Genomic DNA, 72,089 nt, shown 5'->3' with positions numbered 1-72,089 from the left:
ATGGAAATGTAAAAGAAAGACATAATACTGGTAAAGGAAAAACTTTGGGGTGGGGATGAGATTAATGAAATAAAATCCTGAAAAAAAAAGAATTAACCTGGTTTTAAAAAAGTAAAAAATAATATAGAAAAAATTAAAACAGAGTTGTCTTAATGGTAAGTGAGTTACAATAATTAACTGAAGAAAAGAACTTAAAAGAATCAGAGTAAATCAAATGCAAAAAAAGAGTTACAAACACCCTCTGAAGAAAATGATTCCTTAAAAATCAGAATTGGGGAAATGGAAGCTACTGATTCCACAGGGTATCAAGAAACAAAAACATAGTCCTAAGAATAAAGGACATATAATTAAAATTAATTATTGGCCTACCTGAAAACCATGTTAAAAAAAGAAAAACAACATAGGCCTTATATTTTGATAATTTAAGAATTAAAAGTGCCTGATTTCTTAGGTTTGGAGGAGAAAGTAGAAATTGAGAGAATCCACCAATTGGCCCCTGAAAAATATCACAAAACAGGAATTCCCAAGAATTTGACTCTGAACTTATAGAACTGTAGGTCAAGGATAAAATATTGTAAGCTTTCAGAAACAAAACTATCATGGAACCTTAGTATGGCATAAGAACAAAAATTAACATGTTAAAGGAGGAGAAGGCTTGTATTATATTCTGGAAAGCAAAGGAACCAGGATTACAATCAAGAATAAACTATACAGCAAAATCTAGTATAATACTCAAGGGAAAAAATTATTGAAAAATAAAAGGAGATGGAGTTGTCATATGGTGAGAGAAAGGATGTCAAAGATGAGAGCAAAATGGGATAGCTGGCATGATCCAATAATATCCTTTGGAGAAAGTGAGAAAGGGCTTTTGTATATTGAGTTGACTTCTTGAAGCCATGTAACACACTTTTATATATCTATAATAAATAATATATATAATACACATAAATAAAATTAAAGAATAAATGAGAGGATGAATAGAAGTGAAGAGAAAGAATAGGGAAGTTTATTAGAAGTTTCTGAAGTATTTTGAATAAAACTGAGATGAACAAGTTAACTAATAATTATTTTATATTTAATTATTTTTTCACATTTACATGTAGATACAAATTTTAACATTTGTTTCTATTATTAAATTTTGAGTTCAAATTATGTCCCTTTCCCTCTCCTCATAGAGAAGAAATATACAATTTGATATAGATTATACTTTCACAGTCATGCAAAACATTTCCATATTAGCATATTACAAAGTAAACAGACAAAAAATAAGAATTATGAAAAATCAAAAGATGATAGGTAGATAGAGAGATATTTTTATCATTGGTCCTTTGGAATTGTCTTCAATCATTGTATTAATAAGAATAGAAATCATTCATGTTTGAAAACCCATGTAATTTTATTTGATTTGAACTAAAACATTTGACTGAATTACCACAAAAAGTCTGATGATTTTTAAAAGTGAAATAGAATTCCCAAGAAATATAAAAGAAACAAATAGTATTACAATAATTAATAATGATTAATATTTCATACTATTTTATATTTTCAAACAATGTTATTTTGATTTAATTTCATTAGCTCAGCATACACATATACACTTATACTGTAAAAAATAAACTCGAATACAGGACTACAATCCCCACGAGCCTTTGCTCCACTTCCCCAGAATGCCTTGTAATCTCACCTGGGCCGAGATCAAGAAGGTATTTAAGCTGATTCAAATGCTTTTGAGGCTCTCTCTCTCTCTCTCTTGGCTCTTTTTGGACTTCCATTTTGGAGCACACGCGTCTCTTGCGTGATGTGAGGTTGCCTCTGGTCTAGGCACATGTTTCTTACTTGTATATTCTTTAATCTTTAACCTTTAATAAACCTCTAAAAATATAATACTTCTTGCAGAGAGAAACTAATTTCTACCTGCCTCACCTGCCTCAGTCTCCCCGTCTCCCCGTCTCCCCTAAATTTTAATCTTTACAATACATATACATAGTGGTAGTCTCTCAGTGACAGAGAATGACAATTGTCTCTGTGCGTTTTCATGGCTTTGAATTCCAAAGATTGAGGTGCAGAGTTTGTGGCACATGGGGCATGGAACACCAGTTGTTACAGGAGGTGCGGTTGTGGCCTGGTGTCAGCGTTCAGGCGCAGCGGCAAGACGTCAAAGTCGCTCATCTTCAAAGGTGGTGGCGGCATGGTTAATGTGGGTTTGCCAGCTGCTTCTGTCAGAGGCAGCAAGTTCTAGTTGCTTTGGTGTAATGCCAGCCCACTTCAAGTTTGATTTTAGCTGATCCTTGAATCTTTTCTTTGGTCAGCCTTGTTTCCTTAGTCCAGCTGACAGTTCACCGTAGAATACCTGTCTTGGTATTCGCTGTGGGTCCATGCAGATGACATGTCCAGACCATCGTAGCTGTGTTTTGAGGACCATGTCTTCAATGCTGGTGGAGTTGGCTCTGTCGAGGACTTCCTGGTCGGAAGCCACATTGTAATTCAGGCAGGTTCTGCTCTGAAACAGATGACAGGAGTCCATTGAGTATAACACGGGCGAGGATCTTTCCAGCAGTGGAGAGTAGTGAGATGCCTCTGTAGTTATCACAGACTACTTGTGCACCTTTGTTCTTGTATAGGGCTATGATGGAGGCATCTCTGAGTTCTGGGGGCATGTCTTCCTCTTCCCATATGCTAGTCAGCACTATGTGGAATGCCTGGAGCACCTTTCCATTTAAGGCCTTGTACACCTCGGTTGGAATCCCGTCTTTACTGGGTGCCTTGCCCGCACTCATTTGTTTAATGGCTTTTTGGACTTCCTCTATTGAAGGAGGGATGTCAAGTTGTTCAATGGTGCAGTTTTGGGGGATCTGGCCAAGGGCGCTTTGGTCAACTTAAGAGGGTCAGTTGAGAAGCTGACTGAAGTGTTCTTTCCACCTGTTGCTAATGCCTTTTTTATCTTTTATGAGAGTGTCACCATCAGAGGATAGCAAGGGAGTGGTGGTGGGTTTTAATGGCCCATAGACAGTCTTGAGGGCACTGAAAAATTGTTTTTAGTTTTTTGTATCAGCAAAGCACTGGATTTCTTCTGCCTTTTTTTCCCACCAAGGGTCTTGCATCTTCCTGATCTCATACTGTGCCGTGGCTTGGAGAGACTTTAATCTGTCCTTTTTAGGAGCAGAGTTTGGGTTATTTTGCCACTCCATAAAGGCTTTGTTCTTTTTGCTCAATAGGTCTTCAATAGCAGTGTTGTTCTCGTAGAACCAGTCCTGGTGGTTGCGTTGTTTGGGGCCTAGGACTGCCTTTGATGTTTCCTTCACTGCGTCTCTGAACTGTTTACATTTCTTTGTTGAGAATTCATATATATGTGTATGTATATATATGAAAAGTCTAATATTATTGGTCCATTTAAACAATGATTTATACCATAATTGTAGATGTTAGCATATTTAAATGTTGCCAGGATTCAGTACTTTCAAACAACATTCAAGACTTGTGAATATCGATGGTAACTAAGAAATAGTGTTAATTTTCTAGTGGTCACTATTTGTAGTGGACTAAAGAAATGAGTAAAAACCAACGCTTTCATTTGAGTGTGATCACATATCAAATGACTGAACTACTAACAATCCTTCCTTTTTGTAACTATACATGGGATAATCAGTAAGCACTTCTTATGCTCTGATGATAAGTGCTGTACTGGCTATACTAAATACTGGGGATAACAAGGGAAATGAAAATGTCTATCTTCCATTGCTCCTTATTTTCTCAAGGATGCAATATAAAATCTTCTGTTTAATAGTTAAAGCTTAACATAACCCCAACCTTACCTACTTTTAAATCTTCATTCATATTATTTCTTTTCAGAGTTTTGGTTTCAAATAAACTGACTTTCTGTCTATTCCTTATAGACAAACAAATTAGATATTTAACTATAAGGGAGCTACCAACGATTATTTGTATATAAAATTATTTTGAGCACTCTATATTCTTTACTGTAAGAACATAGCAATGCTATATATTTATATGCTTTTCATTTTGTAATATGTCTGAAAACACTTTCCATTAACTGACAGAATAGTTCAAATGTCATGAAAGTAGCATAACACTTTTCTTTTGCAGATATAGACATGTCTTGGCAAGTGAAATGAAGCTCTTCATTGCATTTTGCAGCCCAGTAAGCTTAATAATAGCTGCAAAGGAATTTGATATTTTTTCCCATGATGAAGTAAGATAGAATTTGCACAACAGGAGTACTGGTAGCACCACTGTGAATGGCTTAAAGGGCTAAAATTTCCATTAGTAAGACATCAATATTCTGTGGTGTTGATTGGAAAACAAATGGAAATTTTTAAAAAAACTATGATTTTTTTTCTCAGTAATAGTTTTAAAGTTTTCAGTAGCATTACTTTTAATACTTTTGCAAAATATATGTTTGTTAGAAGTTTATTAGTTTTACAAATGAAGCTCCCCCAAATCAGATCTGATTTTAACAGTATGTCCTTGATGCTATGATTATTAACTATTTCCTTTTCTACTTGAATGCGGGGCAGAACATGGGCCTAAATTCACTATCATTCTGACCCAGAATGGCATTTATTTTTAAAAAGTTGTTTTAATCAGTCAAGATCTTTCTTTTCCCTTTCCTTATTCAACTTCTCCTATTTGAGATCACAAGAAAAATGAAAAGCATTATAAACATATGTAGTCATTCAAAACAAATTTCTATATTAGCTCTGTTTAATACACAACTATATACATACATATAGATGCACATATGTATACACACAGAAATATATATACAAATATATATATATATATATATATATATATATATATATATATATATATATATCCATTCAACAATGATGAAACAATGAAACATATGACTCATCTCCTAATAGGAAAAGCAAAGGACTCAGTACCTTCTGAGTCTCTTCAGCCTTCTGAGTCCTTTACCTTTCCTATCGGAAGATGAGTCATATGTTTCATCATTGGTGTCCTGGAATAGTGGTTGGTATTGCCACTAATAAGAGTTCAACACATTAAATTCTTTCATATTTGTATGCCAAAACTTCATCTATTTCTTAATACATGATACTCTTTCAGTTTAATATTCTTCCTTATTGTTCAATCATTTCAGTCATCTCCAACCCTTTGTGACCTCATTTGGGATTTTCTCATCAAAGATAACAGGGTGACGTGCCATTCTCTTGTCTAGCTCACATTATAGATGAGGAAATTGAAGCAAATAGAATTAAGTGAATTGCACAGAGTCACAGAGCTAGTGTCTAAGGCTGAATGTGAATTCATCTTCCTAACTCCAAGTCTGGTGCTCTGTCCACTAGGCAACCTAGCTGCTCTAACATTCTTTGTAGCCTCAAATAGAGCTATATACATATTTTTTTTATTCACTCAATTTTTTATTCATGTCTGAATCTCCATGACCTTATTTTATTATAAAAGATATGAGTGATTTTTCCTTTACTTATCTGGTTCATTTTTCATATGAGAAAACTCAGGTAAACAGTTAAAACAGACTTACCCAAGGTAATATAGCTAGTAAGTATTTGAGACTGAATTTTAATTCAGGAAGATGGGGCTTCCTGACATGTGCCTAACACTCTATCCACTGCACCATCTAACTACATGAATATTTTTTTTTTGCTTTTGAATTTATTTAGTCAATTTAGAACATTATTCCTTGGTAAAAGAATCACATTATTTCCCTCCCTCCCCTTTCCCTACCCTTCTGGCAGCTTACCTGCATTGGGTATTACATGTGTCCTTGATCAGAACTTATTCCATGTTGTTGGTGTTTGCATTAAGATGTTCATTTATTCTACATCGCAAACCATATCCTCTCAACTCAGGTAATCAAACAGTTGTTTTTCTTCTGTTTCTACTCCCACAGTTTGTCCTCTGCTTGTGGATAGTGTTCTTTCTCATAGATCCCTCCAAGGTTTTGAGGATCACTGCATTGCCACTAATAGAGAAGTCCATTACATTCTATTGTACCACAGGGTACAATCCTCTGTGTACAATATTTCCTAGTCCTGCTCCTTTCACTCTTCATCAATTCCTGGAGGTCATTTCAGTTCCCATGAAATTCCTCCACATTATTATTCCTTTGAGCACAAAGGTATTCCATCACCAACATATACCAGAATTTGTTCAGCCATTCCCCAATTAGAGGGCATCCCCACATTTTTGATTTGCAACTCTGATTATAAGAGATTTGGAACACTTTTTCATGGGATTATTAATAGTTTTGATTTCTTTAACTGAAAATTGTGTATTCACGTCATTTGCCCATTTACCAGTTGGAGAATGCCTTGATTTTTTGTACAGTTGGCTTAGCTCTTTATAAATTTGAGTAATTAGACCTTTGTCAGAGATTTTTGTTATAAAGATTTTTTCCCAGTTTGTTGTTTCTCTTCTAATGGTTTTGTTTGTACATTGTATATTGTACATTGGTTTTATTTGTATGTATACATATATATACACATATATATATATACACACATATATATGTATTTATGCATACATATATCTATATACATATTTATGTCTTGCCATTACATCCTATACAGTTTGTCACTGTTCCCTCTAAGTGTAATTCTTCTAGCTGCCCAGGTGATAATAATAATTTTAAGATTTGCCAATGATCTCTTTTATTATAGGGATATATATCATTTTAACTTATTGGGTCTCTTAAAAGAGGTGGTTTTTTTTTTTTGTTTTTTGTTTCCCCTCTTTCTTAATTACCTTTTTATGATTCTCTTCAGTTTTGAGCTTGGGCATCAACTTTTCTGTTTGGTTAGGTCTGGTCTTTTCTTTACAAATGCTTGCGATTCTTCTATTTTGTTAAATAACCTTACTTTCCTCTGTAGGAATATAGTCAGTTTTGCTGGGTAGTTGATTCTTGGTTGTACACCTAGTTCCCTTGCTTTCTGGAATATTATATTCCATGTTGTTCGGTCCTTCAGTGTAGATGCAGCCAGATCATGTGTTATCCTCACTGTGGTTCTATGGTAACTGAATGACTTCTTATTAGCAGCTAGTGATATTTTTTCCTTGTTCTGATAGTTCTTGAATTTGGCTGTAACATTCCTTGGTGTTGTAAGTTGGGGATTAAGTACAGGAGGTGATCAGTGAATTCTTTCAGTCTCTACTTTTCCCTCTTGTTCTAGAATATTGGGGCAGTTTTCTTGGATATTTCCTGTAGGATGATGTCCAGGTTTTTATCTTTTGTAATGGTCTTCCAGTAGGTCAATGATTCTTAAGTCGTCTTTCCTGGAACGATTTTCTAAATCTTCTATTTTGTTAATGAGGTGCTTCATATTTTCCTCAATTTTTTCATTCTTTTGATTTTTTAGTGTCCCGCTGCCTTGTGAAGTCACTTGATTCTAGTTGGTGCATTCTGGTTCTTAAAGACTGGATTTCATACCTAGCTTTTTGTTCATCCTTCTCCTTCTGGTCTGATTTTCATTGGATGTCATCTTTCATCTTCTTTGCCTCATCTTTCATTTTCTTTGCCTCATATTTCATCTCATTTACCTCATCTTTCATCTTCTTTGCCTAATCTTTCATGTACTTTGACTTATTTTCAAGCTGGTTGATTTTGGCTTTCAAGACACTATTTTCTTGTTTTAGTTCAAGTGCCTCTGTTACAGATGACATCTTAGTTTTTAAATTCTTTTCCCAGTTGTCTTCAGCCTCTCTTAATTGTGTTTTGAATTGTATTTTGAGTTCTTCCAGAGCCTATATCCAATTTTCTATGGTTTCTATTTTTTTCATGCTGTTCCTTCATCCTTCTCTGTTCCATTTGTTCTTTGTTCATTGCCTGTATAGAAGCTGTTGATTGTAATTTCTTTTTTTCTTTTTCTGTTGTTTTCTTATATTTATCCCTTCTTTACTCCTTGCAGTTGCTTGAGCTCTTGATCCTCTCATTTTTGGGGGATTTTGGGCTTTTCTGTCCTCACCCTTGGGGTTTTGTCAGTAAATCTCTCGGTGCAGGCTATAGGGGAGGCGTGTTGGAGCTTGAGCTTCCCTGCCTTCTGGAGGCTTTGATGGGATTAAGTCCAGCAGTATATGGGGGAGGGGTTTTGGAGCTTGAGCTTCCTTGGCCTCTGGAGGTTATGATGTGATATGGAGTGTCTCCACTGCTGCTACTGCTTATAGCTCTGTACTCTGTGTTTCTTCTCTACTTGCTTTCCCCACTGTCTGTGTTGGATGCTCTAAGCTTCATTCAGCTTTGACCCCAAGGTACTGTCTCCAGACCATCCAGAGGTTCCAGCTGCCACTTTAGGCTTAGAGCTCTAGGTGGGGGATGGGTCCTGGGACCTTCCTTCTTCCTTCCCCTTAAACCGAAGTGTTCACAAATTCTGGCTTTGGGGGGGTGTACCTTTTAAGTTGAATCCAGCAGGAGGGTTCCTTGGGTCATTCTTGTTGTTAGGTTTGAATTTCAGTCCCCTAGGAGCATTTAGTTTGTAATTGGTAAGGAAGGGTTTTCAGAGGTCTGAACTTTTGCTCCCTCTACACCGCCATCTTCCTGACTCTCCTTACCTAAATATTTTTGTACATTGTTAGAGTTTTTTTTTTGTTTTTTGTTTTTTGTTTTTTTTTGGAACACTGGTCCCTCTCTTAATCTGACCTTCCTCTAATTTCTTCTCAATCTCTTCTTCCTTTGCCTTTTAACTTCCCTATCAAGTAAAATATTCTTCTCTATTTTTTACCAGTTCAGATGAGGGTGAGACTCTGTCCTCTTCCATCATATCCTTCTTATTTGTATTATTATTCACTTGTTCATATTCTTTCTGTGAAGCACTTATCCCTAACCTTCTTTCTCTTCTTCATCTCTACAGACTTCTCTCTAACTCTTTCTCTCTCTCTCCCTCTCTCTCTCCATATATATATATATATATATATATATATATATATATATATATATATATATATATATATATATACACACATATATACACATATATTCTTTTTCAGATTATCACTGAAGGAATGGTCATTTTAATTGTGGAAGGAAAATGATAATTTGGGGGTATGAAGAGTTTCTTAGAGAGGTATACCAAGTGAGGAATCTGTAGACAGCATAAGGACAATGGATTAGGAAACACGATAAGGATAGAGAAATAGGAGGTGGGAGAGTATCAAATGTAAGTACTCCCCTACTTTGCTCCTCTGCCTAAGTCCTTATGGTCATTGTTCTACTAAAAATGATCTTTGTTTGCTAAGACCTGAATGAGAAAAATCAGGTGTAGGTATATCAATATCCTTGGAACCTATTTCCCAGTCTCTAGTAACATACCACACAAAAAGTTAGCATTTAAAAAACAATGACCATATAGCAGCAGCAAAAACATAACCAAAAGCCTAACCATTTGTTATGTTATCCTAATATTTTATTAACTTTATAACAAATAGCACTATGTTAAATCACCTATGTAATAAACAATTTTTCAAGCCTCATATATATAAACAAATTTTGGGGAAGTTAAGGGGGAAAACTCTTTCTATGATATTTTGCTTCATATTTTTTTCTAACTGACATTCTTTGCTCCTAGTAAAAGTCAGCCAGTCCTAGACACTGAAGTTTCCACAATTTTGTAAGATAAAGAGGAAATGCTTACTGAATTAAATTATATCAGCTTCCCATATTATGTCCCCAAATATGCCTCATCTTAATGGAATAGATGGCATCTAAAGCCTCTAATTATTTAGTCATTAATTTTTAAAATTTTGGGAAATATGAATGCAATCTATCACCCAACAAAATCTCAATAACCAGGTCATTTTGTAGTAACTTAATCTGCTCATGAACTCTTGTATACCTATTACCATATCTTGAATTACCTGGGAAACAATAAAGTTTCTTCCCCCCAAAAAATTCAATCATGCTGGTGTCTGACATCTGCTGCCTTTTTGAACCATATACCCCTTAATTATTTTTACATGTAAACAAATAGCCTCAACGTGAGATATCTACCTCTATAAAACATCAGCATCAAGAGAGCATTTTTCTTCCTTAAGAATGTGTTTTGTCCAGTATTCCTGGTAAATGAAGTACTAACAGCAATTGCTCTTACTGTAAAGTCTTGGACTGTATACACATTTGAATCAGGTGGACAAATATTTTAGTATTCCCTCTGCTCTTCAATCTGTATAATCCAAATGTAACAATAGCTGCCGTTCTAATTGGGACTAATAGCATCTCTCTAGCTTTGGGGGAAAATTTTAATCTTGATTTGTCATTAATGGAGAGGGAAGCATCTCTATCAGTTGACATAATAGTTTATTGAAATAAGAGCCTTCAGAAAAGGATGTAACTCAACCACCTTATACAAGAAGCTACCAGGATCTACTTAATGCCCAATCTCCTCTTCTTTTTCATGCAAAGACAACCAGCCAATCATAATTCATCAGCTGGTGCTGTGAAGGTAGGTTCAGAGGAGGAGGCAGAGAGACCTTTCTATTTCCAATATTTTCTTAAGATCATTAAGACATAACAAAATGGCTCTTATACCTTGTCTAACTGGACCAACTGTAACAAACCTCTTAATAAATGTAGTAGTCCACACCTATGTATGGACAAGGGAAATAATTAAAATGTAAAGATTGACTTAGAAGAGCGCATACTCAGTCTTGCCCATGGCAAGAAAGGCACTGACCTTTAATGCAACAGGTTTAGGTTCAAAATCAGGTTTCTTTGTTCTCACCAGGCTGAGAAAAGATAGGCACCTATTTTGTCATGATTTACATCTGAACCAATGACAATCCACTGTGTCTCCATTAATATGCATTATGTATCTTTGCATATGGATGTCAATAAAGATGAGCAACACAGGACTAGCCCACCACTTACCCACTTATCTTCCTTCCTTACTTCCACTTCTTTCACCTATCTCTCTCTCTCTCTCCTGGAGCTCAGCCTCTGGTCATGCTCAGTCTTTCTTATGTAGCTTCCTTTGTCTCTGAACCTTTGCTTCTCTAACCCCTATCATTAAGCCTCAACAGTCTGTACTTAAAGCATGGCTTTATGGGACTGTGGCTTTACCCTCTACTGATCTCTAAACTCATTTCTGAATCCCATAGTGTTGTTTTAACTTCACCTCACTGTCTCATGTCCTTGTGAAGTGGGAGGACAGAGCTAGGTCTGTGTAGCTCGATTACCACACTATTCGGTGTCTGACTCTCTCTTACCATCCCCCATGGCTTCAATTCCTTTCCCCCAAGGAGATGACCTTCTATCTTTCCTTTCTTGTGGGAGCTGCTGGCAGTCTCCCACAATAAAAGTGTTTAGAAGAAAAACATGCCTTATATTTCCTTATTCGAATATAAGACATTTATCTATGTTTAGTCCTTCTACTTTATTTACACATTTTTAACATTTTTTGCTTCTCTTCACTACTTCTTTGTACTTTAAAGTTTCACTACAGTTCAGGTCTTTTCACCAGTAATGCTTGGAAATCCTCTAATTAAAGATCCATTTCCACCTGTTCTGTAATATTATACTGTTTGGCTAAGTAAGTTATTTTTACCTGAAAAAATAATATATATATATATTGCCTTCTGGAATATTTTTATACCAGGTTCCCTGTGACTTTATAATGGTGGATGCTAAATTTTATGTGGTTCTGATTATAATTTCCAAGTAATTTGGATTCATTCTTTTGAATATTGGAAGTATTTTTTCTGTGTCTTGACAATTGTAGATTTTCACTATAATGTTCCTGGGAGTTTTTGTTTTGGAATTTCAGGAAGTGATTGATGAATCTCTCTCTTAATATTAATTAAATCAGGAAAGTTTTTAAATGTCTTGATATAGAATATCTAGGATCCTTTTGTTTAGCCATTGTATTCGCAGTGTACAAAGACATTCATTTTTTTTCTCTTTGATCTGTACTCCAGGTCATTTGTCTTTGCTACAAAGTAATTTAGCAATTTTTTTCCCCTTCCAGCTTTTACACATTGTTTACATATTTCTTTTTGCCTCAAGATGTCATTGACTTTTATTTGGTCCATTTTGATTTTTCAGAGAGCTCTTTGCTTGGACAAGATTTTTTATCTCTTGAATCAACCTGTCAATTCCCTTTCTAATTTCTTCTTCCATTTCTCTCTTTCATTTTCCATTTTTCCTCAATTACTTTCATTCCTTTTATATACATATATACAAAAATTTGTGAATTTATATACATATATGTATAATATTTCTAGTATATGCCTTTTATTACTTTATCTCATCCAATAATCTAGATGAGTTTGTGCTCAAACTATTTTTCTTTTAATAATTGCTTGTAGATGTTTTTGAGTCATTCTTTTCATCTGTATGTGTATCTTGAGTGTCCCCATCTCATCATAGGGTAATTTTAAAAATTCCCTTACTCATTCTTCCAGGTCACTTCTTTACTTCTGACTTTATGTTAAGGCTGAGCTCCTCCACACTTCTGTAGGGAATAACTGGGTTGGTCCTGTTATTAATTTCTTATAGTTTTCCTGTTGGATAATTCCAGAATTTTAGGGACAGTTTGGACTTTTAAAGCTGTCAGTGATAGTAGAAGGGTCTAATCCAGGTCAAAATCTGATTGTTGCCTCTTCTTGTATGAGCTCTGCCAATTTCTGACCTGAGTTTCAGATGATACAAGATTAGATTGCTCCTAGACTCTGCCCCTATTAGCCAAGTAGAAAGCTCTATGGACTCAGTGTTGCAATTGCAAGGTTCTCTTTGCTCCCACTTTCCTAGCTTGGTTACTCCCCTGTAGGGTAGGCTATACACTGGAAACAAAGCTTTCCTCTGAGATTTAGGGCTGAACCACATAACTTTTGCTATCATCTTCTGTGCTATCTTTTCTCTCAGTATACGATTGTGAGCTTCTTTATCTCATAAAGGCAGTTACTGACTGTGAGTAAGGCCTGAGTAGTTCTAATTCTCATTGCTCCCTGTATCTAGGATGGGGAGTAGGCAACAAAGTTGACAATTGGCACCTATCTCTGTTACAGAGCCAAAATGTGTGTATGGAACCTGTTTGTGTTGTTATACAACCTCAAGCTGGTGTCTGAAGTGCTCAGCACGCCACATACTCTGGCATGTTCCCTGTCCCCAGTGTATCCAGATCCTTCTATCTTCCTATATGAAACAGAGGCAAATGTTTTGCTTATTATATGTTTTTTCTGGATTTCTTCATTGAGATTTAGTCCGATGCTTTTCACATATCTGTTGAGTGGAGTTGTGGTGGGGAGCTCATCTGCATTGCTTCAATCTACACTGCTACTTTGTGACATTACCACCATCCTCTCCATCCCTTTGACAGCAAGACATTTCTAATGTTTGTCAAATGGTTTCTCATTTCCTTAAATGTTTTATTCTGATATATATGATTTCTGTGTCATATTACTTCACAGATGACTATGTTCTTCTATGGTAGTATTATGCAGAAATCATACAGTATTACTTTCCTTCCAACTAAACAAATTGCTGACTTGCTTGTTACCTAATCTATTAAATAACCATCTTTCCTTGGAGTTTAATCTATTGACTCTCATGATTTTATTATAAGTTTTATCCTGAATTAGTGATTTTTAATCAAGTACTCAAATTTTATTTGCTACGTATGTGATAAGCATATCTTCATAGTATAAAGGCACTAAAAATAAATCTACCCCATCAAATCCTGAAATAAAAAGACCAAGAAAATAGTCCCTTCAAAATAGTATATTCTGTTGAGAAATATTTTTTTCCTGGAGTTTCAATTCCTTTTTTATAATATAGTTCAACTATTTCTCCTTTTCTCCTAAAATAAACATAGTATGAAAAACCAAAGGAAACACACTATTATACTAGATGAGTCATTAATGAGCAATGTTACATGTACCAGTAACAGTTACTCAAGCTCAAGATCATCTTACTACTTGGATACTTTTTTTTTTTCCAAATCACTCTTCTGGATTTATGTTTTCTCACGTGAATACAAACTAAGATTTCTTCAACCACAACATGATATCTTTCATTGTAGTCTTATGGTTGGGAGGAGCCTTAGAAATCTAGCCCTTTAATTACTTTAAAACAACAACAAAATGAAATCAAAATGCTAAGTGACTTTCTAAGGGTCACAAGCTATTACATGTATGAAGGAGAATTCAAAATTAGGTTTTCCTGACACCCTGGTGGTACTTTACTAAGAATTCTGCTAACAGCAGATAAAAGTAGAGTATAAAATGCCCTATTTCCCCTGTAAAATTCCCCTCCAGAATAAAGAGCATATTTTGTGTAAGCAAATACAGTTCCTATATTAGAAATTAAAGAAAGTAATCTTGATTATTTGTTTTAAAATAAATGTAAATATATATTTCTCTTTTTCTCTAAATCTTTCAAAAATCACCTATGTATCAATACAAAACAGAAAATAATTACACATTTTAACAATATAAAAATTCTTGCAAAGGATGTATTCTAACTTAAAAATGTTACAGGTGATAATGTTACAGGTATTTTCATAATTTGAAAAACATGTTATCTGGTAAACTTTCAGAATTCAAATATTTCAAATGGAATTCAGATTTTGGCTACATATATTATTTCCTAAAGCATGCCTAGGAGAACTTCTATTCTACTGAAAACAGTCAGCTGAATAGATGACCTTCAACTTCCCTGACTGATTTGCAATGCTCAAGTGTTCCTTCTGAACTGAATAATTTGCCATTTGCTGTCTAGCAGGAGCCATATGAATTAGTAAAGTAAATTAGTTACAATAGCATTCCAAATTCTAGAATGCCTTGTTCAGAAGAAATTATTGTGCCTCAGACAAATAGATAGAGACAACTTTTAGCAAAGGCATATAAATATAAACTATCTGTTGAAAATGTGAGGATATTTCTGACCAGAAAGCATATTTGCTTTTTGATTAGCATAGCAAACATCTAGACCAATTTCATAGTTGTTCCTGATGCTTTACATTTCATTAGCTCAAATCTTGCTTATATGTAAATAACTTTTGCTACAAATATTTGGGAACTCAAAAATGTTTCATAATTCAGAAGCACTGCATTTTGCTGAATATTTATCAGAAAAAGAATTTTTAATAACCTATTTCTAAGTTTCTTTGCTATTATTCCAACAAATTTTGGGAAAGAAAATAAGCATAACATGCCGCACTCTATGCTATCTGCAAAAGAATGGGTCAAGTTTCTGAGTGAATGCCATGAGAACCTAAGGAAAAAAAATTAGTTTTTTTTTTAGAATTAGAATTAGAATTTAGAATTAGAAAGACATTTAATGTCTTTCATGGTAAACTATTTGCAAGATGAGCTGCTTTATGTTTCCTGTTCTTTCTCTTTTAAGCCATTTTCTTAGGTAAGAAATTATCATAAATAAATGCAGGAATTCAGTTATGGAGAAGCAAAGTAGATAAAATGACATGAATAACTTAGAGGTGAATAATAGACTCTGTAATAATCAAATTGGCTATATTTTCCTTGATATTTAACAAACTTAATTAAACAAAAAAATGTAGATGTGGAGATAGAACTATTAAGAGGATTAAAGCTTCTCCCATTATCTCTTTTGTAACTTTTGGAAAATCTCTGCATTTTGTAATGAGTAGTGAAGTACCTGACAAATGTTACTACCTACTTGCCCTACTCTACCTCTTTTTATTTTTTTTAATTAATTAATTTAGTCAATTTAGAACATTATTCCTTGGTTAAAAGAATCACATTATTTCATTCCCTGCCCTACCCCTACCTTCCACCCAGGTGATGCACAATTTCATTGGGTATTACTTGTGTCCTTGAGCAGAACCTATTACCATGTTGTTGATCTTTGCATTAGGATGTTCATTTAGAGTCTACATCCCCAGCCATATCCCCTCTACCCATGTATTCAAGCAGTTCTTTTTCTTTTGTGTTTCTACTCCCACAGTTTTTCCTCTGAATGTGGTTAATGTTTTTTCTCATAGATTCCTCCAAGTTGTTCAGGATCACTGCATTGCCACTAACAGTGAAGTCCTTTGCATTTGATTATACCACAGTGTATTAGTCTCATTACAATGTGCTCCTGGTTCTGCTCCTTTCACTCTGTATCAATTTTTGGAGGTCAGCCCAGTTCCCATGGAATTCCTCCACTTTATTATTCCTTTGAGCACAATAGTATTCCATCACCAGCATATACCACAATTTTTTCAGCCATTCCCCCAATCGAAGGACATCCCTTCATTTTCCAATTTTTTGCCACCACAAAGAGCACAGCTATGAATATTCTTGTACAAGTCTTTTTCCTTATTATCTCTTTGGGGCACAAATCCCCCAGTGCTATGGATGGATCAAAGGGCAGACTGTCTTTTAGCGCCCTTGGGGCATAGTTCCATGTTGCCCTCCAGAATGGTTGAATCAATTCACAAATCCACCAGCATGCATTAATGCCCCAACTTTGTGACATCCCCTCCAGCATTCATTATTTTCTGTTGCTGTCATATGAGCCAATCTGCTAGGTGTGAGGTGATATGTCAGAGATGTTTTGATTTGCATCTCTCTGATTATAAGAAATTTAGAACACATTTCTTGTGCTTATTAAAAGTTTTGATTTTTTCAACTGAAAATTGCCTATTCATGGCCTTTGCCCATTTACCAATTGGAGAATGGCTTGATTCTTTGTACAATTGGTTAAGTTCTTTATAAATTTGAGTAATTAGACCTTTGTCAGAAATTTTTATTATAAAGATTGTTTCCCAATTAGTTGTTACCCTTCTAATTTTGGTTGCATTGGTTTTGTTTGTACAAAAACTTTTTAATTCAATGTAATCAAAATTATTGATTTTATACTTTGTGATATTTTCTAGCTCTTGTTTCCTTTTAAAGTCTTTCCATTCTCAAAGATCTGACATGTATACTATTCTGTATTCATCTAATTTGCTTCTGGTTTCCTTCTTTATATTTAGGTCTTTCACCCATTCTGAGTTTATCCTGGTGTAGGGTATGAGAAGTTGATCCAAATTTAATCTCTCCCATACTATATTCCAATTTTCCCAGCAGTTTTTATCAAATACTGGGTTTTGGTTCCAAAAGCTGGGATCTTTGGGTTTATCATAGACTGTCTTGCTGAAGTCATTTACCCCAAGTTTTTTCCACTGATCCTCCTTTCTGTCTCTTAGCCAGTACCAAATAGTTTTGATTACCACTGCTTATACTTTGAGATCTGGGACTGCAAGGCCTCTTTCCTTTACATTTTTTTCATGATTCCCCTGGATATTCTTGATCATTTTTTCTTCCAAATGAACTTTGGTATTGTTTCTAAATAAGTAAAAAAGTTTGTTGGTAGTTCACTAGGTATGGCACTAAATAAGTAAAATAATTTGGGTAGGATTGTCATTTTTGTTATGTTAGTTCATCCTACCCATGAGCAGTTGATGTTTTTCCAATTGTTTAGATCTAGTTTTAATTGTGTGGAGAGTGTTTTGTAGTTTTGTTCATATAGTTCCTTTGTTTGTCTTGGCAGATAGATTCCTGAGTATTTTATTGTCTCAGGTGACTTTAAATGGAATTTCTCTTTATAATTCTTGCTGCTGTGGTGTGTTAGAGATATATAGAAATGCTAATGACTTATGTGGGTTTATTTTGTATCCTGAAACTTTGCTAAAGTTTTTGATTATTTTGACTAGCTTTTTGGTTGATTCTCTGGGCTTCTTTAAGTAAATTATCATATCATCTGCAAAGAGTGATAGCTTACCTTCAATTTCTTTTTCTTTTCTAATTGCTACAACTACTGTTTCTAGTACAATATTAAATAATAAAGGTGATAATGGGCATCCTTGTTTCACTCCTGATTTTTCTGGGAAGATTTCTAGTTTGTCCTCATAACAGATAATGTTTGTTGATGGTTTGGGGTATATACTGTTTATTATTTTTAGGAAAGGCCCTTCCATTCCTTTTTTTTTCTCATGTTTTCAACAGGAATAACTGTTGTATTTTGTCAAAGGCTTTTTCTGCATCTATTGAGATAATGATGTGATTTTTGTCAGTTTGCTTGTTAACATGGTCAATTATGTGGATTGTTTCCCTAATATTAAATCATCCTTGCATTATTGGTATGAATCCTACCTGGTCATAGTGAATAACCCTTGTGATCACATACTGGAGTCTTTTTGCTAGTATCCTATTTAAGATTTTTGCACCTATATTCATTAAGGAGATTGGTCTATAATTTTCTTTCTCTGTTTTTTGACCTGCCTGGCTTTGGAATCAGTACCATATTTGTGTCATGAAAGGAATTTGGTAGAACTCCTTCTTTGCTTATTCTGTCAAATAGTTTGTATAATATTGGTATTAACTATTCTTTAAGTGTTTGCTAGGATTCATTTGTGGATTCATCTGGACCTGGGGATTTGTTCTTCGGGAGTTTTTTGATGGTTTTTTTCAAACTCTTTTTATGATATGGAGTTATTTAGGTAGTCTATTTCATCCTCTGATAGTCTAGGCAATTTATATTTTTGTAAATATTCATTAACAAAACCTAAATTGCCATATTTATTGCCATAAAATTGGACATAATAATTTTTACATTAATTTCCTCTTTTTTAGAGGTGAGGTCACCCTTTTCATCTTGGACATTATCAATTTGGTTTTCTTATTTCATTTTTTAATTATATTGACCAGTACTTTTGTCTATATTATTTGTTTTTTTTCAAAGTACCAGCTTCTAGTCTTATATGTTAAATCAATAGTTCTTTGACTTTCAATTTAATTCATTTCTCCTTTGATTTTTAGGATCTCTGATTTAGTCTTCATCTGAGGATTTTTAATTTGTTCACTTACTAGTTTTTTTTAATTTGTATTCCCTATTCATTGACCTCTGCCATCTCTAATTTGTTAATATATAAATTCAAGGGTGTGAATTTCACCCTGAGTACTGCTTTAGCTTCATACCATAGATTTTGAAAGGATTTCTCATCATTTTCATTTTCTTCAATGAAGTTATTCATTGTTTCTATGATTTGTTCAATAACTAACTAATTTTGGACAATTGTATTATTTAATTTCCAATTAATTTTTTATTTGTCTCTCCATGTACCCCTACTAATTATTATTTTCATTGCACTGTGATCTGAGAAGGTTGTATTTATTATTTCTGCTCTTTTGCACTTGTTTGCAATGTTTTTATGCCCTAATACATGGCCAATCTTTGTGAATGTACCATGCTGCTGAAAAGGTGTATTCCTTTTTATCCCTATTTATTTTTCTCCACATATCTACTAACTCTAAATTTTCTAAGATTTCATTCACTTCTCTTACCTCTTTCTTATTTATCTTTTGGTTTGATTTTTCTAGTTCTGATAGAGGAAGGTTCAAGAACCCCACTAGTATAGTTTTTCTATCTATTTCATCCTTGAGCTCCACTAGTTTCTCCTTTAGAAAATTGAATGCTATGACATTTGGTGCATACATGTTGAGTGATGATATTTCTTCATTGCCTATACTGCCTTTTATCAAGATGTAATTACCTTCTCTATCTCTTTTAACTGGATCTATTTTTACTTTGGTTTTGTCATATATCAAAAATGAGACATCTCCCTTCTTTTTATCAATTGATACCCAATAGATTTGGCTCTATCCTCTTAAATTTACCCTATGTGTATCTACCTTCCTCATATGTGTTTCTTGTAGACAGCATATGGTAGGGTTTTGGATTCTAATCCACTTTGCTATTCACTTGTGTTTTATGGGTAATTTCATTACATTCACATTCAGAGTTATGATTACCAGATGACTATTTCCCAGATTTCTACTCCTAGTCCTGCCTTTTATTCCATCACTATTTCCTTCTACACCAATCTTTTGTTTTTAATCAGTCCCCATAATTTCCACCCTTATTTTCTTTCCTTTCTAACCCCTCCTTTATCATTCCCTCCTTATTTTCTTTACATTCTTTTTAAAGTACCCCCCACCCTCTCCCTCCATTATACTGCTTCCCTCCCCATCAGTTCATTTGTTACCCTTATACTTCCCTATAGGGCACAAACCAATTCTCTGCCCCAGTGGATTTGATTTTTCTTCCCACGTTGAGTCAATTTCAATGCACATAAGAGTTGAGTATTTCCTATCTCCAAACTCTTTACCCTTCTAGTGTATTGATGTTCTCCCCCCTCCTGCCATGAGCTTCTTTGTGACATATAAACTTACCCCCTTTTGTTTCCTTTCCCATTTCTTTTAGTATTAACCTCTTTTTAAAAATCTAGTTGTATATGTGTGTACATACACACACATATATGTATTTATGCATACATATATCTATATACATATTTATGTCTTGCTATTTCATCCTATACAGTTTGTCACTGCTCCCTCTAAGTGTAATTCTTCTAGCTGCCCAGGTGATAATAATAATTTTAAGATTTGCCAATGATCTCTTTTCTAATAGGAATATATATCATTTTAACTTATTGGGTCTCTTAAAAAAAGTTTTGTTTCTTTTGTTTTGTTTTCTTTTTCTTTCCCCCCCCCCTCTTTTTTAATTATCTTTTGATGAATCTCTTCAGTTCTGTGCTTGGGCATCAAATTTTCTGTTCCTATCCAGTCTTTTCTTTTCAAATGCTTGGAATTATTTTATTTTGTTAAATGACCATACTTTACCCTATAAGAATATAGTCAGTTTTGCTGAGTAGTTGATTCTTGCTTATAGACCTAGTTCCCTTTCTTTCCAGAATATCATATTCCAAGCTTTTTGGTCGTTCATTGTAGATGCAGTCAGATCCTATATTATCCTCACTATGGTTCCATGGTATCTGAATGACTTATTATTAGCAGCTAGTAATACTTTTTCCTTGGTCTGATAGTTCTTGAATTTGGCTGTAACATTCCTGGATTTTGTCAACTGGAGATTAAGTACAGGAGGTGATCTGTGGGTTCTTTCAGTCTCTACTTTTCCCTGTTGTTCTAGAATATTGGGGCAGTTTTCTTGGATAATTTCTTGTAGTTTGTTGTCCAGGATTTTTCTTTTGTCATGGTCTTCTGGTAGACCAATGATTCTTAAGTTGTCTCTCCTGGAATGATTTTCTAAATCTTCTCTTTTGTGAATGAAGTGCTTCATATTTTGCTCATTTTTTCATTCTTTTGATTTTGTTTTATAGTGTCCTGCTGCCTTGTGAAGTCACTTGATTCTAGTTGGTGTATTCTGGTTCTTAAAGACTGGATTTCATACCTGTTTTTTTGGTCATCCTTCTCCTTCTGGACTGATTTTCATTGGCGATCATCTTTCATCCTGTTTGCCTTATCTTTCATGTCCTTTGCCTCATTTGTAAACGGGTTGATTTTGGCTTTCAAGACACTGTTTTCTTGTTTTAGTTCAAGTGCCTGTGTTTCCAGACAGCTTATCTTAGTATTTAAATTCTCATCCCAGTTGTCTTCAGCCTCTCTTAATTGTGTTTTGAATTGTATTTTGATTTGTTCAAGAGCCTTTATCCAGTTCGCTGGGGTTTCTGTTTTATTGTTTGGTGTTCCCTCATCTTTCTCTGTTCTGTTTGCTCTTTGTTCATTGCCTGTATAGAAGCTGTCAATTGTAATTTCTTTTTTCTTTTTCTCGTTTGTTTGTATTTGCCCCTTCTTTACTCCCTGCAGTTACCTTTGGGTTAGGATTTTTGCACCTGGAGCTTCTGTGTCCTCTTGAGGCTTTGATGGGATTACGTCCAGCAGTCTGTGGGGGAGGGATTTTGGAGCTTGAGCTTCCCTACCCTCTGGAGGTTTTGATGGGATTAGGTCCAGCTGTCTGTGGAGGAAGGGTTTTGGAGCTTGAGCTTCCCTGCCCTCTGAAGGCTTTGATGTGGTTAAGTCCAGCTGAGTTGCTGGATGTGCCCTGAGGCTAAAACCTTGGGAAGGGGAGGTCAAGATGGAGTGTCTCCACTGCTGCAACTAGGCTGCCTGCTCTGTGCTCTACATTTCTTCTCTATCTGCTTCACCACTGCCTGTGTTGCATGCTCTAAGCCTGGCGCAGCTTTGCCCTCAAGGTACTCCCTCCATACTAGCTCCTTTTCTTGCCCAGAGGTTCCAGATGCCACTCGAGGCTTAGAGTTCTAGGTGGGGGATTGGTCCCAGGACCTTCCTTCTTCCTTCCCCTTAAACTGGAGTATTCTCCAATTCTGACTTTAGGGGGGGATACCTTTTAAATTGAGTCCAGCAGAAGGGTTCCTTGGCTCTGACTTGTTGTTAGGTTTGATTTTCATTCCTCTGGGAGCATTTAGTTTGTAATTGGTGAGGAAGAGTTTTCAGAGGTCTGAATATTTGCTCCCTCTAAGCTGCAGTATTGTCTCTGACTCCTACTTTATCCCTTTTTAATTGATTACATAAATAGTTTTATTCTTTTTAATAATGACAATAAAATACCATAAATTATTTCCCCTCTAACTATAGAACAATTTGTAGAAGAAAATCTTCTGAGAGTTACTTCATTAATTTATTTTTATCTTTTAATCAGAAAAGCATTTAGTCCTCTTAAAGTTTATTTATCTTTTTTTATTTATCTTTTTCATATGGTCCTAGAGTAAATATTTTGTCTTTATTCTCTCTTTGCAATCATTGTTCATCATCTCGTAATGTTTATATGTTTATTTCTCTATTCCCTACCCCTACAACATCTTCTTGAAAGGAAAAATAAAATCTTAGGATCTTTATATCCTTAGGAACTAAAATGGTGCCTTGCACATATTAGGTGCTGTTAAATTTATGATTGGACTGAATATGTTTTTAGTTGTTTGAGGGGGATATAATTACAAAATCCCAAACGAATTACTCAGGTCAGAATGGAATTTATGGTCATTTATTTTACAATAGAGAGAAGATATTAAGGAAGAGAGAAAGAAAGGAAAAAGAGAGATAGCTGCTCCAGAATTGTATGAACAAGGCAGGAGTTCTGAGGCCCCAGCCAAAGGGGGGAGGGAAGGCAAAGAATTAAATTTGACATGGATTCCAGCCATGAGGCCTCCTCCATGATGAGCGGTCTCCCAAGAGGCTGGTTCCACCAGAAAGCCAGTGAAAAAGGGGTCCCAGGATGATCCAGCCTCTTCAGAGGCTGGTGCCTCCAGAAAATCCAAGGAAAAGGGAGTCAGCCTTTACATTCACCATGTGTCAGTTCAAAGGAACATGGTCTCAGGTTCAGTCAACACTCTTCTGAATAATGAATAGTCTCTCACAGGAAGTCACCTCCATTTAAAAACACTTCTTTTGTGTCACTTCCTGATTCTTCCCCTAATTTTACATCTACCAATCATAGTTGATGCTTTGTTTTTGGAGAATGCTCAGCGGCAGTCAGTTGAATTTGATTCATTACACACTATTTCACGTATAGGTTACAGACCTCCCACTTAATGTATGAAATGGGGTATTTACATCTTTGGTGATTAAATCTAAAACGGGCAGATCTCCATATTCAACTTTAAGTATTGTGCTTATACTTTTGGGGATAAAATCTAAAAACAGACAGGGGATTACAATTTAATCTTTCCAATCAGAGGAGAGTTAAGTATTTTCATTGTTATAATCAGAGGAGAGTTAATTTTAATCTTGACAGTGCTTAATAAATGATTGGTGATTTATTTTCTGTATTTCTTTTATAATTGACCAAACATTATCTGATTGTATAACAGTACCAGGAGTTTAAAAAATATTTGTCAATATTTCAAATTATCCCTGAAAATATATGTGTATAAAGGTTTTATATTTTCCCCTATATGAAATGAATTGCCATTTTATGTATCTACTTGCCCCTATTCAGTCTTCACCAGCATGTATTACTAACAGCATTCATTTTGGGATTATCGAAACAGAAAGGACTGAAAAAGATGAGGAATAGTCTGCTTTCTATTTCAGGAAATTAAATACTAGGTTTTATTTTTTCATTTAAATTTCTGTCTAAGCCACCATTTGGACTTCTTCTTCTATGCTCTAGAAAATGTTTCATTATGTTAGATTAATCCAGCTCTGAAATTTACACATTTGAAATACTCCCCTGCCACCCTGAATTCTGTCCTTTAGAGGGAATGACTCCTAGAACTTCCATATCAGGTGGATGCCCAAGCTATACTTTAATATTTCTATATGATCTCCCTAGCTGAATACCTTTGTCTACACTTTGTCCCCCTAACTTTTCACTTTCTTACTAATTTTTGCCTTTCCCCATTAAAATGTAAAAATGTAAACTCTTCAATAGGATTGGGATTGCCCCCTTTATGCTCTTACTTGTAATCAAGGCTTTAGTAAAGTGCCTGACATATAATTTAAGGGGTGAATTTAGGGGTTATTGACTGAATATGCTATATTAAAGGTTGCCAGGGATTAATTCAATCCCAATAAAAATACTAGTCAGTCTTGGAATTTTCTGGTGGTTTAATTACAATAGAGTGAAGAAATTAAGAAGAAGAGGGAGAGAAAGGGGTATAAGATTTCTCTGGCCTATCCTAAGCCAAGGGAAGTTCAGAGAACTCAGCCAGGAGGCCTCCTCAGAAGATTAAAACCAGCTTGGCTTCTAACCACAAGGTCTATTCCTTTGATGGGAGGCCTCCTAAAAGGATAGTGCTTTTAGGAGGTAAAGAAAAACGAATCAGCCCAAATCACTCACCCAGGTCCCTCAGGGAAAATTTATCACCTAGCCCATGCTACCAAGCTTCTCCAGTCCCTTACCAGCAAGTCACAAATGCCAACCACCAACATGCCAAATGCCACCCAGCACTCCCCATGCTGCCAACAGAGACCAATGTCTCCATGAGTGAGAGTGAGAGAGAGAGAAAGAGCCACATCTCAGTAAGAGAAGCCAGAGAGAGAAAGTGATGTGAAATATATAGACCATTCTTATCATCACTTCCTGCATCTCAAATGTACCAATGGTAGCTTAAGCTTGGCTTTGCACAGCCCAAGGGGTCTTTCAGTTGTTTCTTATTTGTCACTTGCTAGCACATGTCTGTCATAGGCCATCCTCCTCAACACTTAATCCTTAAGTAGGGGTATATACATTCCTGGTTGCTAGACTAAGCAGAGTGGAGTAAATCTAAAATTCACAATAATAAGCAGTTAATAAATACTTGTTGGATGGATGACAGAAGTGGCATTATTTGATTCATAATACTTTTGTATGATCTATTCATTTTAGCACAGAATTTTGAATTTTGAAAAAACATCTCAGAGCCATAGGGAATCTTTGGAATTTATTGAATGGAGATGATGATCTGGTCAGGCCTGCATTTTAGGAAGATCATTTTGTTAGATGCAGTAAAGGATGAATTGGAATATGGACAGGGTTGAGGCAAGCAGACCACCAAAAGGCTATTTTAATAGTCTCGTCATGAGGTAATGATGATCTATAATAGATTGATGTTAGTATTAGAGGATAGGATGGGGCAAATATAAGACATAGTAAAAGTTACAAAGGATAGGACAAGCCATTGATTGGATATTAAGAACATGTAAAAAAGGAAAGAATCAAAGATAACACCTAAAGTGTGTCTTAGGGTGATTGGGAGAAGGAGGGTAGTTTTTATTTTGAGTTCAAGATTCCTATGGTATATCCACTTTAAAATGTTTAATAGTTAGCTGAAAAGATAACAGGAAGTCAGAAGACTCATTAGGTCTAGAAAATAGATCTATATGTACAAAAGAAAGTATAGGACAAAGACTCTGTGGATACCTCAGTCTAGTGGGTGCGACCTAGATTGTTGGTCAGTTCTTCAACAGGTTGGAATTATATTAGGAAAGATCATTAAAACCTACACCAGTGATGGCAAATCTATGGAATAAGTGCCAAAGATAGCATGCAGAGTGTTCTCTGTGGGCACTTGGCTGCCCTATCTCTCCGCCCCACCCCCCACCCCCAGAGTTCATTAATAGAAAGGCAGAAGGATTCAGGAAAAGCTGATCCCTTCTCCTCTCCACCATGCCTGATGATAATTTTTCATATCATCTGCCTCTGTGCCCAGCTGCCCAATGGGAACACAAAGTGGGTAAAGTGAGCAACTTACATGTGGCAGGCCTGGAGGGTTTCAGAGTGATCTGGGCCATTACCCTACCATTCTCAACATTCTCTGCTGATATTCCTCATATGAACCCTCTCCACCAACTAGCCCAATGGGAACTCTTTTTGCTCCCCTTTATGGGATAAGGGGGGTTAGGGTGACCCTGGCACTGGGTGGGGGTGAGGGGTATGGGACTTGGTCTGGGGGGGGGTCAGGCACAGCACTTGGTCTGAGGGGTGAGGACAGGGCACAGCACTCCTTCTTTAAAAGATTTGCCATCATTGACCTAGAAAAAAGAGAGCATTAAGTACAAAATCAGGGATTAAGAGGGTAATTGACAACATAAAAGACTTCATGTGGCCTAGAAGAATGAAGATTGAAAAAGGCTACCAATTTTGGCAAATAAAAGATCACTGATAACTGTTGATAAGGCAGAGTTAGATGAATGATGAGAGCAGAAACCTCTAAAAAAAAGTAAAGGGAGTGTGAGGGAAGGAAATGGTAGCATCTATTTCAAGAGGCATTTTCAAGGAGTTTAGCCAACAAGTGGATGAAGTTTTAGAGTACTAACTAGAAGTGATGCATGGATCAAGTGAATATTTTTTTTAATATATTTTATTTGATCATTTCCAAGCATTATTCGTTAGACATAGATCATTTTCTTTTCCTCCTCCCCACCCCCCATAGCCGATGCGTAAGTCCACTGGGCATTAGATGTTTTCTTGATTTGAACCCATTGCTTTGTTGATAGTATTTGCCAAGTGAATATTTTTTTAAAGAATTGAGATGTGTTCATGTTTGTAGGGAATAAGGAAATAGCCATTACAAGTAATATATTTAAGATATGCGATAGCAGGGATATTAAAAAGTCAATGAGCTGAAGAATATAGGCTTACTGTCCATCTAGGAGGGTTCACCTTATCAAATATAAGTGCTACTAATTTATGTAAGACTAAGGATGAAGGCGGGTAAAGAGGAGAGGATATTTTTATCAGGTGAAATTAGGAATAAGAAAGAGATGGAAGCAAGATAAAACATCTGATTCCTTTAGGCCAGCTGCTTTGAATTCATAAAGGGAAACAAACTAACTGTTCTCATTAGTTCCTCATTTGTCTTGTGTAACTTAATATTTATTATTTTATTATTTCCATTTAAAAGACCATTCATTTTAGAGAAGAGAAACAAAGAATTGAATAATTCTATCTTCTGTCTGCAGTCAAATACCACTTTTACATCTTTACAATCTTGGGATTATTCAATTTTTTATTCTTCTTTTTCTTGAATATTGCTAAAAATTCAAAAACATTTCTTTTTATAATATTTTCTTCTCTTGCCAGCTTTAGCACATTATAAATTTTAGAATTCCTATGATACTTTTTAAAAGACCAGACAATAGAGATTTGTTCATTTTTGTTACCTGAACTTTGTTCCATCATTAACATTTTAAAACAAAGAAACAAACATTATAAGTTGTTGGTTAAAACTCTGTGATAGGTAATCAGAAAAATTGCAGAATCTTAACTTCATTGGAATTGTGTCCTTTTAATAATACAGAATTTTTTTTCATTGAGCATCTCCCATACCTCCTGAGCCAACTATATTTAGAAAATTTTAGTTCATAAAATGTTATATTTTCTCTTAATCTCTATAAATTATCATCTAAAAATGAATGTTGTATATGGAAATATGCCCAGATTTATTATTCTCCTCTACCACAAATTCAAGATTTTCAACATTGCCCCTATAACAAGGGGTTCGTTTTTCTAAGTAAGAATCATATGCAATTGTCTTTTGCTGATTTCTCCAGATTTTGAAAAATCCAAGTATTATTGAGGCTAATAAATAATATAAGATGTTCTGCTTATGACATAAAGTGCCAGAAGATGGTTATATTATTAAATTCCCCTATCAATATATTTCACTTGAGTTTCAAGTTTGTAATTTGTTTTTGAAACTATTCACTTATTTGCTTTTTCTGTCAAGGAAATCCCTAATATCCTTAAGTGACAACTTTGGGTTGAATTTTGTCTAAATATTCTATGAAGCTTTTTCTCATTCTGGGAAACTTGCATTAATATTCCTTCATTATATACAATGATGCCCAATACCAGTGATGGCAAACCTATGGCACTTATGCCAAAAAGGGCACACAGAGCTCTCTCCTTGGGTATGCCGTAAGTTGCCCCACAGAGTTCATTACTAGAAAACCACAGAGAATCAGGGCAGAACTGTTCCCCTCTCCCTCTCCATGTACCTGAGGTTATTCCTCACTTCACCCACCTCAACAGCCCAATGGGAGCATTTCCTCTTCCTCCCTTGTCTGGGGTAGGGCCATGAGGGCCAAGGTGGAGAGGCATGGCACTTGGTGTCTGGGTGGATCAGGCATGACACTTTGTCTGGGAGGTGGGGTGGGGGTGAGGCTTGGCATTTCTTCTCTAAAAGGTTCATCATCACTACCCTACAGTATTTTATGTTCACCATTTCATTTAAATAATGTATGCCAATCCAGAACCATGATTCAGGCATAAGTTTTATCCTACCAAATGTCAGAGATGCAAGTAAAGTTAAATTTGCTTCCTTTCATTAAAACTTTTTTGGGTGTTTTTTTGGAGTGACAAATACATTTATTTACAAGCATTGGTTGGGCCACTGATCTTCAAAGACAGACAAACCAGCCCCAATCTGCAAGAGAGGAAGAACTTGTAGAGCAGGAGCACAGTTTGGGGAACTTATCCTATATTAAATAGTTATATAGGCATCAGTTCTGTTGGTACTGAATAGAGCAGTATCTTGCCCCACACCCACAGGACATGTAAAGGGAAAAGGGGAGGAGGCCAAGAGGGTCACCAAGTTAGAATTACTCCCTGGTGAAGTGCAATATCAATCACAAGGCACTGAGTGGGGGGTTGCAAAAGGGAACTGGACTTCCTGGGTTTCCCAGTCCCAACCTTGTCCTAGAATGTTTGAGGGACAAGAATTGCCCCCTGAGAAGAGGATGGAGGAACAAAAAGAGCTATTAACATTTTCCATATCTTGGGAATGCTTGGTGTCCTATTCCACCTATTCCACAATTAGCCTCAGAAGAGACTAGGCTAATTGTGTCATAAGAAATGACAAACAAGATGATCACAAAAGACCTAGAAAAACTTACATGAGGGGAAATTAACAAGTGAGCAGAAATAGAATGTTTTAGACAGTAGCAACAATAATGTATAGTGATCAACTATAAATGACTTAATTATCAACAATCATCAAGGATAACTCTGAGACTCATAACCAAAAAAGGATATGCACCATCATAGAAGGAATAGAGTCTGAATTCAAATTGAAATTTTAAATACTCTATGTAATTCTGACATAATTTTTTTTTCACTAGCAATGTGTCTTCTTTCACAACACAATTAACATGGAAATATATATTATATGATAATATATGCCCAGGCTATGTTATATTCCCAGCTTTCTTAGGGAGTAGACGGGGGTAGGGAAAAAGAGAGAATATGAATTGCAACATCTTAAAAAATGAATATTGGAAAATTGGATTCATATGTAATTTGGAAAAAAATAATTTTTAAAATTATGTATATATATATATATATATATATATATATATATATATATATATATATATATATATATATATATATATATATATATATATATATATATATATATATATATAAGACTAAGCAACCAGCAGAGGCCCACTTTCTTTGTTTTTGAGGATCTAGGACCTTCCCATCTCTTTCCCTTACAGAAAAAGAAAGCAACAGCCTGGCTTCTCTCATGGAAACAGGGGCCTTCCCATTCCTCTCTGTAGTGGCACTGTCCCCACTAAAGAAGTCCAGGAAATTAGTCGATCACCTTAGGGCTCAAGAAGAGTTATGGAAGGAGTGGCTGACTTTTGTGGAAATTGTATGATGAATGAATATACTTTTGTAATATACCTGAGCTCTCCTTTTCTGTAGAGACCCCTTAACCCAGTCCCCTGACCTAGATTCAAAGGAAATGAGGTTAGCAACTGTCTAGAGAACCAGGAACTATTGCCCAACCTCTTTTGATAGAGTGGAATGTCCCAAATGCTTCTGCACCCTGGTTCTCAGTTTCTGTGAAAATCACAAGGCTTGAAGTTCTATGGACTGTTTGCTCAAAATAATTTGTGTGTGTGTGAGGGCATGTTTGTGTGTGTGTGTGTGTGTGTGTGTGTGTGTGTGTGTGTGTGTGTGTGTGTGCAGTTGCTAGGTTTAAATATCCAATTGTAATCCTACCTTCCCCCTGTGAGCTTTGAGATCAGGTTTTCTTTGTTCCATGTGAAAGTCAAACTCAGATAATAAATGCCCAGGATGTCTTTAGTCCATATTATGGATTCTGTTTTCTGCTTAACCCCCTAGGGACTGGGTCCTTCCATAATACCTATTCTGAAAGAGTCATGTCTCAGTTGATACCTTCATAAAGACTCAGTAGAAAGCCTGAACCAGACAAAGCATGGCCAGCAGGATAACAAAAGAACAATCTGCAAAGATACTCCCATACTGTTGGTCATGTTTCAATGTGCTAAATGTTAAACCCATGCCATTAAAATCCAGTAATAGCCGAAGTAGAAGGAAGCAAATGCATCTCTTCTTGGGATATCTTCTCCCAACAGATGATATTTTCTTGAAGTCAGGACAATGCAGGGTTCAACTCATACATTCAATCCACAGAAAAGTATTCTTGCAGTGGCCTCAGTTGATATTGACATTTTGGGGTACAGCTCTAGAATGCAGTTCTTGAAGCCCTGAGTGTACAGGCTAGTGATTCTTTTACAAGTGCACTGAGGACAAGCTATCCACTAAGAAGTCACTTTGCAGATGAGATAGTTATAGGGGAACTGAATATATTTCTTCTCATGTGGTACCTTCTTGATTCATGTGGCTTCTTTGCAGTTACCAAACTTAACTTCAACATTAATAGGAATTATGGATTCAGCATGTGATTATATAGGCACTGACACTGTCTGAATTGGTCAAAGGTAAGTAAGTGTAGATCCTCCCTAGGCAGAATAGCCCAGTACCCCTTCAGAAACAGAGGGAATATGGTCTTATTCCCAGATCCAGACTAAGGAGCTGAGGGAGCAGTGCTTCTCCAAGGTTTTCTGTTGCCTGGGCCATCTGCTGTTTCTACCAGGTCCCTGTAATGAATTAAATTAAGGGTCTGACTAAATATGTGAGGATTCTAAAATAATCTTGTGGTCGCCAATTTAAATATAATAGCTCACGTCAAAATTACTTTTAATAGCTTTTATTTACAAAAAGGGTGGAAAAATGAAAATAGAGAAATACAAAAAGAGGGTAGAGAAGACATTTACCCTATCATACTAAATATTGTGTAAGTGCTTGGTTCAGCCCAGCAGGACTTATTAACCATCCATCAATGCAACCTGAGTTCCACCCACTGGGCCTCCTCCAAGAAGGAAAGGCCTCTCTGAAACTAATCTCTCTCTAGACACCAGGAAAGGAAGGTCAGCTACTCGATCACCCAAGAGGCAGCCAATTTCCAAGTTACTTCCAAGAGGCAGGTGACCAGTCAAAGATGACTACCAAAGACAACAAGGACCAGAAGATTGCTTACAGAAGACTCTCCATCCAAAGGAGTTCAGGGCTTTTATAGTGACTTCTTGACCCTTCTTCTCTTCACAGGGGTCAGTCACAGCTTCCAAATTGTCTATCACTGCCCAGGGAGAACAGTGTGTATGAGATCCACTTCTCACCTCTGAATGTGTCAACCTTATATCATAGGCTTCTGAAGGTATCAACTTTTATCATAGGATTAACATGTTTCTGACTGATTGAGTTATCACCCACTTTAGCAAATGACTTGGGTACACTTACTTAGTGTTAAGTAGGGGTGTTTTGATTTCTGGAGTTTTCACATATTTTAGCAAATGACTTCCTAATTCTCTTACTTCTTCAAGTAAGTGCCTTATGAATTCTCTTATTTGTTGGCTAATAAAGTGTTAACTCAAAATAGACAAGTAGAATAAAGAATTCCCTTTCACATCACCTTTCTATTTTGAAACTTGGGGCATAAAAATGTACATCTAAGGTGAGGGATTTTACTAGGGATAAAGAATAAGCATTCATTAAATACCTATCAATCACAAAAAGAAATTCATAAATATTATCTTATTTGATACAACAACATTAGGAGAAAAGAGCTATTATTATTTTCATTTCAAAGTTGAGGAAACTGAGGCTAACAGATTAAGTGAATTGAGTCCAGATCTGACTTCAAGTCTCCCTCACTCTAGACCTAGAGTTCTCTAACAAGCAGGTCAACTAGCAGCTTCAACTTGTTTCTTGTTTAGATATTTCCGTCTGTAAATTTCTAGGTGACTTGGATGCTGTTTTGCTTACTTATTTCTGGCAACTCTTTAAGGTATCTTCTTTGGAATATATGCTTAGTCTTTTCCTTCTCCTATCCTTTTTAGTTTCAAGTTCTTTTAATTAGCTTTGTATGACACCTAATAAATATAAGTTTGCCAGGCTCTGTTAAATACACTTTATTCCTTTTCTGGATAGGAATTTCTCAACCTTACTTTATAAGATGCTATCCTGTTAATAATATGTTGTCCATATCCTATTCTTGTATACTACCTTTTTAGACAACTATCCATTTTCCTAGTTAATTATTCTCATCTTCATCCTTTACCTTTAAAGGTGGCAATGAGAAAAACACAGATTATAGTTCTTTGCTCTTCAGTATCTTCCTTAGGATTTATTAAAAATGCCTCATAGATTCATCTTGGAAGTTTTATTTTGCCATTTGTGTCATTAATTATGAAATGTTCAACTAAACTGGTAGAGTTTCTTGTAATTATTCTACACTCAATTGAAATGGCAACTCTTCAAAGGAATCTTAATTTATTTAACCAGACTAGACTCCAATCTCCAAGTTTACTTTTCCACTTCCCTTCATTCAACAGTTAACACACATTGATGAAGTGCTTAGTAAGTGCTAACCACTGTGTTAAATGCTGGAGAGAGAAAGTTAAAAGAAGATTTCCTGCTGCTACCTTTATTCTCTTTTTTTTTAATCAAATAAGAATCATAGAAATTAATATTAGAAGAATAATTAAGAGATCATCTATGCTAACTACTTTATTTTTATCTTAGAAATATTCCCAAGATTATAGAATAAGAAAGTAGCAGATGTAAGATTTAAAGCAATATTCTTTAATACCACACTAGGTTTTCTTCCACTATAATTGTCTCATGTGTTTTAATTCTTCATTTTATTTTCTATTATTCCAATGGTTTATAAAAGAAACTGGAATAAAAATACAATGCATAAAAATACCAAAGTGGAAGGACAGATAGCCATTTTCCATATTTCAATAAATTTTGGATAAGCATTCTTTGAATAAATTTGTTAGTGTGTATATCTGGGAAAGACTGTACAAATGGACAAATGAGGGCTGGAAGTTTAATAATTTGATATAAAGAAAAAATAGAATTATCACAAGTCAAGAATGATATGAAAGGAAGGCCCCCCAAATGCTCTACTTGTAGCTTCAGAATATGAAGAAAAAGTGAAAAGATGCAGTTAGTTAATAGTGACTTCTAAATTTTTTGCTAGGGATATATCACATACTGATAGGGAACAAAACAGGTAAGTAAGTAGGTACATATCTGATTTATGCAAAATATAATGTATGATGGGACATAATCTCAAAAACAAAGCCATTAGCAACTGAGGAAGAGTAAGGCTTTCAAAAATTGAGATATAAGGATATAAGGAAGTCTTAGAAATCAAGAGGTAGAAAGGAGGAAAGAAGAAATTTCTATGATAGAATAAGACTATTCAAAAGCAATGAAGGCAGGAAATGGGGACAGTGAATAAAAATTAGGACAGTGTAACTTGGACAGACATAATTCAAAAATGAAAAGTTCATATTCTTTCCATTTTTCTGGAGTTCTATAATAGTTCAAAGCCCTAGTTGTTCTATAATACTTGTGCCCATTTTATCTAGATGTTGTGTCAAGGAAGTTCATACCCTCCCCCTCCTGGATTGCTGACCTGGTCCGTCAACATTCTTAAAATGTCAGCTCAGCATCTGTGAAGGACAGTAAAAGAAAGTGGGCAAGGAGTGACCTGAGGGCTTTTGGAAGAAGCAGGAACAGAGTAAGCACTTAAGGGGGAAGAGGAAGGGACTAGCAGGCCAGGCAACATGTGGTCAGGTTAGTTAGAGGAATTATTGTCTACCCTTTCTAATAAACTTTATAATATATATATGTATGTATATATATATGTATATATATATATATATATATGTATATATATATATAATTTCAATTATTGCAGTTGGCAATCATTAGTCAGGGATTTTTTAAAGATGTTTAATTTTCTTCTGAGAAGTTTTGAATGAGTGCTTAGATAAACTTAAGGATAGAAAAGACTTCAGTTGCTCACCTGCCTGCATACACAAAACTGGCAAAGAAAGAGAAGCAGAACTGTCTAAAGCTCCTCCCCAGATCAATTGGTAAGAAAAGTCCCTCCCATGTGTTTCCCCACCCCCTTTCTGTTACTTTAGCCCAGGGTGGGTCAGTAGAGTCCCAGCCAGAGCACAGGAACCCAGCCTAGCCCAACCCCTGACTTCCCCAGGTATGAGAAACTGTGAGCTCCTACTGCTGCTTTGCCCAGCCAGGTGCTGTGCTGAGTGAGTGTGGAGACACCCCTTAAATTAATCATGGGTGTCCTTCTAGGCTGTGGATTAGAGTTAGGGGCTCCCTGGGGCAGTAGAGAAGGGAAAGGATGCCTTTTGCACAAATGGGACCCGGTCCTGACTTTTCAAGCCCAGCTTCTGGGACTCTTGATGCAAAGCCCTCCCACTGCACTTGGCACAGCATAGGCCTTGCCCAACTGGGGGAAAAATACACAGAGGTGGCCCCCTAGGAATTGGTGTAAGACCCCCCTTCAACTTTTGATTCTAGCAAGTGAGGGGCTGGAGCAGAGTGTTAAAAAAAATAGCACTGATTCAGCAGGTCCCTCGAAGTTACCAGTGTCCCCCAACTTTTGAAAGAAACATATGACTGTTCACTCTGGGAGAGGGGAAGGGATTCAATTCCATTTTTTCCCTTTACCCCTTCCCCCCCTCAAACAGTTCTTAGAACTGGGCTAAGAGGAAGTGCTTTTTGGAATTATTTTCTTTCTTCCCTTCCCCTCCTCTGCACTTTCCTTCAGACTACAATTTTCCTTTTATAAACTGGTGGGTTTAAGGACCCAATAGGAACTCCTGCTCTTCTACTTTCCACAGCTAAAAGGGTTCTATTTCCCCTTCTCACAGTGCAGGGGAAGATGGGGAAACCCCATAAATTAATTCTGGGGGTCCTTCCAGGCTGTGGACTAGGGTTAGAAGCTCTCTGCTCCCCCATGTTGAAAACATGTGGCCACTGACTAACCTCTGGGGGATGGGAAACTGCATTTTTACAAGGAAGTCCTTTTTTGAATTTTCTCTCTCCCTATACCACCCTCAAACTTTCCTTGCAGACTGCCTGCCTTCTTTAGCTTTAGCATATCAAAAGCCAGAATATTTTTTTTTCCTTTCTCTTCCTTTATGTGACTCCTTTTAAATAAAGGCATAACCTCAAGTGCCTTCCACCCCACAAGCATTTATAGTGCCACCTGCTGTCAAGAATTAAAACTGCAGGAAAATAAAAAGAATTCCATTGTTATTCCTACTAGTAATCTAAAATAATGAGGTTAAATTGAATACATTTAAATAAAAGGATTATTAATAGGAAATATTATTAATATTGAATTTAAATTAAAACCAAATTTATTGAACAAATCCAACATTAAATCAAATTAATTACATGCAATATTAAGAAATAATTTTAGAACACAATAGTATTAATATCAATAATAATTATTAATTTTGAAAAACTATTATTAGTCACTATTAATAGCTAATGATTTTTATAGATGATTGATACTTGTTTATGGTTGTTTATTGTTATTGATTATTGTCAATAATGATTATAATAAATGCATGTTATTAATTATAAATGACATCATCAATAATTATAATGAATGCATATTGTTATTGATTATTAATAACAATTATTACACTAATTACACATTCATTATTGATACTATTGAGATACAACAATTACTGTTTCCTTACATTAGCTTTTTGTTTTATACCTCCACTTATTGTCTTCAACAATAACATTGAAGCAATTTGTGTCTCCATTTTTTTATGTTTTAGGAACTTTTCATGGTTTAAGCTGACCATTTAGCAATACTCAAACTAGCTTAAATAGGACATACAAACTAGACAATATGGGAAATACTACAATACATCAAGGGAAATCAGGAAATATTCCTTCTGATTCACCTCTGAATAAACTTTTTTAATTCCTGGAGTGATCCTAATTTGCCTAAAAAGAATTGAATGACAAAGAAAGAAGCTAGGAAGCTTTTTAAGGCATGGATGGACATATCTCTTACCTAGCCAAAATATGACTCTTTTGACTTCAACAGCTTAAAAGATGTGAAGTTAGGCATTTAAAAGAAAGAGTCCATGGATTTTAAATACTGGTTCTTGTAGGCATATCATGTTGATAAATTGACCATTCCCTCCAGTGAGGAAACCATTCTTTCTTTGGAATCAAACCATTCCAGCTTAACTCCTTCAGTGAAATCTAGCAAGAAACACACTCTATCATCCCACCTGGCCTATGAGGAGGTTTCTCCTCATACTGACCCAAACCATGAGTTGAACACCTCAGCTCCTCTCCCTCTCAGACTGCATGAATCCCCTACTCATCCCATCCCCTTTTCCCCCAATCTACCTCTCTAACCTCCCTTAACACCCCACCACTACCCAGTGCCTGCCCATATCCCCTATCCCCATCTGTACTTCAATCCTTTTCTTCTTACCTACTTACCTACTTCTTACCCACCTTACTATGACTCCTCTAGACTACTTCCATCCTACTCCTCTACACCCTATATCAGGTATAACCCCCCTCCTCTCTATCTCACCCCCAACAAAACCCTCATTCCTCTCCATCCTGTCCCCAGTCCCTCCTCTGTTCCTCTCCATCACGCCTCCAGCCCTGCCCCTGATCTTTTCATCCTGTTTCCCCACCACCTGACCAGCTCCATTCCACCACCCCACCCCTTTCCCCTATTAGCCTCTCTGCAATTTTTTCCATTGAACTCCACAACACAGGTCAAGCAGCAGTTACCACAGATGATGCAAATAAAGGTCTTGTCTCTCTAAGAGATATACCTATATATAAGAGATGTGGAGATTTAGTAAACATTACTTCCTCTCCACTAGACATTGAGAGATTCAAAGAAAAACTGCCTTCATTTGAAACTGAGACTATATTGTTAATAAATAGGGTTGAGAAAATATTTTCATACATATAACCCCACATGGGTTGATGTAGAAGGTTTTCTCTGGGCCTTGCTAACAGAAAGGGGAAGGGATAAGATTCTTACTCTTGCTAATCAGGCCCAAGGAGGGGGGAAAAACTCGTTGGCCAACTGAAAATCCCAAATAGGACCCAAATTCAGGGTAAAATTGCTTACAACTATGCCTGGTTAGAAATGCTCATCTAAAATCTATGAGAGCCTGTTATGATAAGCCTGGTACATGGACCCAATTTGAAATCTTAATCAACAAGATAATGAGAACCCTTCCCAATTTATGGATAGATTTATTGAGCTGGGAGGATGTTATATGGAGTTTGATCTTTATAGGGAAAGAGATGTTAGACAATCAGAATGCAATTTGTGAAAAATAGTTGTAAGATATTTAGGAATTATTTTATGGCTAGCTGTTCAAATTGACCTACTATGGACTTTGAGGAATTGAAAAGAATGGCAGTTTATGCTTTTGAAGGGAATAAGGAAAAGAAGAAGGAGAGTCCTGATTTAGTGGAAGCATTCAGGAAGGAAATAAATGAATTGACTGCTAAACAGAGTGAGAAGGATAAAGAGAATGCTACTTTAGTAGAGACATTGAGGAAGAAAATGAAAGATTAACTGAAATAGTTGGAAAGGTAAAGCAAGGAGAGGTCATAGATCCCTTACAAGAATACACAAAAACAAAAAACAAAAACACTAATATGTTATTTTTGTGGAAAATTGGGTAATATAATTATGAATTGTAAGAAGAGAAATCAGGAAAATAGAAATAGAAATTTCAAGAATAATGATAATAATAGGAGGAATAGTTATACAAATGAGGGAAATCAGAACCCACAACCCAACATCTGTACTCCGCATGGGAACTCCCCTCAGTATGGGGGACCCCAGAGGTGTGGACAAAGGGATTTTAATGACTGATGGTACTTGGGAGGGGAAGGACTCTTGATGAGTCTGGAGGTGAATTTTAAGCCTTCGCAGACCTCATTGCTTTATTGATGTTAACTATTTCAGTTCATTCCCCTCCCCAGAATGAAGAAATCTCTGTAATATAATTCTAAACACAAGATGTATGTAATTTACTGTAATCCATTTCATAATCTATCAAAATTTTAATATTCTGTTAAATTGCCTTAATTTGTAACCCCCCATGATTGTACTGAAGAATATATTTGTACAAAGACCACAACAACATTTTCTTCATTCTTTTGCCTTTGTTAATTGTCATACAGAGCTGATGGATGAACTCCATAACATTGGTTTCTACCTGTATAAAACTTTTTGAGAATTTAATTATCTAATAATCTCAATTTATTTTAATGGGTTTTCAGAATAATATTCAGGTATCTGGGAGCATCCCTGCCTCTGACTGATTATTTTCTTGCCTCTGAGTAGTTTGTAACAAGAGGTAAGGGTTCATTTGTAGGTGAAGTAGAGTGAAATGGCATTGTTGTATTTTACATCTCTGCATTTATTATAAATGTAATGGATGACATATCTGCAGTGATCTTCACTTTTTAGCCCTTGGCTCCATGTGAAAATGGTTGGGACATATTGGAGATAGTTCTGTTACACTGTTACAGTTTCATTCCAAGAGGGAGGGAGGTGCCCAAGTGGCTTAGTTACTCTGTGATAGGTTATAATTTCATCCAGGAGGAGGGAATGATTTTTCCTGCAAAGTCTTGTACCTTCAAAATGGATTTATTATGTATCTTTTCATCAACTATAATAGAAGTTTTTTGAATTTCTCTCCTACCAAATTTTGGAATTATGGTAATAATAGACTTTGTTAAAAACATCTCTTCTAAGGTTGAAATACTGGCTAAATTTGCAGACTATGTGACAAATATTCATGATTTCAAAGGTTTTTAAATGTCTTACATCAAGTATAAATCCTCATATGAATCCTCATGGTAGTGGGTTTGTTTGCTAATGTCATTAATGGGCTCTTATAATTTTAAGGATATGGGTACTTCTTAGAATCTGTATTAGTTGCCGTACTATTTTTTTTAAAAGCTTTTACCTGGTGAAAAAGTTATGTACACTCACACTGTGGATTCTGATCAAGTTAAGAAGGATATAAATTTCATTTTTGAGTGAGCACCTTTTATATTGTGCCTCTTCTTGGCTAACACATTGTCACATGTAATATGAACTGTGAAATTATGGTATTTTTCATTATTTTTTTCTCTTTATGTTTGTAATAGGATATTTTATTTCTTTTTTATTTCCTAACCTTGGTGATAATTGCATTACATGAAATCTGTATTAATGTTTTTTTTTCCTTGAAGGATACAGTTTACAATATAAATTTACAGTATCTATTAGCCCTAGTAATATGCATACCCAAAAGGCTTTAGACTATGGAAACCTGACATACATTGGTAAATGTTATGGAGATTTTTTAAATGATTATGTCTGATTCCAAGAGAAGGGAACAAAAGAGCCAATACACAGTGCCAAGTAGCACAAGGTCAAAATAGACTAAATTCAATCCAGGAAGGATTGCTGAACTTCTATGGCAATACAAAATGACTTGAACCTAGTGTGCAAATTGAGGTTGCAGCACTTGACATATGTTAAGATGCAGGACTCCTTGCACCACACTCCATATGCAATATTCTTAATCAAGTTCCTCAGTTTAGCTATCATCCTGGATCCCCTTATCTCTGACAGTGAAGGTAAAATCAGGCCAGGGAATGATTTTTCCCAATTGGTGCTGAAACTTAGTCCTTTCTCTCTTATACTTTGGCAATTTTCTGTAGTCCTGGCTGCAAATGGGTAAAGTGCTATATTGCTTCTATTGTCCTACAGGTTTTTAGGATATAAGTAACTTTAATTTGACCTTGTTACTGATTCAAGGACCTGTTACAGTTTTATTTTTTACTCAGAATTTTATACATGTAAATTATTTTATTTTATTTTTTATCATTTTGTCATTTCTTATTATTTTTATACAGAATTTCATTTTTACTCTTTTATTTGGAATTTTTTGGGGGTGGTTTGTTTTTGTTTTTGTTTTGACAATTATTTCATGTACCTAATAACTCAGTCATGTATCCCAGTGTGATTCTGGTTTTTGTCAACACCGTTATTATCCTAGAAATCCAAGATTTAAAATTTTGTGGATAAATTTCAGTAAAAGAAACTTTCCAACACCCCAAATCAAGAAAGTGGATCCTAAAAAAAGAAATAAAGTGGATCTTTTTGGAGAAGGTGCTTTAAAGATACCTGGAGAAGCCATACACTGCATCAAAAGATCAAGAATGAACTTTGGGTTACAATGAAGTGAACTGAAGGGGGTTAAACATACTAATTCTGAATGTAAACTCTTATGCCAAAGGGGACTGACCCCTAATTGGCATTTTGCCAATGCGTCTATCAATCAGTTTTTGTATTTTACTCTCAGCTCAAACTATTGTAACTTCCTCTTAGAAAAATACAATATTGTATGTACTTTTAGCTAAAAGGTATTTAGAGTTATGAGATAGTTATATTTAAATGATCCATTGGGGAGACTGGTCTCCCAAAGGATCACAGGTAGATTTGGTGTCAAAGAAGTTCATATTCTTCACCTCCTGGATTGCTGACCTGGTCCATCATCATTCTTAAAATGTCAGCTCAGTGACTGTGAATGTCAATAAAAGAGAGTGGGCAGGGACTGATCTGGGGACTTTTGAAAGAAGCAGGAACAGAGCAGGCAGGTAAGGGGGAAGAGGAAGGGACTGGCAGGTCAGGCAACACATGGTCAGTTTACTTAGAGTAATGATAATCTACCCTTTCTAATAATCTTTATAAAATATATATCTGGGTAGAAATATTATATCTATTATTAAAATGTTCAATTGACCTATAAATCTCTCCTAAGTATTTATCATAACTGTAATTTAACTTTTGACCCATACCTCAAAAATCAGAGATGAATAAGATCCTATAGATATTTGCTGGAGAGTTTTCCGTAATATTGTTCTTTTGATTCATTTAGTGCTTCAAAAATAGAGGAGGAATAGTCAACTAAACCTTATGACTATCCATAGTTTTAACAGTCCATGTGAAAAGCATTTCAATACTGTTCACCATCTTCTGCATAGAAAGCAAATTAATTTTATAAAAATGTCTTTTTGAGTAGTACATTCTCTCCCTCCTTCCCTCACTGAGATGTTAAGCAAGCATGTGACATCAAATAAAACATAGTAATCTTTTTTTGTAAAAGAAAACTCAAAGACCAAATAAAAAAAGTAAAATACAATATGCTTTTGTCTGGATTCAAACTCCATCAGTTATTTCCCTGGAAGCAACTAACATTGTTCATTGAGTCCTCTGGGATTTTCTTGCATCATTGTATTGTGGAAAATAAGTTTTTCACAGTTGTTATTCCTACATTATTGCTGTTATTTTTTATAATATTCTCCTGATTCTACTTATTGCACTCTGTCAGTTCATGCAAGTCCTTCCTGGTTTTTCAAAAATCCTCTTGCTTTATTTCTGGAAGGACAAGAGTTTTCCATTGCAATCATATACTTTGTAATTATTTGCCACCACAAAAGAACTGTAATAAATATTTCTGTAAAGTAGGTAATTTTCCTTTTAAAAATTATCTTCAGAATATATACCTACTATTGCTGAGTCAAAGGAAATGTATGGTTTTGTAGTCCTTTGAGTCTATTCCCAAATTGTTCTCCAGAATGATTAAATCAACTCATCACACTTCCAACAGTTCTGTAGTGTCTCAATATGCCCACGTTCACTCCAATTTTTATCTTTTTCTTTTTTTGTCTTAATGGTCACTCTTATAGGTATGGGGTGGTATTTCACATGTGTTTAAATTTTCATTTCTCTAATTAATTGTGATTTTGAGCATTTTCCACATAACTATAAAGGACTTTAATTACTATGCCTCAGAACTGCCTGTTCACATCCTTTGCATTTCTCAATTGGAGAATGACTTGAATGAATATACATTTCTCTATGAATTTGAGAAATGAGGCCTATATTGAGACTTTTGAAATTTTTTCAACATCATTATTTTTGTGTATTACCTTTTATCCTATTCCCTCTATCTCATTTATACTGCTCTCTTTTTTCCTCCTGCCCTTTCACAAATGTTTTTTTCTTCTGACAAAGGCAGACCCCAATTTGCATTATTTTCTACCACCCTCCCCCAACCATCACTGTCTAATCCTCTTCCCTTCCCACTTTCCTGAAGGGTAAGAGACATTTCTATGCCTAACTTAGTGTATATGCTCTTCACTCTTTGAACCAAATTCCAAAGAGAGTAAGGGTTAATATGTTCCACTCACTAATTTCCCATCTTCTCCTTCAGTGACTCTTTTATGGGAGATAATTCACCCTTTTCTATCTCTTACTTCTCCTTTCTTCCCTTGTATTCATATTTTTTATCCCTTGATTTTATTTTATTTTTAGGTATCATCCAATCATATTGAAATCATGTCCTTTCCCTCTGTCTATGTGTACTCCTTTTAACTGGTCTAATAGTGATCAAGTTCTTAGGAGTTACAAGTAGTATATTTTTATCTTGGGATAAAAGCAGCTAACCTTATGAAATTTATTATGCTTCTCTGTCCTGTTTACTTTTCTGTGATTCTCTTTAGTCATATTCATATGAGTACTTATGTTTTTATCATAATTATAAAATGTGTATTATCTTTATGTGTTGAATAAAGTCTAAGCTCCATGAGAAAAGGTGCCACTTTGAAGCATTTTAACCCTTAAAATGTTGTTCTTTACATATAAAAGAGTTAATGGAATATATGTGCACATATTTTAAAATTCAATATAAATTACAAGTATTCAGATAAAAAATTGAAGAACATTTTATTAATAAATTATGTTTGATCATTAGCCTTTGTAATAGTTTATTTTAATCATATATGTTATCAGTCTAAACTTTTTGTTCCTATATGAGAAATTTTTTTAAAATCTTTAATAACATGAATACAATTTTCATTATCATATTAATATCTTTCCTTTTTTAAAATTATATTTTTCATTCAATTCCATGTTTAATTTCTTAATGGTTATATTTATCAAGGGTACTTAAAACTAAGCTAAAGTAACAATCCTTTTAACTTAAAAGTATAAAATACCATGAATTTTGAAATGGACAAGTTTTTCATTTATTTAATAAATATTATAAATGGAAAAAATCACATTATACTCACTTTCTGAAATATCTTTAAGAATAGTTTAGATAGCCCTGAAAATATATTCATTGACAGAAAGTTGAAGTGAAATATATATATTGTCTTCTCTATACTTTTCATTTTTCTAAATTAAATTTTTAGAACAGGACAGATTTGGGGAATAACATTTAAAAATAGTTTTCTTGATAGCTACAAACAGTAATTTAACTATTGGTATTTTTTAGGGTTCACTTTATGTTTTATTTTTTATTATTAATTTTATTTTTTCTAATTGTGTGTCCATACAAGTCTTTTTCCTTATTAACTCTTTGTAGTAAAAACCCAGTAGTACTATGGCAGGATCAAAGAGAAGGCAGTCTTTTAACTCCCTTTGGGCATAGTTTCAAATTGCCTTCCAGAATTGTTGGATCAATTCACCACTCCACCAGCAATGCGTTGATGTCTCAATTTTCCAACATTTATTACATTCCTTTGCTGTCATGTTAGCCAATCTGCTAGGTGTGAGGTGATACTTCAGCGTTGTTTTGATTTGCATTTCTCTGATTACAATAGATTTAGAATTTTTTTCATGTGTTTATTGATAGTTTTGATTTCTTAATCTGAAAATTGCCTATTCATGCCCCTTGCCCAATTGGGGAATGTCTTGATTTTTTTGTACAATTGATTAAGATCTTTATAAATTTGAGTAATTAGACCTTTGTCAGAGTTTTTGTTATGAAGATGTTTTCCCAATTTGTTGCTTTCCTTCTAATTTTAGTTGTATTGTTTTTGTTTGTACAAAAAGTTTTTAATTTAATGTAACCAAAATTATTTACTTTACATTTTGTAACTTTTTCTAACTCTTGCTTGATCTTAAAATCTTTCCTTTCCCAAAGATCTGACAAGTATACTATTTTGTGTTCACCTAATTTACTTATGATATCATTCTTTATATTCAAGACATTCACCCATTTTGAGTTTATCTTTGTGTAGGGTGTTAGATGTTGATCCAACCCCAACCTCTTCCATATTGTCTTCCAATTTTCCCAGCAGTTTTTGTCAAATAGTGAATTTTTGTCCCCAAAGCTGGGATCTCTGGGTTTATCATAGACTGTCTTGCTGAGGTCCCTCATCTCAAGTCTGTTCCACTAATCCTCCCTTCTGTATCTTAGCCAGTACCATACTGTTTTTATGACCACTGCTTTATAGTATAGTTTGACGTCTGATACTGCAAGGCCACCTTCCTTTTACAAATTTTTTTCAATATTTTTCAATATTTTTTCTAATATTTCCCTTAATATTCTTGATTATTTTGTTCTTCCAAATGAACTTTTAAACATTTTTTAACTTAGTAAAGAGGTTTCTTGGTAGTTTAATGGGTATGGCACTAATTAAGTAAGTTAATTTGGGTAGGATTGTGATTTTTATTATGTTAGCTCGTCCTACCCATGAAAAAAATCCCCTTTTAATATTACTGAGCCCAATGTTCCAGGTTTTCCTGCACTGAAGCTGATATTTAATGTCTTATTTTCCCTCTTAGCTTCTTTATGTACAATTTGATAAATATATCCTTTTGTTTTTATTCAAGAAATTTATAAAATAATTAACACCGAAGGCCAAAAAAATGACCCTTAGGATACTCTGAAATACTGAACTCTGATTGACTATTCTATTGTTCTGTCCTTTTAACCAATTTATAAATTCATCTAACTAGTATCTAGTCCAGTGTTGGTGAATGTTTTTGAGATCATGTGCCCAAGCCACAACTTCAAGCTGACTGATTCTCCAGCATTACCCTAGACAGTTAAGGGAGGAAGGGCTCACATTGCGTGGCTGGAAAAAGGGGAGAGGCATGCAAAAATGTCCTTTGGCACTGTGTAGAGGGGGAGCAGAGCAGTCCCCTCTGTGCCACACTAGAACCCATGCCACATTTTTGCCACAATGAATCTAGACTATATGTCTTCATCTAATAAAAAAAATTAGAATGAGAGGTTTTTTTCCCCAAAATAGGGACACTGATACTGAAAGAGGTGACAAATGGCAACTTTATGAACCTTGCACCAATTATCAGGATAATAGATTGAGAATAAACTGTGGAATAGGGGGCATTCTCAGATAGGGTTCAATAGAGACTCTAAGCTGAAAGAACAATTTTAGGAGCAAACAGTAGCAATGTGATTGTGACTCTCATGGTCAGAGGAGGAATACAGTTGAATGTTCCAGCTCAATCTGAACCCTGCATATGAATTACCAGGGCAAGAATCCTGGACCAAAGAGGAGCCTTGCAGTTCTGCCACCCTGAACCAGTAGAGCATCCTGACTAATTAATAGTGACTGAATTAGGCAACAATTTGCTTTTGCTCAGACCCAAAATTGGATCAGTAAACTGAAGACCTTAGACATAGGGGAAGAAAAGTTATACTTTACCCTGGAACTGACCACTTTGGAAGTACTAAGAGCATGCAGGTTCCCAGTATGATTTGTGTTTTAGAATCCTGAATAATCCAGAACTCAAGTGAAGAAGAAAACAATAAGACCATCCCATTTATTTGTTCCCAAAGGACACAGAGCCAACACCTAACATTGAACTTGAAATCAAGAAATAGACTATAAAAATGAACAACAAACAAAAAAAAAACCCTTACCATAAACAAGTTATTATGGTGACAATGATGCTCAAGACACAAATCTAAAAGAAAAGAATAACTCAAGCAAAGCCTCAAAGTAAAAACACAGTTTGAGCACAATTTCAGTTATAATTCCTAGAAATCATGAAGCAAACATTTTTAAAGAGTTATTTTTTTAATTAAGTGAAATGGGGTTTCTGGCCAAAAATATGGAAAAGAAAAAAAGAGAATTGTAGAAGAATTATTAAGTGAGTTAACAATTTCACACAAGGTATGACATCTTGCTAAAGCAAGAAACTCCCAAGCATTCAATTAGATTAATAGATTAAATAGAAGCTAATAACTTACAAAAAACACAGAATATTAAAACAAATTAAAAAGACTGAAATTTAGAATAAATAGATTTTTCATAGGCTAACAATGGTTTTGAAAAACCAACTGAAAGGAAGAAAAAAATCAATGGACTCCTCAAATACCACTACCAAAACAAAAAGTTACCTAACATCATAAGAATTCTGAAAATAAAACTTCTCAGATCTTTTAGCTCCAGCAAGTAAAATAGAGATAGAAAAAATAATTAATTTCCTCTTTGACTAAAAGACAAAATGAAAACTTCTAGGAATTTTATAACTAAAATCCAGTTTCTGGGTCAAAGAAAAATACTGTAAGCCAACAAGCAGTCAGAAAGTAAGAATTCATGTATTGAGAATTTAATTAGGATCATATGTAATTTAGCAAATACCATATTAAATAAGTAGAAAAATAGGAATATGACACTCCAGAAGGCATGGTATATGTCTAAAGTAAATAATAATTTACCCATCAAAACTTATTATAATATTACAATGGTAAAAATTTATTTGAAAAGATCAGACCATGTAAAAGCTTTTGAAGTTCAAAGCTTTGATATTAAGAGACATATACTAAATTAAACATTAATTAATTAATAGGAGTAAACTATTTAGATTCTATATGAGGATATGATACCTGTTACCTTTCTCAACACTATCATCATCAGAAGATATAGAGAGAATTGACTTAGAAGACCTGGGAGTAGATATTAGTAATTGGATGATCTTAAAAAAAAAAAAAGAATTTCAAGAGAGAAGTGAAAGAGATTGGAAGAAGGGGAAAGGAAATTAAAATTCAGATAAATAATCTTACATAAGTAGTGTATCCTACTAGACATATATACCAACCAGGAGAAAGAAGAAAGAGAGAGTACCTACTTATTAGAACCTCTCATTCACACTGATCAGAAGAAAAACCACAAAGACTCAGCTGGATTGAGAAACATTTCACTCTACAATGAAATAAAAGAGTATGAGAAGGAGGAGAAAGGATAGATTTAAGGTGGCTTTAAACTAAAGCAAAACAAACTCTAAGGATGTATAAAAACAAAGCAGTTTTTATTTTATAGCTCTTTTTAAGGTGGCAAAGAAGAGTAGTCTGATTAAATGTCTATTGTAGAATAGTTGAAATTTTATGATAGTTAAATATGATTGAATGCTATTATAAAGTAAGAAATGATTATGAAAATGTCTTCAGAGAAACCTGGTAAGATTTATATGAGCTGATACAATATGAAGGGAACAGAATATGAAGAGTTGTATAGCAATATTGTAAATGTAAATGTGAATAACTTTGAAAGACTTGGGAACTCTGAGTAGTGGGAAAAAAAAAATTATGATTCCAGAGGACTAATGATGAAGCAAGCTACCAACACCTGGATAGAGAGATGAAGGCTTCAGAGTTCAGAATTATACGCATATACCTCACTCCACCTCCACCTTCACATGTTTGTGTGTGTGTATGTGTGAGTGAGTGTGTGTGTTTTCCCTTCCTTTTGTGGAGATAGTTAATGATGAAATTTGGTTTGATCCAAGATTTCCTTTTTCATTTTCTCTTGGAAGGGTGGCGTTGTAGTAGGAAAGAAAAAAGTTAGATTTTTTTCTTAAGGAAAAGAAAATATAATTAAAATATAATTTACATAAACAATAACATCCTCTAATCCATAAACTTAACCATTTTGCAACTCTGTCACCAAAGGAAATGAGTCATTGCAATGTATATCCTCTTCTTGGTGTATGCAACCTGACTTTTAATGATCACTACTAATTCTTTTCTAGGTATTCACTAATCATTCCTAATAGAAATATGTATATATTAGTTGGTGGTTACTGATATTTTTGAAGTTGCCTTTTGCCCTTTTAGTAGTAACAAGGTTCTTGTAGTTTTTCTAAGAATTTTGTATCCCATATACTTTCAGGCATATTGAAAATCAGTTCCTTAGTAACCATAGAAAATGGTTCCTTGAGCACACACTTCTGTTTTCTTAGACTAAACTACTGCTTTTTGTACTTTTTATACTCCTTTATTGCACCTCTATTACCATCAGAAGATGACAATTGTTCCAACACCCATGAAGACAGCTGAAGCAGGCACTGTGTAGTGGTTAGAGTTTGTTCAGATGTCAAGGATGCCAAGGTCATTCGTACATTTCATCCCCTACCACTGAAAGTCAAATTTTCTTATTTTCTATTTTAAATTCTAGTGCCTTTTATTTAGATTGTTGCATTGGCCTTTTGATTGATTTCCCTTGATTCAGTCTTTCTTCTTTCTAACCAGTTTTCAGCATAATTACTAACTCATTAGTTCCAAATACAGAACTGACCATGTCACTGAACTCACTGTATCCTTCTCAAAATATTCATTAGCTTTGTTTTATTAACATTTTTTATTACATCTCAAGTGAACTACAAATTTCTTTGGTATTTAAAGCTGTTCACAAACTCCCATTTTTATTTCTCAAGTTATTTTATGCTCTGATCCTGTCAAAATGATTTACACTCTATTTGTTTTTACCCCTTTTCTTTTGGTAGTCCCTTAATTCTGAAATGAACCCATGTCTCACTTCCATCTCTTAGTATCCTCATTTTCCTTTAACAAAGGCATAACACAGATGCCACATCATATACAATCAGAGTGCTCTTCAAAGCCATCAATGCTTTTTCATTCCATAGATGATATTGCTTGGGAAAGGAACAAACACTTATTAAGGACTTATTATATATCATTCCAATGGTTGATCACTCCTCTACTTTTCTTAAGAAATCAAGAATACAATCTCTTTGATAACTGATTCTTGATTTGTGTTTGGTATGTCACCCTATTGCCCTTAGAATATTAAAATATCTGCTTTTTTATTTTCATAGTTATTCTATTCAAAATACAACTCTACTAAGTAGAAAATTTGTTATTATCCACTCTAAGAAAAAAGGGAAAAATTTATGAACTTGTTTTTAAAAAAACAAAGTGTTTGTTATATTTTAAGCTTCCAAAATGTTATCTTTTAATACATTTTGTAAAATTTCAGGAATGTAATTTAATGTTTAAGATTATTTGCCATATTCAAATGAGACTGTAAAAGAAAGTGAGTTGACATTTGTTTTCAGCAATCATAATATTGAAATTATATATTTCCAATGAAAAAGAAGTTCTCAGAGAAGTACATTAGTTCACTACTTATTTTTTTTAAATCCATACCTTCCATCTTAGAATCAAAACTATGCATCAGTTCCAAGACAGAAGAGCCATAAAGGCTAGGCAATGGAGGCTAAATGACTTGCCCATAGCCAGACAGTTAGAAAGTATCTGAGTTGAGATTTGAACCCCAGGATCTCCCATCTCTATGCCTGGCTCTCAATCCACTGAGCTATCCAGTTGCTCCCATTTATACTCATTCTTAAAAGCTGGGAAACTTGCATTTCTGTCTCTGAAATAGTGTAGGTATAGATTTGTGTAAAGTTTGGAACAAGACTTATTTCATCCAGTTCTGTTCAGTCTTTTTGATTCTAAAATTAATGAAATGTCATTTGAGAGTAAGATGGTCAATGAGAGGAGAAATGGCAACATATTTCTTTTTACTCAATTTGCTTTTCAAAATAGTTTTACTTTGAAAATTCCATTTGCATCACAAAGTCATTTCTAAGAAATATAGATTCAGACAATTTTACTTAACAAATATAATGACAACATGCACAGACACGTTGCAGATTCACCAAAGAATCCTACATAGTAAGAAATATATAGCATTATATTACAAATACTTTATCTATCAAGGAAGGGAAAATTGGACAAACCAAGAGGTTAGACATAAATAATTTCCCCAAAGATTGAATATTCAACATAATATGTTTTCCTAAGCTTTTGCCCTTGCCACATGAGGAAAAAAAACACCTGCGACCAAAGTATTTTCGTAGTCTCAAGAATTACTGGCTATAATTTGGCCTCTATCTCTTCAATTTCAAATTCTAATGTTTTGTTCATTCTCTGATCATGATTTTTGAGCTCTTTTGTAGATTTAGAGGAAGGGACATCATTACAATCTATTCATATTAAATTTTTGGGACAGACATTAGAGCAAAACAATTCATAAAATGTCTTGGTAGTCTATTTTTTAATTAAATATAAAGGTAAAATCATAATTGTAGATATATAATGATATGTAATGCTCACTGAAAACCTACAACATCAATTTTACCCTTGCCTCTTAATATAGAATTCTACTTTGATAGAATTCTACTTATATTTGTTATCAAAAAAGGATAGTTTCTTAATATAACAAAACATTTTATGCATCAATGATTACCTCTAGGATTGCACAAAGTTTTGTTATGACATGTTGCATATTATCTTTCTTTCAATGAATGACTAGGATAAACTTCTTTCCTTAATTTGACAATCAACTTTTAAGAGAAATTATCTCAGTGAATGAAATAAAATAAAATATCAACCCTCAAGCTCAGCTCATTAGCAGATTTAGGGTAATTTCATCAGTAACTTATCAATTATTTTAATTTCTTTTCTTCACTGCTTGGTTCACACATATTCAGTGACCTGCCTATTAACATTGGTGTCCTTTCCACAACTATTATCTCAGAATTCCTTATTTTCCTTAATTACCAAGACTTTTATCTCCAATTAAGTTACTCAAATGCATTGGTCAAACCAAATGTTTCATTATTCATCCAAATTACTTTACCTCCCTGCAATGCTACTACCCTAGTTCAGTTCTAACTTGCCCCACTACCCCCAAATTCATTAATCTATGTTAAAGTTCAATAAAGTATAGAAGTAGGCAAGGGATTTATTTCTATGATGTGATTTAAAAGGTCACAAATATGTTTACTAGTAACTGTTATTACTATCTACCATGCCCCAAATCCCTTAAAAATAGACCTTTTGTAATTATATGTTGTGAAAAATGCAAATTTATCAGGGAAATATTATTCATAGTCCATAGAATCTTAATGTGTTTGGTTATCATATTAATTTTAAATATTAATTTTCAAAGCATGAAAGTTTACTTGAAAGGGGATAAAGAAAATAGAAATGAACCATATAAAAATAAGATCAGCATGTTGGGGAAGAATAGATCTATGAAGCTAACCACAGCTAAATCCCAAGAAGAGTCACAAGAAATCAGGAACGCATTCTGAGTAATATAGATCCTTGTAAGGGAAAATATGAAAAGAAAAATATATTAGAAGTTAGGATTCTCAAGATTTTATTTTATTTCACTATTTCGTAGTTCTTAAAAAAAGATAAATATATGGTTGTTAATTTTACATATTAATCTTTATCACAGCACAATAGTGGAATAGACCCAAATAAATTAAAATAGCAATAACTAAAATGAGGTTGAAGAGAAGTAATTCTCAAAAGGAAAATATAAAATTAAGAAAAAAAATTAAAGCAGTTTAATGAAAGGGCATGTGCAAAACACTCATAATGAAGAAAAGTGAAATAAAATGCAGAAAAAAATCATATGCAAAGATCAAAATATTAAAATATCTACAATTATGTTATCATAAAATATAATGAAAGAACTTAAAGAAGTATGCATACATTTATTATTTGTCAATTATTAGAAAACTGAAACAAAGTTTGGTAGAAATTAGACATAAGCATCATCTCTCATTAGATAGTAAGATCAACTCAAAATGTGTTCATGGCTTAGATATAAAGGTTTAGGGTTAGTGACTTTTTCAATGGATGGAGAGAACTTGGAGGGAGGGAGGTAACTTTCAACTAGAGAAAATTTTAAAACAAAAACCCTAGCATAATTGAGAAACTCAATAAAACATTTAAGGAAGAGATGAGAAACAAAATTAGAGGTTTTATTTTTTTTCAATCAATGACTTAGAAGAGATTTGAGATTTGTAATGAATTAAAAGATTCTCTGATAACAAGAAAGACAGATCGATCAGAATAAAAAATACAATGATGCTATGTGGGCTATTAGAACAAAGTCAAATGATGCCCAAGTTGAAAAAATAACAAAAACATGAGAACTCTATGATAGAAGATAAAACAACAACTTGAAGACAAAATGTCATAAGAAAATCTATGAATATTTTCTCAACTAGAGAAATATAATGAAAAAAAGTCTGAATATCATATTTAACAAATCACAGAAAATTGCTGAAAATTTTAGGAAACAGAACACAAAATGCAGATAGATTGGATATTCATGAATAGGAATCCTTAGTTCAACTCCTCCTGAAGTAAATATCATGTTCTAGGTCTTCAAAAATTTTTAAGGAATGTTGCACATAGCCAGGAGAAGTCCTTCCATGTAACCCCATGAAATTATCTGAATCATAGGATTCTGAGAGATGAAAGTGAAGACTGGGTTGGGGATTTGCACAGAACAAAAAATGTGTTTACATTTCTGAACATTCTATACAATAGCTTTTAGATATCAAGGTGAAAATGAAGATGGAATTTCAGAGAGAGGGATGAATTTGTATAAATACTATTGGATAAATCATATAAAGTATTATATAATATAAAATATATAAAATTGTATATAATTCATCCAACAAAATAAATTTGCAAACAAAAAGCAAGATCATGTAACATCCAGAGGTCATATTGATAAATAAAGTTTCATATTCAAAATGCTACACATCTCCAGGTAAAAAACTGATGGAGTATGAATTTTGACTGAAGCATACATTTTTGCTTTCTTCATTTTTCTTGTTGCTTTTCTGTCCTTGTCCTATGTTTATTTTTCTAACATGAACATGGGAATATTGTTGAATGATAACACATGTGTAATTTATGTCAAATTATTTGCCTTCTCATTGAAGGTGGAAAGGATCAAAGGAGAATAAGAGTTTAGAACTTAAAATGAAAAATGTTAAATTTTTAAAAATTTAATTAAATATATATTTTAAAGAAAAATATATCCACTAACAAGACAAAAGTAGTGACTTTTAGAAATTTCATAAAGCTTGAACTTCATTTAAAGAACCAAGAAAATATAAAAGGATTAAATCAATGAAAGCACATGAATTAAATTGTTATAAAGTAATGAAAGGATAGGAAACCAAGATTTTGAATTAATATTTGTTAGAATAGTGCTCCAAAGATAAATTTAGTACTCAGTTGAAGAAATTATCTGATGAAAATTTGAATCAGAAAATATACATTAATAAAATTAATTAAAAAAAATCAAACCCTTTGCCTTCCATCTTGGAACCAATATTGAATATTGGTTTCAAGATGGAAGAGTGGTAAGGGCTATGGTAAGGGCTAGGCAATTAGGGTTAAGTGACTTGTCAAGGATCATAATGACAGGAAGTTTGTGAGAACAGATTTGAACCTAGGACTTCTCATCTCCAAGCCTCACTCTCTTTTTATTGGTCACCTTTCTACTCATACATTAATAAATTTTGAAATAATGGACTATTGATAATGTTTTAAAATTAGTATTCTAATATTATTTTTAAAATCTAAAAAATTTAAAATTGTTTAAAATTTTAATTAATAAAATATTAAAGTCACCACACTAAAAATCCCCACAGTTTAAAATTGCTTTTTAAAAAATAAAAAATAAAATTGAAAAGTAGAAAATTTATCACTAATAAACTGGAGGGAGTGATTAAAATCACTCACAAAAATGATAATATTTCAGATAATTTGATTTTTAAAAAATAACTAAACATTAAATGCAAAAATAGTAGATTTCCAATGAATATGGAATCAACATTCAATAAACATTTATTAAATGACAACTATGTAGTAGGCACTGTACAAATCATTGTATATACTCCATGTAACTCAAAATCTTATGAAGATAGACAACTTACAAAAGGAAATTGAAAAATACTAAGTATGGATTGGTGAGGATTGGTACCAGACAAGGGGGCATGGTCTGGAAATTAGGAAGAGATCTCCCAAAGTCCTGCAGGAAGGTGAAAAATGAAAAGTTGTTTGATCTGAGCAAAGAGTTTTGAATTTCAAGAATCCTTAGTTCAGAGAGGTCATGAGTAGAAATAAGGTTCAGTATCAACGTTGCTGATATTTCACAGAATGGTGAGTTTATCTCAGTAAAGAGTTTTCTGTGGAATGTCAAAGAAGTCAGAGAAGTTCCAAAATAATGCAACTAGATAAGAAAAAAGAGAAATGTAGTGAAATTTTAATAAATATACATTAGAACACTCAGGACCTAGTGACAGGAATATTTAAAAGAAACAAACTACTTTTTACTATATCAATATATTTATATATACACTCATTTTCATATGTGAAAATGTGTGCATAAAAATATACACATTATGAACAATGCCTTAGGAAAAACATGGCACTCGTTTACTTTGCAAACTAAAAATAACAGGAAAAAAGAATAACTTTTTAACTTTTCTTTAAAAAATGATGTAAAAAAATAAGCTAGATTTTTTTGGCAGGAAATTCTGGAACCTTTCTGAATAGAATAAAGGAAGAAATCGTATTCCTTTATATTCATGATTGGCTAATATTTATAAATGTATCTATTTTATTATAATAAGGCAAAATTAAAATAATATGCACTGGCAAAAATAATCAATATTATTGCTTAGAAAATTCTAGAGAAGAAACTAACAACTTGGAAGGCAATTAAAAACTTAGAGGAACCAGAAAATAGATAGATAGATAGATAGATAGATAGATAAAAAACTTTTTCCAAATCAATATTTATGTTAAAGGTGCAAAAATAAATTCTATGTTAAAATTATTATAACTCAAGATGTCTAAAATTGAACTTATTTATACTCCCTCCAAACCCTCTCCATTTCCTAACTTTCCTATAGCCATCAAGAACTTATTTCTGATCACCCAGGGATTACATGCAGCTACTCACTCTTTCTTCTCCTCTACACATTTTTTTTAAAATTTGTCAAGTTCTTCTGATTATATTTTTATGAAATATCTTTTATATGCCTGTTCTCTCCTCTGACTCTGTTGTTTCCCTGGTACAGACCCTTATCACTCCATATCTGGACTTTCATATTGGTTGGCTGATGGGTCTGTCAGTTTCAAGTCTCTCAGCATTAATGGCAATTCCTCACTCTGATAATATTAAAGTTATATTTTTAAAATACAGTTCTGGCCACATGTATCTTCCCTTCCTTTCATTAAAAAAACTCAGTGCCTCCCTATTACTTCCAGAAGAAAAATCTTATTTAACTGATAGTTAAATTATGTCATACATACTTTTAAGAAGTTGAAGTTGGCTGTGATTGGACTTAAATCATTTTTCTATGCTCAGTCATATTATCAACTTTCCAAGATATACATCATAATTCATTCATATTAAAAATGTGAAATTTGGGCAAATGTTCTAGAATACTAAGAGAAAATTATTAGTGTAAAAGTGACCCGTTACTCCTCTCTTAATTGAGTTTAAAGCATAAAATCTTCCTGAAAAATCTATTATTAAGTTTATAAAATGAAAAAAAGCAGTGGTTTTAGAGTCAGGGCACTAAGATTCAAAATTATAGCTCTTATGCTTAATAGCTGTGTAACTCCAAGGAAATAACATTGCCACAATCATCATCATTATCATCATCATAATCATTACCATTGTTAGCATTTATATAGTGCCTACAATGTGTTGGACTTTATGGTAACAACATTACAAATATTATGTCATTTGATCACTAGATCTCAGTTTCCTAATCTAAACAACGGGCTTGGGGGTGTTGAACTAAATTGCCTCTTAGATACTTTGGAGCTCAATATCTATGATCTCATAATGATCATTAAATGATTAATGTATTTTTACAATCTTTTTTCTATGCCACTCTATTATAAAAAGGAATATTCCCAGGTTCTGCATCTTTACATTTAGATTGTTCTTTTTTTCTTTTTCTTTCTTCTTTTTTGGGGCATGAAATGCCTCATAACTGCTCAAACCTCAAAAACTCTCTGCATGAATATGTGATTGCTTCCTACTGGTTCAATAGCTTCAATAATATAATTGAAGGTGGGGGGAAGGAGAAGTGGGAGAATCCCTTCCCTATATTTTCTCCCTTTGGTAAAAGTACAAGGCCCTCCTTCCACAATTGTGTCTAGTTCTCCAACCCAAACATCTGAACTGTTTGACTGTTTACTTCTTTTAGATGTTGGTACAAGGGGTATTGATGATTCTGTGAATCATAAGATATTCATTACAGGATGTCAGTTATCTTCATACAATGTCCAAATTCACCTTATTTTCTGAAATCAGTTAAAGAACTTATTTACATATGGTTGATAGTTGTTTGTTGTGGAGTTATAGGAAAATTTCTAAACATTTCATTTACATTATGTGATTATTTTTTGGTTCACTGTATCTTCAGAAGCTTAGATGGGCCAAGGAACACCCTCCTTTACACTGAATGAGTGAATACATCTTAAGAGAGAAGAGTCTTCATTTGTTTAAATTATAAATTTTTCTTATCAGACCTTTTTCAATGGGCAAAAGGAATGGGAAACATAATAGCCTCAGGAATATGTCTATATGGGTATAGTAGTACAGTTATCATCCTCAGTAGAGGTTAGATTTCTGATGTTTTACCTGCTGTGTAATCAGCCATGTGGAAAACCTCAACAGCAAAGCTGATAGTTCTCCAGAACCAACAGAGAATATGTTGAGGCTTGTGAAAATTTACTAACATCCACTGCTGATTTTACATTTCCTGCCCCTATGGGCTACTCAAGAATGAAGTATTTGAAGGCTTGTTTATTATTGCTTTTTTTACTTTCTTTTTACTCTCATTTGAAGTGATATCCTTGTTCCTTTGAATACTGATAGTCCAGAATTTTTGTACCAATTATTGGGAATACTGCATATACTACCCTAATTCCATTCTTCAATTGTTTCTTATACATGCATTTTTTGCCAATGACACCAAGTTTTCATAGGTCAAAGTTATGAATATGTCTGTTTTTCACTCATATTTAGCCAGTAATATCTTGCTTCAATACAATATTTATTTATAAATGCATATTAAAATAAATAGTTATGGGAAAAGTCAAGGGCATTTTATCTTTCTGTTATTTCTCACTCATCACTTTGCAGAGAATTAGTAAGAAAATCAAGTAAAATTATAGTAAATATAATTATATACATAATTTTGAAAAAAATTACTGTACTAATGTTAGAGAACTATAGAAATAGTTATTTCTGCCATACACCTTCTTCCCTCTTGTGATGCAAAATGGCTTCCTTTACATAGTCCAAATTTTGAATGCAATTGTTAATTGTCAAATTCACTTTATTTTTTTAGAAACACAACCTTTATGCATCCCATAGCACAAAAGCATAGGGTTATCAGCAGGGACTTCATCTTTCCTGAAAGTCTTCTCCACAATTTTGTGCTGTCTTTTGGAAATGTGTTTTCCTTGAGACACTGAAAAACTGTTTTGGCTACTAAAAGGGGGAAATGGGATGGGGAGGGGTTTGAAAAGGATGCTGTATGAAAAATTGTCAAATATTTAGATATTTGACTTGGAAAAAAGCAGGAATGGAAAATATCGTAGACACTAGTACACATATGAAAGATCATTAAGTTAGAGAATCAAATTCTTAGGATTAGAAGTGACTTGAGTCACTTGTAGAACAGCTTACATAAATTATTCTCTCCACAACCTTAAAAGCAGGTGGAAATTTATTCTTTTCTCAGAAACTCATATGAAGAAAATAATACTTCTCTGGGCAGTCAATTCCATTTTTGATAATTCTGATGAATATGAAAATTTCACTTTCAAATCTAAATTTAGCTCCAGAACATCTACTCATTGTCTCTACTTCTGCATTCTCTACCAAGTAAGACAAAATCCTCATTCAAATAAGAATCCTTCAGAACTCCTTGGTATCAAATATTCCTTAAACCATTTTTCGGTAGTTCTCCAATTTAAACATCCCCATTTCAGTCAACTGATTGCCTAATGGAATGTTTTAAAGTCCTCTTTACATCTTGATCACTGACTTCTGGATGAGGTAAAAGTTTTTCTTTGTCCTTCCTAAAATATAGTATTTAGAACAGAACATGGCCATTCAGATATAGTGTTGCAATTTATATTTTTAAAGAGTAACCAAGTTACAACCTTTCTCTTTACTGGATAATATGCCTCTGTCAAAACAGTCTAAATTTTTTTTAAGCTGGCATATTAACTATAAATGCTGATCAAAATTTTGGGGCAATGAAAACCCCAGGTATTTTGTAAAATAACTACTTTAATGCTGTGCCTCACCTCCAAAATTGTGAAATTTGTGGTTTGAATATAAACGTAGAACTTTATCCTTTATCCTCAAGTACTATAACAATTAGGTGACTGGACTTGGAGCCATAAAGACTTGAATTTGAATCCCAATTCCTTCACTAGCTCTGGGAAAGTTGCTTATCTTCTGTTATCCTGAATTTCCTGATCTATAAAATAGAGAGGACTTACTTCTTTGGATTACAAGGCTCAAATAAGATAATTTATGTAAAGTTCTTGACAAAGCAAAGTATTATGTAAATGACACCTAGCTATTCTTATTATCAGAAAAGGAATAAAGGAGGAGTTAGAGAGAGAGAGAACTTGTTCTCAAGGATAACAAGATAAGGAAGGGGAAGGATTAAATTGGAAGAAAAACTAAATAATTTGAGCTCTTAGAGAATGTAATGAATTGTCTTTCCTTGTAGGTCAATTTGTTCTGATTAATACAGGTACTAAAGAAGAGCTTTATCAATTGTCAGAGTTATAGATCTTTGGATTTCTATATTAAGTATGGGGGTGTACTAGATGATCCTTAATTCTCTGTCAAAGCATTTGAATTCATTACCATATTATTATCTAAATGTAATGAAACGCACAGCAAAATAATAAAATACATCATAGCAATAAAATATACATATATTGATCATGGGATTTGTGCTCAGTTACAGAATATAAATGAAACACAGCTCCTAACTTCAAGAACCTTATAGTATGGAAAGGGAGAAATCACTAACAAATATAAAACTAATAAACAATATACAAAGCAAAGTAATATATGCAATCTGGATATGTTTATTACTCATTAGTCATGTGTTGTATTTGAGCTTTTCTTCAATAGATTCCTAGGATTTCCTAATAGTTTAGCAGTTATGCACAAAGATACAGGTACAAACAGGAACACAAACAATTGGCATAGAGGAGAAAAATAGTAATCTTCTTGATTCAGAATATTGAGGGAGAGTAACATGAAAATATTATCTATGAAGAGTCTTGTAGCATAGGTGGATAAGAATGGCTTGAATGCTTGGCAAATAACTGTGAATCTAATTCAGAACATGCCATTAAATATTTTGGAAAGGATAGGGGAATGTTTGAAAGAAAAGATTTGTCAGAGATAAAAATGATAGACTACAGTGGAGTATGAGGCGAGAGTAAGTAAGGCAGCCATAAGGTATCTTTAATAGTACAGGTTAATGGTAGTATAATTCTATATATGGGCTTTAGCAGTGATAAGAGAGGAAGGTTTGGATACAAGAAACATTTTGAGGTAAAACACTGCCTGTAAGATTCTTAAGATAACCAAATCAGAGAAAAATAAACTGAAATTTCAACTTAGAATAGTAAAATAGAAAATATCAGTGTGAGGTGGAGACTTAGCATTACTATTTTCTTTTATTATTAAAAAATGTATTCACAGTGGACAGTATCTAATGACTATATCACATTAAACTACTTTCAGTAATAGCCTGAAGCTTTAATTAACAGATGTAAACATGACTTTAGAAGCTCCTTTTGAACCAATTAGTTCTCTTCTGAGATTAATTAAATTAATATGCAATTTGAGAATGATGTAGAAGTTTTCTGTTTTTAAAGTTGATTTTCTCTTGATTGAATTAACAAAGTATGCTTTATGGGGTTCACTATACAGTATAATTCTTCATTTTTAATAAAATAAAAAGTTCTTTTTTCTTAATTGATGGTTTCAGAGAAAATATTCCTTTTGCCATAGGATTATGGATTTAAAAATAAAATATAAAATACCATATGAAAAGTTAATGTCTGAAAAAATGAGTAATGCTGATGAGTACATTTTTTTCAGCAAATTGAAAAATATAGCTTTTAAACAACATTATTTTTGCTGATTATAGAATATTACAATATGTAGACAACACTGAGGTCATGACAGCCTCTTTTTGAATAAAAAAAGACACAGATGACTAACAATTCTTCTTCTGCATTCCTCATAACACATTTATTGTTCCTTTATACCTTTGGAGAGAATGATTCTTCTCTCCTTATATTCCCCTGAAGATGAAAATTCTAAGATATGAAGGAAATATGTAAAAAACAACATAACCTGAATAATCATTGGCAATCTATAATGTGGCCTTGTTCCTTCTTTACTTTCAATCATAATTTTAAATGAGCCATGGAAAACTATACTACGACAGTGAATTCTCACCCAGCGTATTCCTCTTGAAAAGGTTACCAGTATGTTTGTCCACTTCCTGATCCACATGTTAAAAATGAAAAACAAACAAAACAAAATAGCAAAATAACAACAACAACATATAACACACACATTCACACATATCCCACATCACCAAATCAAGAAAGGATATGTGTGCTTTTATATGTTTCTCTGTGTATTGCATTTGGAATTTTCTTGCCAAAGATCTGAAGTATTTTGCCATTTCCTTCTGAAGTTCATTTTACAGATAAGGAAACTGAGACAAACTGAATAGATTATTTGTCCATGACCACAAAGCTAATTAAGTGACTGAGGTCAAATGTGAACTCAAGTTTTTCTGACTTCAGGCCTAGTATACAATTATGTATTATACATACGGTAAGGGGGAAAAATGGTTAATTTTAAAAGGGTTGGACTGGATTATCTGGTCTCTAGGAATTTAATTTATTCCAAAGAGATTTGTTTATAATTTATTTACAAAATGTAGAAAGAGTGAAATTAAAAAATCAGAGAGAGCATAAGGTAATTTCTCCTGAGGTTAGTTTTTTCAGAAAATCCAGCAGTTAAGAGTCAGCTATTCACTCACCACATGTCAGTTGAAAGGAAGAGATTTTAGAACAGTCTCATCAGCAACAGGGTCTTGGGTCTATCCTTCATTTCAAAGAAGGAAGAATTGTCTCCAGTCTCCACTTTCAAAGAATGAAGAACTCTCCCTCACAGGAAGTGACAGCTCCTTTTAAAGACACTTCTTTTGCATCACTTCCTGTGTCTTCCCCTAATTTTATATCTACCAATCACAATGGGAGCTTTGCTTTAAGACTGCCCATGGGCAGTTAGTTTAATTCTAATTCATCACCCACTATTGCACATGTGAGTCACAGACATCCCACTTAATGATTAAGTGAGATGTTTACACTTTTGGTGATTAAATCTAAAAATAGGCAGGAGTTATAATTTTAATCTTCACAATCAGGGCAGAGTTAATTTTAATCCTCACAATACATACATATATGTATATATGTATACATCTGTATATGAATAAAATAAATTGTATGTCTGATATTTTTCTTTCTTGTCCAATTAATCTTCTGTTTCCATGGATTTTGTCATATAATTATGTTAAAATAAGAACCACCCCCATCATCCTTACTCCCAGATCATCTCTTATCTTAGGAGCTAATCCACTCTGTTGTATAGTAGCTCTACAATACTTCTCTGTCACAAAATAAATAGTGAACCATGTACTCTATTTATTCCATAGTACTTGGAACATACACAAAGACAATTTATATGACTTTTCATTTCTCAGAGACCAAAAAAAATAAATAAATAAAAGAGAGGAAGAAAATTCATTTATGGTTTTTGTCAGAAATCTATTTTGTGAATCAAAGTATAAATTTAGTTTGATAATCAGTAGACTGATATATCTTTCTGTTTTACAAATGAAGCTAATGAATTTCAGAAAAGTAAAGTAAATTATTTTAGGTCACATAGGTAACAAATGGTAGAGCTAATAGTATTTCTTGATGTCCTAAATTTTATTATCTTTCTACCCAATATCACAGTATCTCACTCAAAAACAATAGAGTAAATGATGCTTTTCTGTCTCATTGTGCCTGGGAATAGATATTTCTTCATTTGGGGAGCTAAAATAAAGCATGAAGAAATGTAAAACTGAAGCTAAGTAATAGAGTAGTTTTCTCCACATGCTTCTCATGACATTAAACATGACTTGAATTTGGAACTATATAAAATAAATTTAACTAGAAAATCCTTCTAATTAATGCTGCTAGAATTAACTATGATTATATAGATTCTCTCTAGAAGGAATCAACTTGTTGCACTACAGAATTTGGACACATTTCCAAAATATTTCTTTATTATATACAATATATATTTTTTGTCATATATATATATATATATTTGGTTGTAAAAAAGAGGTAAAATCTATTTAAAAACAATGATTAAGAAAATACATTTAAAAAGAAATTACAGTCAAAATATTCACTTATTATTAGGCATCAAGAAAAAAAAAAACAACAGTGGTGATGTGACCATATGCTTCCATATGAAAAGGACAGAGGGCCACCAGCATTCTTTTACTCAACATTTGGCATTAATTTAATTTCTCCTTACTTGAAGACATGAAAGAGAGAAACTAAGAGTGAATCTAAGTACATACACTCATCAATTGCATTAGCTCCACAGTAAATTAGATGTCATTAAAAAATAAAAGAAAAAAATATCAACTCTAAATTATTCAAGTGATCATTTGAACTGAAATTATATTGGGACTATTGCAAATGTTTCTACCTTTTGCACTCATAGGCCAATCTAACAATTCACAAAGGGTCCTACAATTTAAGAAATGTCCACCTACTTTTTCCTAAATTTTTGTCATAGGAAAGCATAAATATATCTATATCTGGAATTTGTCCACCATTTTCCAAGGAATCTATGATTTCTATCTTGAGGGGAGTAACAAAGTAAAAGAAAGTTTTCTATTTTTTTTCTTCTTTGATGAGCAATAGTAATTAGAATATATTTTCTGTTCCTTTTCCAATTATTACTGGTGTAGGGGAATTTTTGTTAGGTTCAAATCACCTTCTTTGTCACAATTTCCTTAAGGGAAGATGTATAATATACTTATTCTGACTAGTTTGGCCCCTACTAACTACATGTTGATTACTGAACAATATATAGCAAAAGAAATTAGAGAAGTTTTAAAAATAGAATACAAAAAATCATAAGTGAATCAGATTTTATATATCTTTTCACTGACTTTTCCAGTGTTCAAAGATGATATTATATCCAGAATCTAGAACCTGGGAGTCTACCTGCAAAGACAAACTAAGGAACTATATATATAGTTAATGTAAATGTATATGTATATATGTATATATATATAGTTATTCATATTTGCAGTAGAGTGATATTTTTACACAAATCAAGTAAGATATAAATAATTGCAAAAACATTAAAATTAAGCTAATATAATAAAATGACAAATATACCTAAATTAATTCAACTATTCAGAGCCAGGAAAATCGAACTGCCAAAAAGTTATTTCATAGACTTAGAAAAAATAGCAATAAAATTTATTTGGAAGGAAAAAAAGGCGAAAACTATGAAGCATGATGACTGGATCTCAAATCATATTATAAAGTGACAATCATCAAAACAATCTGCTAGGAGCTGAGAGAGTAATGGACTAATGAAATCGATTAGGCACTCAATATACAATAATAAATGAACATAGTGATCTAATGTCTGATAAACCCAAAGATCTAACATTTGGAATAACAACTCACTATTTGACAAAAATCTGCTAGGAAAAAAATGAAACCATTAGGGCAAAAGCTAGGCACAGACCAACACAACCCTCTATATACCAAGATAAAGCCAAAATTAATACATTACTTATTAATAAAAGGTGATATCACAATCAAAATCAGGAATCATAGATAAATTTAGTTGTCATATATTTTGATAAGGAAAGAATTTATGTCCAAACAAGATATAGAGAATAGTGTGAGATGTAAAATTGATGTCTGACAACATTAAATGAAAAAGGTTTTGCACACAAACACACAAGAAATGCAACCACAATTAGAAGGAAAACAACAAATTGAGAAAGTAAGTTTCTCAAAGGTTTCATTTATCCCTTATATGAAAAATGGAATCGAATTTATGAAAATACAAAGCATTCTCCTATTGACAAATAATCAAAGAATGTGAAAAGGCAATGCTCAGGTGAAGAAATTGAAATTGTACTTAGTCATAGGAAAAAAAAACACTCTTAATTACAATTAATTAAAGAAATTAAAATTAAAACAACTCTGAGATATCACCTTATACCTAACAGATTGGCTAATGTGACTAAAAAGGAAAATGATGAATAAATAAATATTGGATATTATATGGTAAAACCAGAACACTATTACACTGTTGGTAGAACTTCAAACTGATAAAACCATTCTGTGGAGCAATTTGGAAATATGCCCAAAGGGCCATTAAAATGTTTATACCCCTTTTCCCAATAATATCCTTCTGTATCACAGAGATTAAAGTTTGAGGGAAGGGACTTATTTTGAAAAAAAGTATTTATAGCAGTCTTTCTGGTGGCAAAGAAATGGAAAAAAACTGTGGTATATGATTGTAATGGGATATAATGGAATACTATTTTGCCATAAGTAATTACAAACAAGATAATCACAGAAAAAAATACTGGAATGACATGTGAAGTGATCCAAAGTGAAATTAATAGAAGCAGGAGAACTTCCTACACAGTCACAATAATAATACCTGATAATCAATTGTGAATGATTTTATTTTAATGCCATAATTGAGGACAAATCCAAGGAATTTATGATGGAAACAGCTGGCAGAGCAGTAGCAGGTCTCAAATTGTACAGTAATCATCAAAACAGTCTGTTAATGGCTAAGAAAATAGAATGGTGGATCAGTGAAGTAGATTAGAAACATAATGCTTAGTAATAAATAAGCATGATAATTTAGTGCTCAATCAATCAAAAGGTCCAAGTTTTGGGGACAAGAAATCATTATTTGACAAAAAAAACAACTATTGGGAAAGTAAAAGAATAATATGACAAAGACTGAGGATGGACCAATATCTGATGCCATATAGTAAGATAATATCAACATAGCTAAATGATATAGACATAAAGCATGATATCATAAGCAAATCAGTGGAGCATAGGGGAGAATAATTTACCTGTCTAATCTAAAAATAAGGGAAGAATGCATGACTAAACAAGAGATAGAGAGCATTATAGGATGTAAATGGATAATTTTTAAATTAAATTTTTAATGTTAAATTAAAAAGCCTTCCCAAACAAAACCAATTCAACCAACATTTAAAAAAAAACAGAAAACTGGGGGGAAATGTAAAACCAATATTTCTGACAAAGGACTCATTCCTCAAATATGCTGTCAAATTTATAAAAATGTCATTTTATAATTAATAAATGTTAAAAGGATATAAATCAGCTATTTTCAGTTGAAGAATTGAAAGGCACCTAAAGTTATATGAAAATAAATATCCTGAATAACTCTTGATTGAAAATTAAAACAATTCTGAGGTGCCATCTCTCAACACCTCTCATATTGGTTATTATGACAGAAAGGGAAAATGATAAAATTTGGAGGGGATGTGGCAAAATTAGTGTCAGAGAAATCCCTTGCTGACTTTCAAAGTTATCTTAGACTCGAAAAATATCTCACTCTGACTATTCTTGGCTCTGGCTTATCTAAATTTGATTTGAGGAGTTATTTCAAATTTGTTTGGAGGAGAAATATGGGGGCATTTGGAAGGGTTGCTACCTCTATTCTGATTTCTTGCCTCTGCTTCATAAAGGTTGTTTTCATTCTTAAGTTTTGATGTAACAGCTCAGAAGCTCCATAAAAACATAATGAATTTTTTACTTGAAACTTTGAATCATACTTCAACCAAATTGTGTTTTAGAGTAAACCTAAAAAATAGTACACATAAAATACTTGCTGTTTTAATTTTGGCACATTTCTTTTTTCATTATTTATTCATCAATTTATTTCATCTATTTGCATAAGTCTAGTCTTATTAATATGTTTTAGTAAATATGATATTTATTAGAGATATTCCAATTCAGCTTTTAATTTCTGGCAAACAAAATGTGATTATTATTATTTTATCTTAAAATAAATACTTTAATAAATAATTGTAACAGCATCATTTCATAAATCAACTTGGTAAATATTCAAAAGATTCACAAAAAAACATGCTGGGGAGCTTAAAATAATTTTATAAGTATCATAAGATTGTCACTTTCCAGGCAATAAGTTCTACTTTAATATTATTACCTATAATTATATATGTACAATATAAATATGTACCCAAGGTTAAAAGAGAAAAATGCATGTAGGCTGAGTGTAAATAGAATGAATCATGATTATAAACAGATTATTGTATTCATATATTGGGTACACACTATGTTTTTATATAAAATAAGCTGCAGTATGGCACTCAGGATTTGGGGGATCAGAATAATTTTAATGTAGATGTGACATAAACTAATATTTAAAGGAATTTAAGGATTTAGACTTTGGGTAAGTTATATATATTCTCTCTTTATGTCTGTTTCTGATTATGTACGGGGAGAGATTTGGATAGGTGACCCCTATGGTGCTTTTTTCCTTTGAAGATATGGATTTCTCTATAATTCCTAGAATTAATAGCTACTTCTACTGTCTTCCCTCATATTTAATCTCAATTTTTGTCCCTTTCTCTTTTGTTCCTTTTTGTCTTTTTGTCCCATTTTTTCCTTATCTCTTTGTCTCTCTGTCTCTGTCTCTCTTACTCTCATATATACATATATATATATATGAAAGAGACAGATACACACACCATACACACACACACACACACACACATATATATATATAATATTGAATTTTAAAGTATTTAATACTAGAACTTTGATTCTAGTGATCTATGCTTTCAGATTATGAGAAAAGGAAGAGGCATTGGGATTATTAAAAGGAAGACATTCATTTAGGTTTCTGTAAATTCTCTAAATTCATCATTTTAGTAGCTTTCACAAGAGATAATTCCAAGGGGAAAGAATGAGTTGGAGCATACTATATTAGGTGTGTGACTGCATTAATTGGCCTCCTTTTCTGCAGATGAGAGTACAGGATGATTAAAAGATTAATTACAACATAGAATGCTAAAATGTATTCATAAGATTTATAATGAAAACCTGCTGGAACCATGTAAGCCTTTTTGGAAGCTAAATTCTAATCAGTCAGAGAAGTTACTGCAATGAATGGACAGTGAGCCATGATGACCTTGTTAAAGATATTCAAACTAGAACCAATTTTAAAAGCCTCTTATAATAGGAAATGCCAAAGAATGAACCCAAATTAGTTTGACTTAGTTAAAATATATTTAATAGCATTTTAATGCATGCATCCACTTGTCACCTTGCATACCCCTTCTTAATATAGACTTATGAGGCATATTTTTTATTAACTGTACTTGAGTGGGTCAGTTTAATGTGCCACATTTAAAAATAAATTCAGCAACAAGGGAACATCAGAAATCAGTGTCTCTTCTTAATGATTCTTTACTATTATTAAACCAAGATATATCCTTATGTTTAGTGTAGGTACATAAACATGTATATAGAATTTTTTTAAATCCCTAATAAATGACTGTATAGGTTCTCATCCATAAGATCCAATATCTATTCATCTCTTATCTTGATATATAGAAATATTTATATTGGAGAATTGAATAAGTATAAAGTTTTTGAAATCATTTCTGTCAAAGCTAACACACTGATATGTTAACATTAAAATTATTTCTATATCTTTTTTTGAGGCTATTAGATGGCATAGTGGTGGACTGGGACTCAGGAAGACCAGGGTTGGAGGTCAAATATAGTCTCATACAAGTATTAAATGTGTGAACCTGGGAAAAGCACTTAACCTTTGTTAACTGTTAAATGGGGGTAATAACAGCACCTACTGAAAAGGGTTGTTATGTGTGTCCTATGAGAAAATATTAATATAGCATTTAGCACAGTACATGTCTCATATTAAGAAATATGTAAACATTTCTTTCCTTCTCATTCACCTTTTCCTTAAAAAAGTAAATATTTTCTTATGTTTTGCATAACATTTATATTTCAATGTATCACTTCATCTTCCTTTTACAGCAAAAAGAAAAAAAAAACGCTGAACAAAAACAACTAACAAAAAAGGTCTGCAATAGTATACATCCATAGTCTATCACCACTGCTACAAAGGGAGGGAAGTACTTTAAAAAATTTTTTAATTTAAAAAATATTTCCATGTTTACATATTTCATTTTTCCTTTCTTTCTTCCCTCTACCCTTCTAAATCCAAAAATAATTTCCACTTGGTTATACAAATGTTATCACTTATACTGATTTCTATATTGTTTATTTTTGCAATTGAGCAATCTTTTAAATCCCAAACCCTATCATATATCCATATAAACACATGATGTCATTTATTTTTTACATTTGTGTTTCCATTCCCACAATTCTTTCTCTCATTGTGGAGAGTATTCTTTCTCCTAAGACCCTTGGGGTTGTCAAAGTTCATTACATTGGATTGTTCCACAGTGTTTCACTTTCTGTGTGTAATCTTATCTTGGTTCTGCTCATTTCACACTGCATCAGTTCCTAGAAGTTCTTCCAGTTCATATAGATATCCTCCCATTCATCATTCCTTACAGCACAGTAGTATTCCATCAACATCATATAAAACAATTGGTTCAGCCATTTTCCAGTCAATAGATACCCTCTCATTTTCTAATTTTTGTCACCACAAAAAGCATGGCTATGAATATTTTTGTACAAACATTTTTCATTATTATCCCTGTAGGGTACAAACCTAGTAGTAATATTGCTGGATCAAAGGGTATGTGTTCTTTTAGCGCCCTCTCGGCATAGTTCCTTAATAGATCCAACCAGAATGGTTGGATCGATTCACAACTCCACCAGCAATGCATTAGTGTCCCAGTTTTGCCACAACCCCTCCAAAATGTATTATTTTCCTTTACTGTCATATTAGTCAATCTGCTAGTTATGTGGAAGTACATTTTCTTAACTCTCCTCTCAGACCAAATTTAATCCAATTTTGTTATCGTTCTATAGTATTCATTTTCATATTGTTTTTCCTTTCACATATTAAGTAATCATATGTTAATATTATTATTTTGCTTACTTCATTTTGCATCAACTCATATGCTTTTCCCATGTTTTAATTCTTTATATTTCTAATTTCTTTCAACACATTATTTATTTATTACACAATTACAATTGTTTTAGATATTCTCCATATGATAGACTGAAATAAGTTTATTCTTCAGTTAAAAATAAAATAACATAGGGTGATATAGAGTTATTACTATGGACATGATTGTCTCTAAATTGATTAGTGGGAGAAGATACAAGGATGTGAGTTGAGTTCCTTGGATCCTACAAGTCAGTGATGGCAAACCTATGGAGGAGTCTAGGACATATTACACTTACTGAAGAAAAGCAGCCAGAAAAGACATGCTTGTGGGTTTGCCTGAGACTCTTAGCATGGCCAGTCTCATTTTACAGCACAGCTATTCTCTAGCCTGTAGCTTAGATAAGAGAGGATTCTTCCCCCAGTATGGTCATCATCAAACCTTGAGTCCTTCCTTATTCTGAAGAACAAAGAAGTTTTTGTAATATCAGGACTGTAAGACCAGACCTTCCTTTTCCTAAGTTACATAGAATAGATTAGCTATCCTCTTCCTCAATTTACTTATGTTGTAAAAGAACCTTGGTAACAGTCTTGTGTGAAGTCATCTTATAAACTATATTCTGTGGGAAAGCAGCACTCCCTAAGAATTATGTAATGCTTAGCATTTTACTCTATAAAAGTCTTCTTCTTTATCATAATAAAGGGAGATCAGTGGGAGACCTAGTAGTCAAAATGGGATAACTTTTTCCCTCTCCTACCTGGGGTAAGAAAGTAAGGGGGAGGGGAATTTTTGAGGTGGAAGTGGTCTGAGGGGGTGGGGAAGGTATGGGGTCTGGCACTCCATCTCTAAATGGTTCACCATCACTGCTCTAGGTTATAGGTTACATTATCCCTAAGGATGACCCTTAACCTGTCTCCATGCTTTTATTACACTATCAGTTCTTAAGCCTTTAAAATTTTGAAATTAAAGCATAATATAAAAAGAAAAACTCAAATTGGAGCTACAAATCATTCACTTATTTGTCAATTTTTAAACATGATGTGTACAATAAATTTCACTAGACAAATGTACATATAATTAGACAGGTTTCCTTCTCATTTGAGGCTTACAATAAATCAGGGAAAATATGGTACATACATGTATGCTATTTTATTTATTTTTAAATTAATTTATTTCCAGATTATATCAATACAATCTTAGAGATTCATTTTCTGATATTTTGTAATCCAATTTTTTTTCCCTTTCTATCCCATCCCTCTGGTCTTCTCAAGAAGGCAGGCAATATGTTATAGGTTGTATACTGTAATAGAAGGATTGAGAGGGGAGCAGGGGAATGGATGAAGAGAGAAGGAAATGGGGAGAGAGAGTGAAGAGATTCTTCTTCTCCTCTCTTTTCCAGGAGAGAGGTAACCAAGTCTTGTCCCCCTGACAGAGGGAATATGTCTCCTTAGACAATAGTTCTGGAAGATGGAGTACAAGAACTGGAGAGATTTGCTTTGGTAAGATGACCCACTGCCTCCCCTTTGGTTTCAGTTATTGTTGAGAGGCAGGATGGATTCTTCTGCCTCTGGTCTCCTTAAATTTGCCCACTGTCACTTCCCTCTATAAACCTGGGGTCACCCCACTATCTAAGAGAGATGTTGCTCCTTAGGTTAGGCAGTTTGGACCATTGGGATCCTGAGCTAACCTTCCCTTTTTGGGGAGAGATGTGATTCTTCCCAAATCTTCTGCCCCCTTCCCTAGTGTCAGAAACCAGCCAGATCTAATTCTAAGGCAGTAAACAGTTTATTTGGGTTCACACAGGGAAGAAGTGGTAGGGGTATTGGCAAGGAAAGTGGGGAGTAGGAAACCCTAACACTTGTCCCCTCTGGCAGACTGCCCCCCCTCTTCTAGCCAGCTGCTGGTTGATCCCTATTCCTTAGTTAACTAGCACTGAATTCAGGATTCCAGGAGTAAGTCAGAGAGAGAGAGAAATCTCATTGAAAGATCTGGATGGGTTGGGTCAGAGTGAGTCCAAATCCAAACCCCCCTTGAGAATTGAGGTACCTATTTTTAAAGAGTTAGTGAGGGTATTTTTGGGTCCCAGAAGGAATAACGGGTCTCAAACACATGGGTTCATTTTCATGTTCCAGGAAAACCACCTTCCTCTTCACCTCCCCAGCTGGAAGAAAAGCATTGACAGTTGGAGCTTCACAGTTCTAACCCCTTTAGAAATTCCAGACTTTTCTCTCTACCCCTCCTCAGCTGCTCTTCAGCTGATCTCTCCTTCAACCTGGCTTCTCATTGCAAAGCCCCTGATCTCTCTTTCTTACATTACAATACATACTATCACATAATACATAATTCCATTTTCATTTTGTAAAATAAGATACATATTGCTTATATAAG

At 33.7% G+C, this 72,089-nt stretch overlaps 1 pseudogene; it reads right to left on the bottom strand.

Annotated features, from left to right (window-relative positions):
• Positions 1-30,436: 30,436 nt before the first annotated feature.
• LOC130458117 (type 1 phosphatidylinositol 4,5-bisphosphate 4-phosphatase-like) lies at positions 30,437-48,662 on the bottom strand (annotated as a pseudogene).
• Between the last annotated feature and the right edge of the window lie 23,427 nt (positions 48,663-72,089).

The sequence above is a fragment of the Monodelphis domestica genome, chromosome 3, assembly GCF_027887165.1.
Source record: "Monodelphis domestica isolate mMonDom1 chromosome 3, mMonDom1.pri, whole genome shotgun sequence".
Classification (NCBI taxonomy): domain Eukaryota; kingdom Metazoa; phylum Chordata; class Mammalia; order Didelphimorphia; family Didelphidae; genus Monodelphis; species Monodelphis domestica.
This window is presented reverse-complemented; position numbering and strand designations above follow the sequence as displayed.